This window comes from Clupea harengus, chromosome 10 (assembly GCF_900700415.2).
Source record: "Clupea harengus chromosome 10, Ch_v2.0.2, whole genome shotgun sequence".
In the NCBI taxonomy this organism is placed as follows: domain Eukaryota; kingdom Metazoa; phylum Chordata; class Actinopteri; order Clupeiformes; family Clupeidae; genus Clupea; species Clupea harengus.
In genome coordinates, this window is record NC_045161.1 from 7047665 (window position 1) to 7118067 (window position 70403).

General features: G+C 43.7%; 6 protein-coding genes and 1 non-coding gene across 7 annotated transcripts; 3 read left to right on the top strand and 4 right to left on the bottom strand.

Annotated features, from left to right (window-relative positions):
• Positions 1 to 7357: 7357 nt before the first annotated feature.
• enc3 (ectodermal-neural cortex 3) lies at positions 7358 to 16845 on the bottom strand. Its single transcript, XM_012828355.3, has 3 exons — positions 16596 to 16845; positions 13545 to 15342; positions 7358 to 8983 (listed from the first exon to the last, which is right to left on the bottom strand). The coding sequence occupies exon 2, from the start codon at positions 15333 to 15335 to the stop codon at positions 13566 to 13568; it is 1770 nt and encodes a 589-aa protein (XP_012683809.1). The 5' UTR covers positions 15336 to 15342; positions 16596 to 16845; the 3' UTR covers positions 7358 to 8983; positions 13545 to 13565.
• A 5132-nt stretch (positions 16846 to 21977) lies between these two features.
• timm13 (translocase of inner mitochondrial membrane 13 homolog (yeast)) lies at positions 21978 to 24304 on the top strand. The gene is made up of 3 exons (XM_012828361.3): positions 21978 to 22201; positions 22754 to 22822; positions 23335 to 24304. The coding sequence occupies exons 1-3, from the start codon at positions 22082 to 22084 to the stop codon at positions 23431 to 23433; spliced, it is 288 nt and encodes a 95-aa protein (XP_012683815.1). The 5' UTR covers positions 21978 to 22081; the 3' UTR covers positions 23434 to 24304.
• Positions 24305 to 24675: 371 nt separating this feature from the next.
• tmprss9 (transmembrane serine protease 9) lies at positions 24676 to 35023 on the bottom strand. The gene is made up of 17 exons (XM_031575159.2): positions 34687 to 35023; positions 34372 to 34465; positions 33994 to 34176; positions 33705 to 33832; positions 33534 to 33601; positions 33188 to 33363; positions 33023 to 33064; positions 32827 to 32940; positions 31667 to 31832; positions 31298 to 31572; positions 29803 to 29945; positions 27432 to 27681; positions 27222 to 27335; positions 26719 to 26905; positions 26031 to 26296; positions 25717 to 25850; positions 24676 to 25336 (listed from the first exon to the last, which is right to left on the bottom strand). The coding sequence occupies exons 3-17, from the start codon at positions 34106 to 34108 to the stop codon at positions 25175 to 25177; spliced, it is 2340 nt and encodes a 779-aa protein (XP_031431019.1). The 5' UTR covers positions 34109 to 34176; positions 34372 to 34465; positions 34687 to 35023; the 3' UTR covers positions 24676 to 25174.
• On the top strand, positions 28336 to 28417 carry trnal-aag. The gene has a single exon. It is a non-coding gene; the product is annotated as a tRNA-Leu (tRNA).
• Positions 35024 to 36201: 1178 nt separating the features above from the next.
• Positions 36202 to 37701, bottom strand: lsm7 (LSM7 homolog, U6 small nuclear RNA and mRNA degradation associated). Its single transcript, XM_012828359.3, has 4 exons — positions 37598 to 37701; positions 37263 to 37353; positions 36904 to 36975; positions 36202 to 36697 (listed from the first exon to the last, which is right to left on the bottom strand). The coding sequence occupies exons 1-4, from the start codon at positions 37601 to 37603 to the stop codon at positions 36555 to 36557; spliced, it is 312 nt and encodes a 103-aa protein (XP_012683813.1). The 5' UTR covers positions 37604 to 37701; the 3' UTR covers positions 36202 to 36554.
• A 196-nt stretch (positions 37702 to 37897) lies between these two features.
• On the top strand, positions 37898 to 40885 carry LOC105900973 (kelch-like protein 24). Its single transcript, XM_012828356.3, has 3 exons — positions 37898 to 39050; positions 39252 to 39660; positions 40033 to 40885. Exons 1-3 carry the CDS (start codon positions 38093 to 38095, stop codon positions 40337 to 40339), a joined length of 1674 nt encoding a protein of 557 aa, XP_012683810.2. The 5' UTR covers positions 37898 to 38092; the 3' UTR covers positions 40340 to 40885.
• A 1802-nt stretch (positions 40886 to 42687) lies between these two features.
• Positions 42688 to 52142, bottom strand: cers4a (ceramide synthase 4a). The gene is made up of 11 exons (XM_012828336.3): positions 52014 to 52142; positions 50869 to 51054; positions 49597 to 49717; positions 48457 to 48575; positions 48153 to 48210; positions 47881 to 47931; positions 46762 to 46854; positions 45048 to 45176; positions 43976 to 44082; positions 43736 to 43892; positions 42688 to 43414 (listed from the first exon to the last, which is right to left on the bottom strand). The coding sequence occupies exons 2-11, from the start codon at positions 51051 to 51053 to the stop codon at positions 43226 to 43228; spliced, it is 1209 nt and encodes a 402-aa protein (XP_012683790.2). The 5' UTR covers position 51054; positions 52014 to 52142; the 3' UTR covers positions 42688 to 43225.
• Between the last annotated feature and the right edge of the window lie 18261 nt (positions 52143 to 70403).

Here is a 70403-nt window from a genome sequence, read left to right on the forward strand (position 1 = left end):
CGCTCTTTTATTCACATTGTACTCTTCTTATATGGTCGAGTTTTTATGTTTTTTTTTTCCCTTACATCTTTTCTCAAAGCACCATCCCATTCTGCAACAAGCTACCTTCAGGGCTTATGCGGAAGGCTTGATCAGTAATGTTACACATCAAGAATAAAGAGTCACATGTGTCAGAGTGGGCATAGTGAGCCATGGCCCCTCGCTCCTACTGAAGTGAAGCAGGTTGCGGGACTGAAGACCAAATGGACAAACTGGGGCATGAGTAACTGAGTAACATCAGGCTCCCGTCTCAGGGAGGGCTGGGACCACAGGGGGTCGGAGCATATGGGGGAGAGGAGGGAGGGAGGGATCTGGTGATTTAGGATCTGGAGAGAGACATCTTTCCCAACTGTAATAGCAGTCAGAGGACATAAAGGCCACCGGACCTGACATTGTAAGTGTGTGAGAGAAGGATGTCTCGAGTGTTTTTTTTTTTTGTGGATAGAGAATGAGGTGTCTGGCTTGTGTCTCTCTCTCTCTCTCTCTCTCTCTCTCTCTCACTCTCTCTCTCACTCTCTCTCTCTCTCTCTCTCTCTCTCTGTGTGTGTGTGTGTGTGTGTGTGTTTGTGTGTTTTATGGGGGGACACGAAAAGCAAAGGTGAAAGAGTGGTGTGGCTCTTTCTGTATCTGTGTCTGTGTGTCTGAGACCAAGAGACAGTTTTGGACAGGGGTGAGTGGAGAACTGAGGGGTGCATCTCAGGGGATGGGGTGCAGGGGTGTGTGTGTTTGGGGGGGGGGCGGGGGGTTGGGTTATGAGATGGGGTGAATGCATTATCACATGGCTGCCTCAGATAAAAGCACGGCTCCTGCCGCCCCGGCCCCCGTGCCAGATATGTACTGGGAGAAACAGTCCCAGTTCAATGGCACTGGGCCAGCTGGCTGCTCTATAAACAGTGGAGTTGGAGTGGAGTGGAGTCCCAGAGACCCAGCCCTTATCTGGGCCTGTTTATCCGCCATTTCGGCCGCATGTCTTTGATAACGTTGGCACAATCCCCTTCAGAGCAGAGGACTGTCACGCCGGTTTATGCAACCAGGAAGAATGAGCCCCCACCTCTCCTCTCCTTTCCTCTGCACCCCTCTCATCTCCTCTCCTTTCCTCTCCTCCCCTCCCCTCCCCTCTCCTCTCCTCTCCTCTCCTCTCCTCCTCTCGGATCTGCCTTTATGCCCACTGGCTGGAACCCTTTTGTCTCTCTCTCTCTCTCTCTCTCAAGCACGAGATCTTAGCAGTTTTTGCATTATGCTGAGAAACCTCAAATTTGGTGTAATTTCCTGTTCATTACTAGCAACTATTTGAATGACTTGCTATTTGCCAGAAATGTCCGATAATCAATTCTCATAATACACAGAAAAACATTCAAATAATGATGTCATGATACATAGCTTTATATCCATCCATTGTCTGTATAGTGTGTCTGTTATGTTATAATGGTAATGTTCATGTTAATGTTAATGTTAACATTATAACTCAAAATTAACCGAAAATATTACTACAGCAATTGAAAATAATAGCTTCCATCAATTCAAACCTTACAATGGACAGTAAATGGGGCATGTTGCAGCAGGTGCACACGCTATTGTTCCTCTGACAGTAGACATATTTTATAAACCCCCCTCTTTTACTGCCAATTGTCCTCTCATTCCCATGGTGGAGGGCAGAACTGTCTGAACTGTACTGTACCCCGTGGACCGGGCCTGAGTTATGTGTGCATGCCTGTGACAGGATGAGCAGTAGGAGCGTTAACAAAGGGCTGAGCATCCACTGTTAACGGCTCTGCTTCATTAAGCCTGCAAAGCCCAATGCTGAGAGAGAGAGGATGACAGGAGAGAGAGAGAGAGAGAGAGAGAGAGAGAGAGAGAGAGAGAATGAGGATGACACACTTATACCCCAGAGAGGGACAGATGCACACACATTTGTGCAGAAGCCGTGTGGCCGTTGTGTTGTATTATTCATCCTGATGTCAGTTAGCATGTGAAGCGTGGGGAGAGGAGGAGGAGGAAGGGAGAGAGGGATGAGGGGGGCAGGTTTTCTTTTTGGAGGGGTAATTACGGGTGCACAGACTCCTCTTAACAAGCCTGGGTTGTGGTGCACAGCTGCCGCTCCTCCCTGCTCATCTCTGCCAGCGAGCAAACAAGTGAGCGGCGGCTCCCTTTGAAACATCCGGCGGCCCAATCAACAGTGGCTTGGCTTGAAGATACAGGCCTTTGTCTACTGTATCCTGAGGCGGAAGCCTTCAAAGCGCCTCCCTCCCCTCCTCCATCTCCCCTACAGTGCAGCATTTTTTTGGGGGGGGGGAGAGGGATGGGGGGGGGGGGGTTGCTGTGGATTCCAATTAAACCCACTGCCTCACAGAGCACATAACTGCTGAATGCTTCGCTGGGTGGTAGAAAAAAAACATCCACGCAAAGCCTTCTCAGAATGTCTGTGAATAAGTGATGTGGGATCCACACCAGCATTTCATTGACTGTGTCATTCTGGTCCTCTGCGAGTCTGCATATCTCATGCCTCATGCATTCATGTAGTGTGTGTGTGTGTGTGGGCAGAGGACAGTGGACGAGCCAGGGGAGCTCTCTGTGCCCAGTTGCTTTATGGTGTTGTCGTGGCCTTTGAGCTCGCTGTGGAGCATTGACCTGAGCGGACTGGCAGCCAGGAGAAACATCAAATGTCGCGGCGGCGCCACACAATAAGGTTACTGTCAACTCCACCGCTGGTGAACTCCGTCAGTGTTGCGGTGCCAGGGAGCCCCTCGCTCTGTCGTCGTCCCCCTCTGTTTACCGTAATTACTGCATTGTGTAAACACAGATTGCGCTCCCGAGGGTTGTGGCAACCGAGAGTGCCATCCTGGTCGGAATGCCCGCAGTCACCTTCAAAGACACAGAGCCAGTTTGCATGCGCACACACACACACACACAAACACACCTACACACACGCACACACACAAACACACACACCTACACACACGCACACACACCTACACACACGCACACACACACACACACACACACCTATACACACGCACACACACACACACACACACCTACACACACACACACACACACACATACACACACACATACACACACACACACACACACACACACAAACACGCACACACACACACACACACACACACACACACACACATACACACACACACCATTAAAAATAGCAGCCTCTGCTGGCCTCTGCCAAAGACGGGATGTTTAATCAAAACATGGGGAGAGAGGAATGCCCAGCTCTCACATGCCCAAGCTGACTGACTGCCTGTCCTTCTGTGTGCCTTTGCTGTTGGGGGAGATAGGCCAGCCTTGTGTGACGGCTTATTTAATATGACGATGTACTTTATGCTGAGAAATGACTCTGGCAAAAACAGAATAATGAACAAAATGAGAGTTTGGCTGGTCTTTTTATAGTCTTCCAGCTGTGAAGTGGAGATAACTAGCAACGACCAAGGACTGGCTGGTGGCCTACGCGGCCGCTGTGCTCGTTTGTGGGGGCTCATCCTCATCTCACAGCTCCTAAATCCAATAACACTGTGAGCTGTCGCAAACCACACGGCAGCTCTTTGTTCTCAGGGTGACAATCACTTTCCTCCCACTTCCCTCCCTGTGCTCTCCCTCCCTCTCTCTCTCTCTCTCTCTCTCCCTCTCTCTCTCAGTCTCCCCTACCTCCAGGGCAGACATTTCTGCATCAAGGCTAAGTCTGAGAGGATGTTGACTCTCTGATGTGTGGGGCTGCAGTCATGGCCTCTGCTCAGGCTCTTTGCAGGGCGAGGGCTCGGAGGGAGGGCGAGGGCTCTTTGCAGGGCGAGGGCTCTGAGGGAGGGCGAGGGCTCTTTGCAGGGCGAGGGCTCTGAGGGAGGGCGAGGGCTCTTTGCAGGGCGAGGGCTCTGAGGGAGGGCGAGGGCTCTGAGGGAGGGCGAGGGCTCTGAGGCAGGGCGAGGGCTCTGAGGGAGGGCGAGGGCTCTGAGGCAGGGCGAGGGCTCTGAGGGAGGGCGAGGGCTCTTTGCAGGGCGAGGGCTCTGAGGCAGGGCGAGGGCTCTGAGGGAGGGCGAGGGCTCTGAGGCAGGGCGAGGGCTCTGAGGGAGGGCGAGGGCTCTGAGGCAGGGCGAGGGCTCTGAGGGAGGGCGAGGGCTCGGAGGGAGGGCGAGGGCTCTGAGGGAGGGCGAGCGGCCTGCTGGGATGTGGATGGGGCCCTCGTCTGTAGTGCTCTGGATCCTCGCTCGACCTTCCCCCATGATCCTCTGGGACCGTGACTCCAGTCAGACAAGAGACACCGCAGACGCACCTTGGAATCCACCTAATGACCTCTAACAAGCTCGCCTCTAAACCTCCACCACCAGCAGTCAGCACCGCACTTTGCTTTGCTTCTTTAAGTCACTCGTGCACCTAAGGAGTGTGTCTAACTGGGATTGGATAAAAGAACATATCCTCTCGGTGTCTAAATGTTTATATATGTTATGTGTTTTTTATGGATGTGGATATGTATATTGAGTCCAGTGTTTTAAAGTCAGTGCTATAGTTATTATTTTACTATTATTTTACTATTATTATAGTACCCCTGTACATATATTCAGATGCCAATAACATCATTTCAACGGCGTCTGCTGACGAGCCACAAAGTGGTCTCTTGTCTGTCCCACTAAAAGAGCCCTGTTCTTGTATGATGGACAATTTGTTTTACGTCCCCAGGCCCCTCCACTCCTCTCCCTTGGGGTACGTGTTGGTGGGGTGTGCAGCCGTTGGGCCCCCTCCTCCTCCTCCGGGAGCCGGTCCCAGGGGGAATCAAAGTTAATTTTCCACTAATTTGGCGTCTTTTTTTGCATTCGCGTGAGCCGGCCCAGCTGTATGTCTCTGGCCTGGCAGACACACGCCACTGTTTGGGTGAAGTGGCAGAACTTACCCCTGCAATCCCCCCCCCCCCCCCATCCCACTGCTGCCCCCCTGTCCGTTCCGGCCTGCTGCTCCCATTCTGCTCGGGGTCACGGCCAGCGCCACCCAGCCTCACAGACACACAGTCCCTGCACAGCCCTGCAAGCACAGATTGGCGCGGCGTAGCATCCTTCACCTCTCCTCTCTCACTCTCTCCCTCTCTCCTCTCCTCCCTCCCCCCCCCCCCCCCTTCGGCGGCCCGTTTGTGTGCCTTTTGTCTGCGGCCAAGTTTCAAATGTCTATTTATGCACGCCAGTTTTGATTGTGTCGGCCCTGAGGAATCCTGTTTGAAATTTTCCGTTTCGCTCTTTGCATGACAATGGAGCCATTGACAAGCTGCACACCCTCACCCCTCCTCCATCCCCACCCCCACCCCCACCCCCACCCCCACCCCCACCCCTCTACGCCATGCTTCCCCCTGCCAGGGTCCTTTCAGACGGGAAAGATGTTTTATCTTCTTATGCATGTTTGCATTGTGTTTGGAGATCCATAAATTAAAGGGATTTTTTCCCCCTCGTGTTGCCACCAACATTCCCTGCAGTGTGGGCATGCATGGCTGGATCCCGGTTTATAATGATGTCACATTTAGTTGGAGCATTTTCAGACACGGGGCTTGTTAAAGGATGAAAGCGGTTGTGTAATCGTGTAAAAATGTGGAAAAACAAAGATTGCCGTCCAAATTTCTGGCAGGGCTTTTTTTTTTTTTTGGTTGTAACGATCATGGAACAATCATAATTTGTCTTTACGGCTACAAAAGAATAATTCAGTTGCGGGGGCTTTTGAAGCACTGCAGGAGTAAATCAGATGGGAGGCGACCAAAAACCAAGAAATGTCCTTTTCCACTTAACTCAAGCTTTGCTTGTTAACCTTCCGTCTGTCCCCGCGGAGTGGCCCCAGCTGTTTTAGGAAGCCCAGGAAGACCCATCTGCCTCCAGTCTTGGCCTCTGCATGCCCTTTTGCTCCAGGCACATCCATCAGCCCTGGACCGCTGGCCCACACGCCGCCCCTCACTCTCTCCCAGCAGAGGGGGCGTACAGTGAGGCTCACCAAAATTGGCCTGTCTGAGCTGGGGCTGTGGGTCTCTCTGGCCTAAAGGTGCTCAAAAGGAGGATGAGGGAGGATGGGACTTGTCACGATGAGACACTTCTTTGGGGAAGGCAGCATGCAGGGCTTTTTTTTTATTTGTTTGTAAAGCTACTTAATTTGATTGAGGGCAGGATGTGATTCAGTGCCAGACAGCAGAGTACAGCCAAAGTAGAATCGATTCACAAAAGGTCACACTGTCCTGACCGGCACTGTTTTTCCCTCCGTTGTACGAATTAATGGCTCAAACGCAGCAGCCACGCGTTCTGCCTGTGCCTGTTCAGACGACAACATTCCAGCTGCAGATGTTGAACCAGGTCACCATTTACTGCAAATGAGCCCCTTCGACTGAGCTCGCCTTCAGACACACCCAGCAACCTTTCCTCAAACCACAGGCACCCTGAGGTATGCTCTTCTCCCTCTCAATCTCTCCCTCCCTCTCTCTCTCTCTCTCTCAATCTCTCTCTCTCTTTCCCTCTCAATCTCTCTCTCTCTCTCTCTCTCAATCTCTCTCTCTCTTTCACCCTCTTAATCTCTCTCTCTCTCCCTCTCTCTCTCTCTCCCTCTCTCTCTCTCTCTCTCACCAGGCCTGCCCTGTGGAATGTGCCGCTCATACGTGGAGCGGCTCTCCTCCTCTCTTTGTGGTTAGTGCCATCCACAAGAGCTCGCATGAACAAACCCTGCTCAGGCATGAAAGGTATGGGGACAGTGCCCTAGTCCTGCACAGCCGACCAGGGCACAGGTGTGCCTATTCTTCCTCACAAACCCCTGATTACACTTCATTGTCTCCACCCAGGAGGTAAAATAATGTATTCGCAGGATATACACAAGGGCCACAAAATAGGTCTATGGGCAGACCTGAAGCAGTGTAGATGTTTGGTTTTGTACCCGGTATAATTGCACAAACAGACCGATTTTACCAGAGTAACCACAAGAGAGCCACATGGTTTGGCGTCAGAGGCAGTATGGGTATGGTTACGCCATTTAAGAAGGTCTGAACAGCCATTTTCAAAGCAATGCAACAATAACAAATCGAAATCTACCCATTTACACTGAAGTGGGTGAAAACAAGTTGACTCATTTTTGCCACCTAAATTGCCTACCTAATGTTAATCAAAACAACCACAACTTTAATTTGCAACAGGACTAGACCTCGATGAGCTTCAAAGCTGGTCCATCACCACATTGTTTATAACAGTGGTTTATGGAGCGACTTTGAAGTCTAATAAAAAAAATGATGTAAGCACATCTTTTTATATCAAGACCGCAGTGCACAAATACCAAACAGACGCTACATGACAATACAGCTTTTTCAGATGTTTTATTGAATTATGTGAGAAAATAAAGTGGAGAAACATTTCAAATATAAAGCAAATGTATTTTCTAATTCCAGTTGAGCTACATTAAAGTAAGTAGAAAATAAAGGAGTTAACAGACTGTTCATCACATGGCTCAGAGAGAACAAAAGACACAACAGTGATAATTTAAGACATGTTCAGTTTACAACTCAAAATAAGGTGCTAAAAGCTGTATCACATACAGAAAAGATTTACAGGAAACAGGAGGTGCATCTGTGAAAGAGATGCTAGACTGAAGGAAACACTTGAGCATATTTGAACTATATCCAGTTTCACCTAACAGACATGATGGTTTTGGCATTTAGGTGGGTTACCTAAGGACCCCCTTCTATATCAGTCCCTCTTCCACTGACACTCTGTGGCGGAGCCAGACCGTACTGTACTGTACTGGTGTGTGCCCAGGGGTCATGTTCCCATGCATGTTCTCAGGAACACGTGGAATGAACAGGCCCATACCTTGATAAGTCACTGTTTCCCAACCATAGTCATGGATTTATGTAAACACATCTCAATCATGCAGGTAACAGTGGAAAAAAGGGTAACGATATCCACTCTTCATATAATGTTGCCTAAATAAAGTTAAAATCACAGAAAAGCTGTGAGGTGTAACTGACTTGTGGCTACCCACAGCACAGCACAGCACAGCACAGCACTGGTGCTTGTCAAAGGTCCTCATAGTTCTGAGTTGGCTTAGTGTAAAAGTATAGTGGAAAGGTGACAGATGGGTCCTTATGTCCTTGGTAAGAATACATTCACAGCAACCAGTTAGGCAACACATTAACAATCTATACAAGCCTTTTCATTAACATGGAAAAAAAATATCTACAAAGGCCTACTTATATACACAGATGTACATACACATACACACATTTACACAGAACAAATGAACAAAATTGGAATCCTGAGACCCCAAACAGTCAGACATAAAACTTTTTAAAAGACTTTTAAGAATTTTTAAGCCATTAAAAGCCTTGGCCACATTCTGCACATAGCATTTTCTCCTCAGGGAGGGGATTACTGAATTCTGATATTTAAGGCATTTCAACCACAAGCCTTAAAATCCCACAGACTTATCCATGCACAGAATCCAAACACCCTCCAAATGAAGGTTTTATTATGATAGGATTAAAATAAAGAGTCTTAAGAGAAGCATGTCCGTCTTAGGAGTCAGCGGTCGTTCCCTGCACACTCCGCTGGTCTGGTCGAACCAGTCTGCTTTCATACCAGCACAGGTGCCACCACATTTGGCTAGGGGAGGAGTGGGGCACGTGGCCATGCCCACTCTCTGCCGTGTCCACAGTCACAGTTAGGTGCCCAAGGCAGTGTTCCACTCAGAGACAGGGGGAGCCGTCAGTGGGAAACTTCTTAAGGAGGCGTCTTTGGGGGCTTTCCGCTTGCCATGGCTCTGTCATTAGTCTCGGTTCATCACTCCACTGATCTGGTGTAAAGCCCACGTGATTCCGACTGCCGAGGAGGATTTTTTTTACCCCCCCTTACACCACCCTCTGCAATCCCCTCAACATTCCAGTCGGCGAGGGGAGACACACACCGGCATTCCAACCATGACCGACGATCTGGAGGGAGACAGGGAGAGAGAGAGAGAGGGGACAGAGGAGTTAGAAAGGCATTCCACGAACTCTAGGGTTCAAGGACTAAGAAATCCTCACATTTTTGTGAAAACTGGCCACATGACCCACGTCCGTATTTAGCCAGAGGAAAAAATATCCAGAACTTTATGTCTAAAAATGTCATTCCACATTTATTCATTCAGAATAATACACTGTTCATTCATAGTATAGAACCTCATAGCACTGTTAAAACACCACTACAGATTAGTAAAAATGAAATAACTTTGGAAGTTACATGGTTGTATTATGCCATTAAAAAGTGCTTTGCAAGTAAAAAGTAGTATTGCAGAGTTCTAGGACAAATCTGGAAGATGGTTTTGAGCTGAGGCTTTTTTTTTTTGGTTTTGGTCTTCTGCCTCTAGTCCATATTTAGACAGCTGCGCATCTTGCCCGTGGTAATACGCAGGTTGCAGGACATGCGGAGAGAGAATGATAACCCGGCCCAGTCAGGCGCTGCTGCGTACGCTCCACGTGCCAGAGTGCTAACGTTTCCACTCGACGGTGGCCGCACACACTTCTGGAACAGTCTACAGGTCCGGGTGCTGTTTACTCTCCCACCCCCGCCTGTGTTTTGCCTCGTTATGTTGGAGGTGATTAAAAATACTACTGTCCTGCAGATCACCGTTTCACCGGAGCAGCAGCTTTTAAAATTAGTTGGGGCCGTTCTGAAAGGCTGCATTGAAGTGGATGCTCCTGCTTGTTTTCGAATTGGGCCGTGTTATTCTGAGGTAACGAGTCCCACTCAGCACCCTGCTGCGGCTTGGGTCATGTGATGACCAAGGCGCAAAAACCACAACGAGTTTATTTCCGTGCCACCTCCATGAGCCATTGCACAACCCGGCTCCAACTGGGACTTTTTAAGTGACTTGACTTGCAGTCACTCCGGGGCCTTCCTTCCTTCCCCTCATTCTCTCCATGTCTCCCGCTCCCTGACTCTCTCTGTCTGTCTCTCTCTCTCTCTCTCTCTCTCTCTCTCTCTCTCTCTCTCTCGCTCCCTGACTCTCTCTGTCTCCTGCTCCCTGACTCTCTCTGTCTCTCTCCATGTCTCCCGCTCCCTGACTCTCTCTGTCTCTCTCTCTCTCTGTCTCTCTCTCTGTCTCTGTCTCTCTCTCTCTGTCTCTCTCTCTCTGTCTCTCTCTGTCTGTCTCCTGCTCCCTGACTCTCTCTGTCTCTCTCTGTCTCTCTCTCTCTGTCTCTGTCTCTCTCCCTCTCTCTCTCTCTGGAAGGGACACACCACTGCAGCACGGGCAAAGGTTGACCTTCTACCCAGTTTTCATATCAAACCAGTTCCTCGGGTTAGTCGAGCAGAGTACACAAAACGACTGGGGACATGGCTCACCACAAGCTTCCCCCTCTCGAAACCCCCCGAATGAGACAACAGAAGCTTAAGAAGCACAATGGTCTCACTATCTAGCCCCGCGCTGGATTCCTAATGCTCTTTGTGTCTGCCTTCTTTAAACTCTTCTGACCTAAAGAGTCTTTTTTTTTTTGTTTTCCTGCCCTCGCCTTGATTTGACTGACTGTGAAAGCCACTGCCTGTACCCTTTGAACGGACGCCTTATCTTGAATTCGAAAGAAAACAGGACTTCCTTTTGTCAGGTAATGGCTCGGCCTTGGGAGAGGTCAGTGGTGTCAGATTGCCAGCGGGTCTGTAAATTCTGGTGATCAGACAGCTCATTTTGCGCAAGAGACGAGGAACATTCTGCACCGGCATTTGGGGCCTCGAGATGCCAATGGGACAAGGGACCGGGGGGGTCGGCCTCACTTTAATTTCTCACAACTGATATACACGCACGTGCAACAAGGTTTACTAATGAGAAGTTTACTCTAATGGCAAATGGATCAATCATTTAAAGGCATTTCACTTATCTTGTTTTGACATGACAATTGCACAACAAACAAAACATGAAAAACATGAATACAGAGTAAAGACTGATATGCATCTACCACTAGATGTAGCCAAGGGGAAAAAACAAAGAATTTCATCCTTGAGGCGATAACTTGCCAATTTGGCTAATTGTATTGTTGTGTAATCTGAGGTGTTGAGAAGGTCCCTTTGACAGATGATATATTAATAACTACTAATTAAATTGTGGCTTAGCCATAATTAAGTCACTCCAGGCATCTTATTTTCCTCTCTTTTCAGTCGGTTTCATCGCTTTTACACCCTGCAGAAAAGAGCAATAAAAACGCTATTAGGTTTATGCAAATCCAATTGTGCAGGGTACCGCAACGGAACGAATTCTCTGGAGATTTGGAGGGGGGGAGGGGAGCTGAGGGGTGGCCGCACGTGCTCCCTCTGTGTGTGCGTGTCTGTGCGTGCGTGTCTGTGTGTGCGTGTTTTCTAAAGGCAGGGGACTGCACACAGATGTCCCAAGAATGCCTCTTTCAGTGGGCAGTTCGGTTGGCCTTTAAAAGGCATTAATAAAACATTAGTATTGAATAAGTGCATCTCTCCCCCCTGTCCGTCCGTCGATCGCGCCAACCCCTTTCCTCCTCTTGGCCAATGACAGCTGTCAGGGAAAACAAGCCGACGCATGGCTCGCGACCTCTGACCCTGTCCAGGTGCGCCATGTCACAGCACAAGAGAGCGGCCTGCTTGTAATGCACGGCTTCACTTCTCTTGTTTAAAAAGCTGTCTGGCAGGAAGCAAAGGCGTTTTTTCATCTGCAGTTTAGCATTCTTTGTATGGGAAAAAAAATTATATGGAGAACTTTTATGCCTTTTAAAAGAACCTATAAAGAACCATTTCTTGTGAGAGTGTACGCTACGGTTAATACGGCATTCCGTATGTCCCACCCTATGCCCAAGTGGTATCTTCGGGACGTGGCTAAAAGTGCAGAGGCTCATCTGCATCAGCAGTTTGATTAATGTTGACATCAAATATGTGGCTCCTCTTAGTCAGATGCTATAAGGGACTATATTGGTATGACACACCCTCATTCCTCAAAACCACCAATTAAATGCGGATGATTAATTTACAGGAGGAAATGCATACCTAGTGGGGGCCCAAAACAAAAAAACATTTTATTGCCATGTCAAGTATTCCAGCACGGTGTCATCCGACTCTTCGTAAACACGAGGAGCAGAGAGAGAGAGAGAAATGTGGACTTTCTTTATTTGTTTCTATGACCTCTGCAGAGAGCCGACATCTCAGTCGGGTATTTTTAGTTTCACGCTCTTGGCTGCCAAACTGTGCAAAATATAGTTTCTGTCTCTCTTGCTCTACCTCCTTCTCTCTCTCCTTCTCTCTCTACTTCTCTCCCGCTTGTTCACTCTGTCCCCCCTTCTCAGGCATCTTGACATGTCTAAGGATGATTAAAAAACACTGTCAAGCAAGTGATCCTTTGAGAACTTTAAAAGCAAACAGAAATGAGAGCGCGTGGGGAGTTGGCGGCGGCCCTGTGAAGTGTCTGAACTTCAGAGCCGTGTTACCTTTCTCGCCCAGACATGCGTCTCCACCCTGGCCAGCTGTTTACTGTTGAGTAAGAGCAAACAGCAGCCATGCTATACTTCCTGTAAGCCGCTCTTTAACTGGGCTGCTGTAACGGCCTGAAATAAAACCTCTCATGGCTCCATGACTTGATATTGCTATCATATATCCAAGCCAAAGTGCAGGGTTAATTAGTACAATGAAACAAATATGGTTTCAGGAAGTCTAGGTTAATGATTTTCAGATTATCCAGCCATTTTGTGGGCTAATGATTGACCAGGGAACTTGGCAGATATGCGATGTTGCTCTTTAATCATTCTTCTTGGCGGACACTTTCAAATGCAAATTAGTCATAAAGAGCATCGAAGGCAGCTTTGTCATTGGTGTGTCAGAAGACAATGAGCGCCATCAGCTCCTTAACAACCCAGCCTTGAAACAATGGGCCACAGGAGGAGGAGGAAGCTACCCCCTCCTACATAAACATGGCAGCACTCGGAAAATTGCCACATGGCAGCTCCTGAGAAAATCGACTGTTTCTTTTTTTTTTTGTCGAAACGGTTCTCACTCAGGTTCTCCGGGTGCACTTGTTACCAGGGACAGCAAAACAAGCACAAACCTGATTTTTTTCCTGCAAGGGTTTCGAGGCCTGTGGCTTCCACGTCTGCTTTGTAATTAGGGTCTCAGCATTCCTTTAGCACCTCATTTGACACCCAACAGGCCTCATTAGAACATTTTTCAACAATTTACGAGGCAAACACAGACCTTGCTGTCTAATAAAACGTAGTGCCTTCCCCAAACGTTTGGGTTTTGTTTGGGCCTTAGATCCCCATGGTAAGGCTGAAACATTCAGATTAAATAACACGGTGCGGAGAGCAGAAAGTCTTTCATCTGTTTTAACAAGCACTGCTTATTTCCATAGATGCTACACTTTCATCACTGTACTCTCACATACATTCAGACAGTCCCTGCACATCAGGTTTTTGATGTGCTCCATACCGATTTAATGAAAAACTGCATTTACCAATGTGTGTTAAAGCATATTGGATGCTTTAACAGCCTAATTATTGAACTCACCAGTTACAAGGATCCTCTGCGTTATGCTGAGAGGTACTTCCAGGTGCTGACGAAGGCTGTGGGTATGAGGGAGTATGGCACACTGGTGATGCTGTCCCATGTGTCCGTGGAAGGGTCGTAACAGTCCAGGGTCTTACACCTCTGTGCCCCAAAGTATCCTCCGACCACATAGAGCCGATTTCCTGAGGCCACGGCATGACAGCTGATCCTCTTTGCAGTCACGTCCCCAAACTTGGACCACTGGTAAGTCTCACTGTTGAAACGGTAGGCTGAGCTGGCAGAGAACTCGGTATCTCCACCGATCACCACCACATGGTTGCCAACCACAGCAGCAGCCGTGTAACGCCACAGCTGCGGGCACATCGCCGGCACAGTCCAGCGGTTCTCGCAGGGGTCAAAGCACTGCACCTTGGGATATTTCTCTCTGTTGACACTGGTGCCCCCAAAGGCAAAGAGTTTGTTCTTGGCACCGACCACAGCCGCGTTACTAACCCCCTCACGAAGAGGAGCCACCAGCGTCCATTTGTTAGCCTGTGGGTCGTACTGCTCCACTTGTTTCAGGGACACTGATGGGGATGCTGGAAAGGACCCAGCTAAAGACGTGTGTCCCCCAACTACATACAAATTGTGGTTGAGTTCTGCTGAGCCGTGTCCAAACCTGGCAACCATCATGGGAGCAGCTTTGGACCACTCATCATGGAGCGTGTCATAGACCCACACATCCTTTGACGCTCCATTTTCAGACCCCCTCCCACCTGTCACATACACCTTGCAGCCAATGGCACATGCGCTGCACTCCTTCCGAGGGCTTGGGATGTCTGTTTTGGGGGTGATTTCCTTGGTCTTGTTGTCGATCATGTAGATCTTGTCGCACATGAATGTCTGGCCTCCCAAGAGGAGCAGTGCCTGGCTCACCTTCCGTGGTCGGGCACAAAAACCGGTGACCACCCCGTCGTTCTGGAGGATCTTCATCTTGCAGCGAACAGCATCTTCTACGATCTCCCTGCCCACCTTGTGTCCCATGACCAGCTCCTCTGACGCAACATTTTTCAGCAGGTAGGTTTCTGGGAGCAAGGCCAGCCTCACACAGCGTAACAGCTCTGGCAGGTCACTATGCCTCCTCTCTATGTCAGCTTTCACCCAGTCAATGACAGCCTCATACACCAAACTCTCATCCTCCACCTCCAGCTCCTCACTGAATATCAGCTCCTGGATCTTGTCTTTGGGTAGGTTCAGGAAGTCTTCTGTCCTGTAGAGAGTGGCGAAGTTGGCGAGGCACATCCTCCAGGAGAGCTCGTAGAGTCTCTGACACTGGTGGGCATCTGAGAGCAACATCATCCCCAGGCAGTTGGAGGGGTGGAGGTTCTTCTCCAGGAACTCGGCGGACGCGTCTCGGATGTCATGGAACTGTAACATGTCGCTCGCCTCGAGCAGCGATTCAGCGTTCTCCTCGTTGATAAGGACCCGGGCGGAGTAGGCGTAGTCCAGCAGGAGCTCCAGCACCTCGGGGTGCAGGGAGTCATGGAAGTTCACCTCGGCGTCCCGGCTCTCTTTCAGACCGCCGCTGAACATGGCCTCGAAGTAACGGCTGCATGCCGCCAGCACGGCCCGATGGCAGGGAAAGGCACGGTTTCCTGCCTGCAGAATGACGTCTGTGAAGACCCGCCGCTTACGAAGGAGGTTGAGCTGTGTAAGGAGGCTGTCAGCATGGGAGGTCTTGTGGTAGAGATGGATATTCATCGAGCCCGAGCTCGACCTCGACTTCCGGTTCTCATGGTTACTCACAGACATCTTTGACCTTGATAGTAAACACACAAGAGCATTTTTATTGTCAACATTTTTGACAACCACCATTTTCAAGTGAAATAACAATAACATTACATGCACATTGCATTTAACTTGGCCCAGGTGCTGGACAAAGAGAGCAGAAAAATAAAATAAAGGAAAGGAAATCAAATAATATCCCCCCACACATTGTTTGGTGCTCCAGACGAGTGGGCACATGACAAGGGCCAAATAATCAAAACCTTGAGCCTAATTCTTGATTCTCTCGTTTTGGTAGATAAAGCAAGGCTATGATATAAATGTTGATATTTGCAATGAACAGAGTAACACTCAATTCTCAGTTCATATTGTCCAAATGACGAATGTGCCTCTCCACCCAGTTGAAACCAGCATAGCTCAACACTGAAAAGGAAACCGTCTAGTGAAATGACTAATACAACCAAACAAAGCAGCAGCAGGGTGGGTGGATGCACCTGACTTCCTTCTGCTATCAGCATTCGAGTTAATAATTCACCAGTCAAGCTTCATCATTTCTGTGCTCTTGTTATGTATGAATGGTCAAGAAGTGTTAAATGAGATCCCGTTATTATCTCCTTAATGTCTCCTACACAACAATGAGATTTAAAAAAAAAAAAAAATAAGATTTAGTCTTAAATCTCCTGCTTCTCAGATTTCGATACGGACCAAATTTGTCCTGTGGTGAAATTGATACAGAATTGAAACAATAATTAGATCACATCTAGGTCTCCACATCCAAAGAGAAATGTTCCTATGGGATTATGTCAGTAAAAAACAATGATTGACACACAAGCTTGAGTGAAAAATATGATATTATCGGCTTAATTTAAGGCATTCATGTTATTCACGACCTATACCTAGTCTTCTTCTGTTTCTCTCCTGATTACAACTCTAGATTGCCGTCAAGCATAAACCAAACATAATTGAATAATTATCCATGCATAATTAAGAGGCAAATGAGTAAGGCAGTCTAAAATAAGCTCAACAGTCCCAAGCTCTGAATACAGAAGTAGAAGAAATGACCATGTTGGTAACACGCGTCGTTTCCCTGTCGGGAGCACTTCGGCATGCAACACCAGATCATTCTTTCTGTTCTGAACATTACGTTAACATGGTGTGTCGTACGTAAAGATGAACAATTCGTAAATATAAGCATAATATAACAAGTATATATGTAATGCTTTATGTGTCAAATGATCAGCATAATGTCAACATAATGAAACCTACAGAAATATTTAGTTTACTTACTATCGATCGGTCCGTGGTATTCTCGGTTCGTTGCTGCTTTGTTGAATTTCTCAACTCCGGTGTAGATTCTCGCTTTCTATACCACAAATATCCAAGACACAATTAAAACCCATCTAGGACCTATTAATGCGTTTCTCGATTGCAGATACAATTAGTTTGATCGTAGTTCTCCTAAACTGCACAGCCCGTATACCAACTTTACAAATCTTCCCTCATTGCTATAGTAGCCAGAAACTGAATGAGCTCCTCCTACTCGTGGTGTGTCCAATCAAGGAAGAGTGTGCTAGAATCAAAGGCACCCTGTCCATACCGATCGTGTTGGGAAAAAAAACAGGCATTCAAACGACCAAAGTTGCACACACTGATACATTTAAATTGCTTTGCCAGTTATCTGAGATATTGCTTAATCATAGTGGACAAACTGATAATTGTAAGCCACACCTGGCACATTGGCCTAAAACCCTACTCTGACTGCCTGGATCATCGTCAAAGTTTTAACATCTATCTTATTTGAATTAGGTGAACATTGAGCAAGTGAACAAGTGATAGCCTGCACTCAAGTTCTTTCAGGTAGACTGTGCAAAGGAACCCGGGGCAGGTCAGTCTGCAAACTACACTTGGATAAATGAACTGCTCTCCATCCTGTCGATACTAATACTAAACTAGCATTTAAATGGAAGAGATGAGGATTCAATGGATTTTATTTATTTTTCTCCCAATCTACACACAATACTCCACAACGGAAAAAAAACAGGAATGATTTGTTGATTTATTAAAAATAAAAGACAGAAATATCTAATTTACATAAGAATTCAGACTCTTTGTTATGAGTCTTGCGATTAGGCTCTGGTGCATCCTACTCCTATCAATGGTCCCAGAAATGCTTCTACAACTTGATTGGAGTCCACCTGTGCCTATTTGAATTTATTGTACATAATTAGGTACCTGTCTATATAAGGTCTCACCATTGATGGTGTATTTCAGAGTGAAAACCAAGCCATTCCCCGAAGACCTGTGAGATAGGCTTGTGCCAAGACACAGATCGGGGGAAGGCTGCAAGAAAATGTCTGCAGCACTTAAAGGACCCAAAAGCACGGTAGCCTCCAATATTCTTAATTGGAGGAAGTTTGGTACCACCAACAGTCTTCCTAGATATGTCAGCCCAGCCAAACTGAGTGGTCAGTGACAAAGGGCCTTGGTCAGACAGGTAACCAAGAACCTAATGGTCACTGTGAATGAGATCCAGAGTTCCTTTATGGAGGTGGGAGAACCGTACAGACGGACAACCATCAGTCCATTAATCAGTCCTTTATGGTAAAGCGGCCAGACGGAACCCATTCCTCACTAAAAGGCAGATGACGCGCACTAGGAGTTTGCCAAAACAAAACCAGAACAACTTCCAAAGCATGAGAAGCAAAATGGTCCGATTGTCTCTGGTCTGATGAAACAGAGTGAACTATTTGGCATAGTTATTCAAACACGGCATGTGTGGAGGAAGCCTAGCACTGAGCATCACCTCATTAATACCATCCCTACAGTCAAACACGGTAGTGGCATCATAATGCTGTGGGGATGTTTTTCTGCGACAGGGACTGTCAGGATGGAGGGAAAGATGGATTCAGGAACAATCTAGAGAGCAATCCTGAATTTGTCATGATTGCAGGCTGTTTCGCGAAGGTTTACATTTCGCCAAGAAGACACAAGAGTGCCTTCGGAAAAACTCTGTGAATGTACCTTGAGTGGTCCTGCCAGAGATGAGTTTGAAACAACAAAATGTGGAAATTTGACAGGGTCTGAACTTTCTGTATGAATTGTATGGCGCCATCTTGTGTTGACATGATACATGAAACATGAACGTGATGAAACAATAAATAAAATACCATAAAAATCATAATTTATTAATATTGATAATAATAAAAACAGGCTTGTGTTAAAAAAGAATTATGATCAATCTAGTAGGCCTATTTATAATTGACACAAGGCTAGAATACTTCCTTATAGTAGTAGTAGCTATGTGTTTGTGGCATTACAGTGTTACTAGTGTGTTCATACTATTTGCAGAAGTCGTTTCACTGAAAAACTCTTTCTCTTCCATTTCTCTGGTTGTGAGTTTGGCCTCAAGCTCCTCCACTTCCCTGTGTGATACGGATGCATCCTTGAGAGCCGCCTTGTACTTGGCCCGTGTAGCCTCCAGTTGCTCTTTGTTTTTGACCAAGATGTCTTTGGTTTTGTCCACATGGGCCCTACGCCTGTCTGTTTCCTTCAGAAGCTGTTGCTGGAGTCTGGCATTGTCTGATTTCAGTTCTTTAATCAGCAGGAGATACTGGTCAGTTACGCCCTGGTCCAATTCCGTGCTCTGTTTCATTGCTTTCCTCTGTTCCACAATCACCCTGCCATGCTTCTCTAGATTTCTCCTCTGTTGAGCAGCTTTGTCTTTTTCTTGCTGCAGCTCTTGTCTCAGTGACACATTATCTAAATTCTGCTGATCAAGTTCTTTGTTTAGCTCTGCAGTAGTCATTGTCAGCTGACCTCTGGCCTGCAGTACCTCCTTTCTCAGCTCAAAGTTATCAACCCTCTTCTGGTCGAGCCCTTTGGTCAAGGCCGCAACAGTGCCTCTCAGCTGACCCATGGTGGAGGAGACCTCTCTATCCTTCTCCTGCAGGCTTGATAGCTGTACAGTGAGGCCCTCAACCTCCGAGGAGCTTTTCTGAAGCTGACCTTTAATAGTGTGGAACTCTGCCTCCAGAGCGTATCTGCCAGACTCTCGCTCTGTCAGGGCTGCGGACATCCTCAGGATGCAGCCCTGCTTCTTGTTCAGGTTGCTCCTAAGCTCTCGCTGAGCTGACTGGAGCGCCCGGTGGTCGGCCTGCAGGGTCTGATAATCCGACAGGACCACCCTGTGTTCTAACACGAGAGCGCCGTGCTTAGAGGCTAAGCTCTGGAGTTCTGCCAAGTGGTTCTGATGTTCACATGGCGGGCTTTGGTCAGTGGGGCCCTGGGAAGTGCTTTTAACTTTGCAGGACTGCTTCTCTGTGTGATGGACCTGTGCTGTGGAAGTCTGTAGCTGGTTCTTTTTCTCATGGCTGCTCTGATTGGTCTCTGCCTTTGTGGCAGATGTGACTTCCTGCAGCTCGGAGAGGAGGGCCTGGTGCTCCAAGGATAGCTTCTCATGCCTCTCATGTTCTTTCTGCAGTGAAGCACGAAGCTCAACTTGAATACCCTTGTTTTCTTCCAGCTCTGCTGTCTTCTCATTGAGCCGACAGTTCGAGTCCTGTAGTTGGTTGGACAGTTTCTTTGTCTCTGCCATCTCTGTCTCAACAGCGGCCTGAAGCTCTGCACAGACAGCTCTGACTTCCTGCAGAACTGCAGCCAGACGGTCATGCTCCTCTACCGCCCTCTGCTGGTGATACAGGGCTGCTTGAAGCTCACCGGAGAGCTTGATCTGCATGCGCTTCTCTTCTGACAGGGATGAAGACAGCTTGTTCAACCTCATCCTCATCTTCAGGATGCTAGACTCCTCAGTCTTCAGGGCCACTTGAAGTTTCACTTTCTCTGCCCTCTCTGCCTCCAGGGCCTTAATCAGATCATCATATGAGGCCTTTCCTCCTTCTGCCATTCCCAAATCCTTCACTGGGGCAACCTGTAAATATTAAGTATTGTTTGTCATTTCGGAGGCATTCCATGGTCTTCAATTCCCAACCAGATGCGTCCCAAAAAAGAGATGAGACTCTCATCATCAGCACCATGTCAATAAAGGTCAACATGCATTTCAATAGCTTACAACATTTTTGCATACCTTGGCATCACAAGGCAACGTCACATCCTGTGAGTTTTCCCAAATGCAATGGCTAGGGGGGGCAGAGGAGGCAGCCTGCTCAGCAGCCAGGCACATAACAGGAGGTACAGCCTCTGGCACACCTGGAACATCTGGCACTGGATAACATCAGAAGGGTTTGGTATTTTATATACTGCTGGCCTCATCATAATCATGAACATCAAATGTTTGCATGTGAAAATATTATGAGTCACATATAATTAGGCCTAATATAAATATTCCCTACCCTCAGGTTGTTGCTTATCTTTTTTTATTATTATTATTTATTTTAATTATATAATTTTGTATTATTCTTTATTTCTTTTATTTCCACATCTCTCTGGCATGCCCTGCCAAGGGACAATGGATAAAAACTAGCTAACCTAGCTAATTCCGATGCATTTACATTTTTCTAGGAAATGTTTATCAATGTACACTGAACACAAATAAATAAATAAATAAATCAAATGGAAGCTCCTTAACCTCGTTGTCAAATGCAACATGGACAGGGACTGCAAGAAGAAAATATGTGTTCGTTTTTTGTCTGTTTATTGAACCCTAATTTCATCCACACATAGTGATTTTACAAGGAGATTTAGTTAGGCCTATACTACAGAAAAAAAATGTGTCCAGCTTACTGTCATCATATGGCAACTCCGGAATACCATACATAGTATCATCAGGATCAAGTGAGTGCTGTACAGATGAAAGAAAATATATATAATATGGTAAATGTCTTACCATATCAATACGGGATTTCTAATAGACAACACGACACTATTTGTCATATCTAGAAACGCGATATATCTGCGGTCTGATCAAGATTGATAGCGTAATCTTATTACTGTAACACTGTAGCATGTAGCACACCTTAGAACTCCTGCCGTTACTGCTTTTCCTCTTGTTAGTTTTTCGGAATGACTTTTTCTTTGAGATTTTCTCTCGAGATTCCTGTGACATCAATAATAACAGCAAATTAACAATCATGTAAATTCGATCAAATTAAATCAGAAATGTCTGTAGTGGTACATTATCTCTGTCGAAATTCTAATTCTAACTTAAAAATAATTAATAGATTTGTTACAAAGTTATTAAAAACCCGTACCATCGTTCGCTTTCTCCGTCTCACTCTCAAACTTTGGAATGTTTGATTTAACTTCAGAACCCGTTGCATTGGAAACAAGACTACGTTCTAATCATACGTTGTAATGTTGTAATGGCACTCCAGCAGAATCTTTATCAAAATTCTAAGTTGTAGTTTTTAGGCCTAATTGTATGCTGTAAAAATGTCACCATCACAAATCAATAAACCATGCTAATAGATATGGAACCAGATGCTAGACTACTTTTAAAATACAATTTGGTTGGTTACTTAAAATAACAATTAACCATAAATAAAAAAATAAAAAATATATTTACAATCATGCACTTTAATAAATACGTCTCATTATAATGCATGCTACTCTTTATTACAGGTTTCTCATCTTAAATTGAGCAACTTGTTGAGAATGAAGTCTTCTGGTATTGCAAACTACATTTCCCATGAAGACAAACAGACTTGACAGGAAGCCCTGCATTCTCTAGTTCCTGTGGCCGCTAGTCAAGGGCATAGTGCAGTTATTACACGTGTGGACGAAAGAATAGTGGCCGGGGTGTTGTATAAAATTGTAACATGGACAATTTTGGATCAGATTTTTCCGCTGGTGCTGGTTCTGGTAAAATGGATCCCAGTACCATTATGGAACAAGTGAAAGTACAGATTGCAGTGGCTAATGCACAAGAGCTCTTGCAGGTAATTCACAGCTAGCTAGCTACTTAAGTAATCAGCAATGTAGCCAGCTTTCTTTAAATGTATGCGTTATATGTGAACTTAATAGCAATCAGAACTACACAGATTATATAAAGGGTAGGTTATAACGAATCGTTTCGTTGTAAAGTCGGGATTAGTGACTGGTTGGTGCAATCGCAGAATTACATTTGAGTTGAAACCAGCACTGTTAGCTTCTTAGCTGAGTTACCTGTTTTTGATGTTCTAGCTGACACTAGGTTATGTTTTACTCTGCTGTTAATAGGTTAATGGGTTATACTCCTAGTATTGTGTCTACTGCTGCGTTTAGCAACGTTGGGTGGTTAGGTCTGTAGAGCAAGAACTATGCTATCTAGATGCCCGGCTAACGAGAACTGTTGTAATGGTAATCCATCAGAAATCAGTGAGGAGATAAGTAACTTACACCTGGCCAGGTCCACCTAAATGCGAGAAATATGCATACCGGGCTATTAACTGAACCGACCGAAAAATGTATTTCCTACAAATGATATTGATGTTTATTCCGTTGTATTCCAGAGAATGACAGACAAGTGCTTCAAGAAATGCATAGGCAAACCTGGTGGGACTTTGGATAATTCAGAACAGGTATGGTTTAGAATGAGTTGAATGAGAAGTGAGAGGAATTGGATACCTTTGCAGGGGAAACCCCTCTTCACTCACCTTTACACATTACTGCATTACATATTGCAGTCGGTCTAAATTTAAATTGGTTGAATTGTGACCGATCAGCCATTGACGGCCACTTTGTTTTGGTCAGTTACTGTTGCATCAGCTGAACTGTTAAAAGAGCTGTGTATTCTGTGTGTTTGTGGATTGGTGTTGTTGACGCCTTTACCTGAGAATTAATATGCTGTGAACACGCCAAACATACATACTTTTACCAAAGCACAATTAATGTTTTGAGTTTAAGAGGTGTTTTGAAAGATGTGTTCGTATAAAGTATTCATTGACAAACAGATATAGTAATAGTTGTGTTTTGTGAGTAAATAGCCATGTTGAATATAAGCTTATATACATTTTTTTTAACCATATGGCCAAAATAGTAATGCAAACAATGAAACTTGTTCGTAACAGTTTTCTTTCCCTACTTACTGCAGAAATGCATAGCCATGTGTATGGATCGATACATGGATGCGTGGAACACGGTATCCCGAACCTATAACTCCAGATTACAGAGGGAAAGGGCACGCATGTGAAGGTCATCTGTTGGTCATCCACCAGTCAGCCAAACCTTACTCTTGTCAAACTTGAGGGTGAAGGTGCCCTGGCTGGCATTGTCACATTCGAACGGAATCTGGAACACATCAGAAGAATGTCTGAAGAATGTGTCTTTTAGCCATGAAAAATTGCCAGTGGACACTTTTTTTTTTCTTCCTAAGCATACAAAGTATAACTAAAATTCCGATCTCCTTCTGTCTTTGGTAAACCCAGACACAATTCTGTAATCATTTTTTACATGCATCTGTTTGGTCCTGTGCACCAGTCTCATTCCTCATGTGGATTTCCAGGTGCCTATTCATTAGTTTGTCACTGATTGTGTTGCAGGTGCAACTCCTCTCCCTGGGGGGGGATGATGGTGCTTGACAGGCTCACCTTACCTCCTGTACTCAGAAACCGGCTTTCTTTCACACTGAAGTATTTAGGAGCAACTTTGTTTTCATAACTGTGTCTACTGAACAGGCCACCACCAACACCATGATACCTTTGTAGAACAAACTCTAATTGTCAGACTTGTTTCCCCCTCTGTCACAGTATCTGCCCACCACAGTAGTGGGTCTGTCTGAAAAAGCCCTACTGTACCCACAGACTCTGCTTGTCTTTGTCTATGGGCAAGTCAGATTTCTGGGAACCTCTCTCCCCTATTCATCTCTGTGGGATTGTGGGGACAGAAAATGGCGTTTGAATTGTAAGACATCGATGCTCAAAGGATCTGGTCTGATTTTGTAAATCCTTAACATGGAAATAACTAACAAGGTGATGTGCATCTGTATATTTAACCGTTGTATGAGCCTGTATGGACTTAAGTTGCTTAGAGAGTTCTAAGCAAAATAAAATATATTTACACAAGTCTCTGTAAATGCAGTCTGTTTGGTTGAATTTGCAAGAGAAATTTCTGCAAATCAGTCGTAAAGTGTAAGTTCACCCCCAACTCAACCAATTGCATGACGGTGAAAAATGCTAAAAAGTTGGCAATTGGCAGAGAGGGGGAGAGAAGGCTACAACATAGGAGGGTGTTAACATTATTCTTTGATATAAATTCCATGATGTCGATGAGTCCCAAACAGTTGTCGGCATGTCAGCATCGGCCTTACAAGGTTCAGGTCTATTTTAAACAGTAGATGGCGTGTTGAGCCATTTCAACCTATAAAATGTCAATTTAAAAAAAAAAAAATGGTAATTATGTCAATATTAATGCCAACATTGATGTGTTTCATCACAGTTCGGTCATATTTAGTTTACAGCTTAAAAAAAGTGTGCACTACCTCTTTAACAAAAACATGTATGTTAAATAAATAACTGTCTTGAAAAATGAAGGATAAGATGTAATGGTAAATGTTACAGTTTAATAAATAACATTTTCATAACAAACATCCTTAAACTAATTTATTATCATCAAACACCAACACAGTGATTACAATTATATTATGAGAGCACCACAAAAATCCCTTTGATTCCTACATCCTGAGTACCAAAATCTGATGTCATATTGATACAGATGCATTATATCCAGAGCTGATAATGTTAACAAGACTGACTTCATATGGAGAATTAATAAATAAGAGATACATGTTTTTACAGTATAGTAGATGCTCTGTAACTGCATTACAACAAGGCAAAAACATTGATTCACAAGTGGTCAGAGCAAATTCAGTGAGTGAGCTAAGTGAGAAATTCCCACAGTATAATGGCCGTTGTAGTATAGCATCCACATCGACCTTAAAATGGAAGGTATTTTGATATCCATTCCCTGATGGCTGTAACGCGTACAGAAACGCTTGGGAAGCCACTCTGTCTACAGCTCTGGCCCCAGCTGCCCACCCCAGCCACAAACCAGCGACCAAGATGCTCCCGGCATGTAAGGGGACCCCCGAGTCCTCCCTGTCAAAGGAAAAAAACACATTCAAATCCCCAGACAATGTCATCATATGTATTGTACTGTGCAATACATCCGACTAAATGAAACAAAATGAAATTGAACACTACTGACATTTTCAATGATCCAATAGGTGTCCATTGACGAGGTTCATAACTGGCTTAAGAACAACAAATGTGTCTGAAATGTAACCCCAGTGGAGGACCTAACTCTATCTCAAATAATATTAGGGGTAATAGTTTATCAGTGTCAAAATAGTGGGAGTGGAACAAATATAAGCACACATTCATTGTAAATGTTTTAAAACAGTAAAACAATAAGAGGTTTTGTTTGACACATTTGCTGTCAGTAGTGTAATATAATTAAGGCCTAATTCACTGCTCACCAGGCACACATCTCTGTCACCATCCATGGATCCAGCACATATCATTCTGTCTGGCAGACCTTCAGCATAGGACCCCTGGCACGCTGTCTGGTCAATAATGTGGACTCTGACTTTCTGCAGACTGGCTTGTTTGCCTGTGTGAAAGTGTTTGTGTTAGAGAGAAAACAGCATCTTTACAGAAATCATTCAAAACAAATGGGCTACACGGTTATATGAGGGGCCCTGTTTAACTACTTAGATCAGACTCCCAACATTATTGAAACATGTTTCCGATCATTAAAGCATGAATTCACTTTCATGTTTTTGCCTCTCACCTTTGCCGGCCATCGCTCCCCATCCAGTGACGTAGCATTCTGTGTTCTCATTGAAGACATGGAGAGGTGACGGCAGGCAAACAGGCTGTATGGTGTAGGACCTCGGGGCTGGGATAGACAGTTCTACCAGAGCCACATCGAAGTCCTTGCTGGTGCTGTTATAGCCAGTATGGATGATGATCCGCTGCACCGGTATTACTAGGGCACCCAGTCCAGGATGAAACACTGAGCCCAAACTCACCGACCAGCCATTTGGGCTCAAATCCCTACCAAATAAAGGAGAGGGGAAGCTATTGTTAAACTGGGGTTTTGAGTTCAAGGGTGGTGCAAATACACATTGTACATATTAGAATAAAACTGAGTAGGTTGAACAGCTTTCAGTCAACAATATTACTCAAATGCATTTTAATACACTTCTTTAACACAAAAGGAACAAATGTAAACCGCATTTTATTTTGAACAATCCTTAGGGTACTATTTTTACCTAATAATTAATGTGGAATATTTAACAATGTATTCTTACTTACAGGAGAAGTACATAGTTGTATTCATTACTTGCGTAAGTGCACAGTGAAAATTAAACATTAAGTAGGACCCCAATATGTGGCCCCTCCTAATCTCTTCGGCCATCTTGGGCCCTCGGCCCTGAGAAGTGAATGCAGTTTAACTATTAACTGGACTATTGTACCTGTTGAAGCAGTGCCCTGCAGTCAGAAGCCATTTGCTGTGAATAAGTGTGGCTCCACAGCGATGAGAGCGCTGGAACAGTAGACTGCCCACCCACGGCCACTCTCCCCGCTGAGCTGACCCCGCCGCCACTGCTGCCACCGCTGCCACCGCCCGCTCATGCCGCTCTGCAGGGCGCTTCCCGCAGTCTGGAGGGGGAATTGTGTTCAGAAAATATGTTAATTAGATCTGCATGGTGTGGAGCCGGGATGGAATTTACAGGCTTCCTAAGCCCACAGCACAACTGTTTCATTAGCTGTGGATTTAGCGAATGAGTATAATTGCTGAAAGAGGAAGTGGAACAAATGTGTTAAACCAACTGGCCTCAGAAGACTTTATATATATGGCTTTTACACAATGCATCTGTTGCTGTAGCTCGGCTTTTATGTGTTACCAAGTCATACCAAGATTATGGTTTTTGTTCAGATGTCATGGTTGACCATCTCAAGAAGTTTGCTTGCTCACCACAGTTCCTTTCATCTGATTCATTTGGGCAGTCAGGGACGTTGTCACATTCAGGGTTTATTTTGACAACACACTTTCCAGACCCACAGTTAAAGGCACCACTGCAGTTGTTTCCTGCATAGAGGGGCATAATTGTTATGTCATTGTAACCTGTTAAGTAAGGTACTGTTTCACTCTTCAACTTTACGTAAACCTTTGAAAGACTATTACCTGTCGTAATGAGAGGTGAGGATGGCGTTTTTGGCATGTACTCAAGAACACGAGTAGCATTCGGCAGAGCTGAGGAGATCTGGATTTGGTCTGGGTTGGCGTAGTGTAGGATCCAGTTGCGTAGCTTAGTGACTCGTGAGTAAACCCCTGGCCTGTTGACCTGAGCACAGCCCACTCCCCAGCTCACCACACCAGCCAGGAAAAACCGGCCGGGAGACTCCTCACACACCAGCGGCCCTCCTGAGTCACCCTGTAAGTAAGAACATTAGATATTGACATCCAATATGGTGAATGCTTCTAAGCTGTCACAACCTGACCCTGGTGGAATGAATGGAAGTCCCAGTCATTGTGACAAGACAACAGCAATGGATACCTGTCTTTTAACTACCCCTATCCCAGCCATTTATTCTATTATTCCCAAGTACTGACAACTATTATTGCAGGTATTATTTTCTGGGGCCAGTTTTATTAATATATATATATATATATATTGGTATATTAGATTTTGTACTAAGAATGTTATTTTTTACAATAGTGATCATGGAGGTTGGATGACTCTAGTAACTCTCCACTAAGACATTGACCACAACAAAACAGTCATTGTATAGCTGGAACAGTAAAAGAATTTAACTAGTGTAAATTTTCACGAAGATTTCTGCCTGTGTTGCCAATTTATATTTAGTGTTGTACTGGAAAACAAGCTCAATCATTACACCCACAAGATCAGAAAGCTTCTCATGAAAACGAACCTAGACGATACATAAACTAGAATGTCAGTCCAGTCTAAACATTACTGCAAAGTCATATGTTTTGAAAACATGCTCCCTGATGAGAGGTATAATCATATGCAGTCTTCTATCCTATAGTAATTTTTATACATCTTTTGCCTTCCATTGAAATACATGGTAGCGTGGCCGAGCGGTCTAAGGCGCTGGATTAAGGCTCCAGTCTCTCCGGAGGCGTGGGTTCAAATCCCACCGCTGCCAATACTTTTTTTATTTTTTCATGTGTGTAGCATATTGTGAAAGAACCTAGTCAACTAGTCTAATCATTGACAGTGTAATCACCTGGTCTAGTTTTCCTTCACACTACTGCCACACTGATATCATAACATCATATACCATTAAGGCTCCAGTCTCTCCGGAGGTGTGGGTTCAAATCCCACCACTGCCAACAATTTATTTTTTCCCTGTGTGTAGCATATTGTGAAAGAACCTAGTCAACTAGTCTAATCATTGACAGTGTAATCATCTGGTCTAGTTTTCCTTCACACTACTGCCACACTGATATCATAACATCATATACAATTAAGGCTCCAGTCTCTCCGGAGGTGTGGGTTCAAATCCCATCGCTGCCAAGAATACATTTTTTTCCTGTGTGTAGCATATTGTGAAAGAACCTAGTCAACTAGTCAACATTGACATTGTAATCATCTGGTCTGGTCTTCCTTCACTCTACTGACACACTGATATCATAACATCATATACCATGATATGGTGCAAACCACAGATGTGAACTAATCAAAAACTGCAACCTAGACACTACATACTGTAAACAGGAGGTATCACAACCACACTATGCAAGATATTATCGACTGACTTGCTATATTTTCTGCATGGATATTGTAGTTGCGTGAGGGTATCAGTTAATAGAATCCTCTAAACCTGTGGAAATAATCTTCTATATCTGCCGTGGGAGTGCCAGTCTCTTCTGGGGTTCTGGGGTGTGGGTTCCAATCCAACTGCTGCCCGCAAGGGTTTGACTGCTTCTCACAGACGACAACACCCTTACTTTCATGGCGATCAATATCATGATACATAGCCAATCATAAAACCATATTTGATCTGGCCAGATTTGATTCATTTTAAACAAGAGCTCTGATCAAATAAAATAATAAAATGTTTAACTGATGAAATATTTAAATGATTGATGAAATGAAATTGAAAATGCTTTTGCAACAGCTGTTTGTTTTTTGAATGGGTACAGAACAAGGGTGACAAAAGTACTCCTTGTGTTTATGAGCTAACTGTGAAAAATATGAACTACTTATAGCTATTATGGATCACCACTTTTTAGTAGACAAGCAAAAGGAATATCATATGAAGAAAATCACGTTTTCAGTTGTGTAGTAATGCAAAAAGCATTAAAGTTGTACTTGGAAAGCACAAGTAGCCATACACACACGTGTGCATCAACGGAGCCAAGACAGTTTACTGGACAGCCTTTGATTTATATTATATTATTTCCATTACATTTGCATTTTTTCTTAATGCCCAAGTTCTATAGGGAAACTAGTGACCACTTTGTGGAAGCTAGTGGGGATCCAAGTAAACAATAAACAATAGGTTGTGTGATGCACACTCCAACTTACTTGGCAGGAGTCTACTCTTCCTTGCAAGAAGCCAGCACACATCATGTTGTGTGTGATAGTTCCTTGGTATACAGATGATTTATTGCAGATCCTCGAGTCTATGATTTTCACCACTGCTTTCTGAAGCACAGGAGGTACGTCATCTGCACAAACAGTGAGAGAACAGTTTGAAAGGGGAAAAAATGAATCAACCTAATATCCAAAAGCCATACGATGTATACTGGGTCAACTGCTGGTTTGGGCCTCTTGAGCAGCTGGAACTGAATAGTAATATCTGTATTCACTAATAATTTGAAATTGCGGAGCTTGCAGTTTGGGCTTTTGTATGAAGTTGCTATTTCAGATATAGAATATGGGAATAAGGACATTTCTTGGGGTCCCACATTGTCTAAGTACTGTAGCAATTTTGGAGTTACCAATGACCAGCTTGGTGGAGGAGTTGGGTAAGTGGCTCAACAATATCATTGGGCAGGTACAGAGTGGAAGAGCAGGGTTTGGGTTAGGTGACAGTTGGAAAGCATGCGGTAAGGCTACATTGCCAGAGAGGAGGCAGAACTAGCGAGCAAGAAGAGGAAACTAGACGAGCAGCAGCGACGTCTCAGGCAAAGCAAGGGCAATGGTTGATCTGGCATAATGTTGAGAATAAGAGGATCAGACAACTCCCATGTCCACAGAACATGGGTCAGTGGGTGGGTGAAGACGTAGGCTGCAAGTTGTGTATAGGTGTTTGCTCATTAAAACATATTTTGTCTGGATGTAAAACTAGCCTGATCCACGGTCGCTACACGTGAAAACATAATCAGATGAGAAAAGCATTGGTGTGTTTGTTGAGAATTAGTACAACAGTCACCAACCAAAACAATTCTCAGGACTGTGCAATTTATGATAGATCAATTTAATTGTTAAATAGTATCTTCATCAAAACGACAGCGAGAGAGAGAAAAAAAGATGCGCCAAATCCTCCCACCCCTTACCCTGCATATCCTGTGGCACGTCATAGTATAATGAGATTGTTTAGATAATTAGACAGGGCTTTGTTCAGACACTGTGGTACATATGTGAAATCTTTTCAAAGTGTATCTTGAGGTGTGTCTGTTGTTGTCCCAGGTTTTGACATGTGTCCTACCCATCATGAGTATGGGACGCCAGACACAACTGTTGAGCCTTCTGGAGGAGTCATGGGCCTAATTCAATGAAACACTGACGAAGGGAGGTGTCCACTACTAGACAACTCCAGTGAAATGCTCACAAAGGCATCTTTGTTGTTAAGTGTTTTTAAGTATCGGTGTGATGGTGGTAGTGCACCCTGTTGTTATAATGCTTAGGCTAGGTTGTTGGGTATGAGTATTTACATGTGACAGTGAGAGGTTTGACCGGTGTGGGAAGTCCCCAACTAATAGCACAAGGAATTTAACACCTTTTCTTGCATACAACTCAAATGTATTGCATGGACGAAACTATTCTACTGTCCAATAGTCTCCATATTCGTACTCACTGTTGAACATATTGAGAGCACCCCAGCCGGACACCATACATTTCTGCCCAGGACTGAAGAGGTGCGCTGGGGAGGGCAGACAGACTGGCTGCACATACTGGTTGAAGGTTATGGGGCTCTCCAGTTCCAGCACGGTCACATCGTTGTCAGTGGTCATGGGGTTGTAACCTGGAGACACAATCAGGGACTTGATGTTCACCGTGGCAACCTCTGTTTCCTCTCCATCCACCAGACTGGCCCCTAGAAGTGCTGTCCAGACTTTGGGGTCCTTCTCACTGCATGGTTAAAGAAGAAAAACAGATTGGCTAAGACAATGATCAATGCAACAGCACGACAAAAGCCTTCATTTTTCCTGAAAGATTCCCTCACCTTTCAAAGCAGTGGGCAGCGCTTACAAGCCAGCGGCTGTTGATGATAGACGCCCCACAGGTGTGACGGCCATGTAACCTAAGGCTGACCTGCCAGGGCAGCTCTCCACGGCGAGCATCGTCACCCCCAACCACACGAGTGCCCATGGCTGGACGGTTGCCACAGGCTACGAGTAAGGAAGAACCACAACAGTGAACCTCTAGCCTGGATACCAGACCGAACTTAGCCCCGCCCACACATTTTTTGGTTGGGAAGTTCGGTCTGGCATTACTCCATTGAGGAGAAATTATCTGCGGCTCGATATCGGCCGTACCAATCAAATTGTTAAGGCGGGCTTTATACGATGATGGACAGATGATCAACAGTAACGTAACCAACCACGTCACCAACACATGAGTTGAATTCGTTTTCAACAAACATGGCTGCCGCTGGAGAGCTGAAATGTATAGATTCGAGTCCATTTAGACATTGACAGTGCATTCATTTTGAAAGAGGAACAGAGAAACGCGATTAAGGCATTTGTCAATCGAAAAGATGTTTTTGCCTTCCTTCCTACGGGATCCGGTAAAAGTGTAATGTATCAGCTGCCCCTGGTCACATACTACGTTGTTCTGATTGGTTGTAGGTAACCAATTGAGCGAAGAGGCATTTTTTCTCCTGGTTCGGTTGAAACACGCCCCATAATCACAGCCCAATGGAGCGATATCAGACTCATATTCTGACTAGAATTATGAGTATGACATCGTCAGGCTAGTGAACCTCACTAATCTGCTATTGCAGTGTTTGTGATGAGATGGTGAAAGAGTTGTGGAAAGAACTTCACAGAAGTTTTTCCAGCAATATTCATATATACACACACACCGTAACTATACTAGTGTGATCCAAGGGTACCCCATGAACATCACTAATGATAAATAGTAAGTACCCTTACACTGCTTTTTTTTTATGAAATGCATGAACAAAACATAATTATAATTATTTTGATGTTGTTACAGTATATGTTTACTGTATCCATGCACATCGACAGGCCACTATGGTGTTGAGTGAGCCAGTGTACTAGGCCACTATGGTGTTGAGTGAGCCAGTGTACTAGGCCACTATGGTGTTGAGTGAGCCAGTGTACTAGGCCACTATGGTGTTGAGTGAGCCAGTGTACTCACAGCAATCAGCTTCATCAGAACCATCATCACAATCAGGAATGGAGTCACACTCTGGGTTCCGCTTGGTTACACACTCTCCATTGAGACAGACGAAAGTGTTACTGGGGCAGATGTCTGCAAAAATGAAATAAAATAGTATTCAGAATGCAAATACGGTCAAAAGGCTCCTATTGTTTGATTTAATAAGTAGTCATACTTGTGTCATCTCCAATGTTGTAAAAAGACTTTCCACTGGCCCCTGGAAAATAAATCAAAAGCACATAATGAATTGTTTGCAAAGTGAGAATAGAAGAACACAAACATCTCTAACACATCTACTAACACACTGCATTGAATCGCACAAAAGAATGTAGATTCTAACCAAGAAGTGTGATGCTGTGAATTTCTCCAAACTTTGGTACTGTTAGTGTCTTCCCATTGAACAGCGTCTGCAGGCCTGCTCTCAGCAGCTCCTGAATGTGTACGTTGGAGTACTGTTGGGCCTTGGATACACTAAAGACCAGTCGAAATGTTGCCATCGTATCTCCTTTGATGTTTCTGTGACAGGTGAACACTGAGTGAGTGAACATCTTTACATTCACACATAACAGTGTTTAAGCCTGATCTAGTTATTACAATATTGTGAACACATGAGTTATATGTTATAAGCATTGTTCAAGATTGAATACTTCAAATTTGACAAGAATGAAAGACCTTTCTTGACTTACCCATAAGCGACAATTTGACAATCAACAAAATGATTCGCTAATGATGAGGAAAGGAAGATATGTTTTATCTGCAAGTGAAATTATTGTTATTTTAGCTGGGTGTTCCAAAGATTTTCAGCAAAATCTATCAATGTAGAAATGAGTACAGAAGTTAAGTGCATGGTAACCCACCTTGTTCTTCAGGGTGGCTGATAACACCTCAGAGAAAGTTGATGAGTCATCTTGAAGATCAGTGTCATATTTAAGACCTTTCAATTCCACCGTCTCCATGAAATAATGCTGCTCTTGTACCAAGTACGCTGAAACGGGATGATCCACAATGTTTTACTTTAAAGTACTGAAAGAGCATGAAATACAAACATATAATTAAGGAAATTATAAGTTTTGAGAAGTAGGCTACTTTTCATCACCACGGTGCTCCACAGATCAATTTTTTACAGAAAAGCAAAAGCAAACTCACCAATCAAAAGACCAATGAACACCCCCAGCAAGAGAAAGATGAAGATGAACGCCGGTACGACACATCTATGGAAAGAAAAGGGTGAAGGGGCATCTTGGTCCTTCTTCATATCCATTTCAATCTAGGGGGCAATTCACAGGATTAACCCTTATCATCCTTCTTTCAGTCTCAAGAGCTCCTGACCTACACCAAAAGAAATCGGAGAATGAGGCTTAAAATCACAACAGACACCAGTATGTCACATATTCTGTTACAGACACCATCACCTCAGGGGGACAGTGACGCGTTTGTATTATTTCATACACGGTTACTTTCAGTGAAACTGGGCACAGCCCCGCGAAAAAAGAATAAACATTCATTAAAGTCATATCCACTTACCAAGGAATTCAAAGGCCGTTGAGAAAAGTTCCCATTCCCACAAGCTTTTTTCTTCGTTTATGTAGCTAAATTAACTTCACAATGTGAATACGTCCTGTGGCCAAATGCAAAGATATAAATGAGTAGTCTGCCAATTTTCAAAACTTTAATTTGACTGAATCGTTCTCATTCTTCAAACAAAATGCTACATCTGTGTAGCTTACTATCCTCTGTGACGAACATTTCTAAACATTATTATAACTTTGTGATGATGGCCTGACAGGTGCCGAACGTTCAGTCAAACTACAAAGGCCAAATGGCACAAAATACACTTACCTAAATAATTCCTTCTGTCGGTGGTTAGAGTCAAAAGATGAACACATGGAGACTGGGCGACTGAAAATGTAACACCACTATTATCTACCCATCGGTGGGCGTGAAGTTAAACGGTGGAATGGTACACGTAAGACGGTCTCAGGTTGCCTTAAGCTCTCCCGTTATTGTTAACTTTAAATCTTCAACTGTTTAAATACTCATTAAGAACATGTCAGTGTAAACTCTGTTATTTGAACAATTGGGTGGATCGAACATCTTCTATAAATTGTTTGGTTTTGCACAGGTTGCCGCCTCATTGCTGACCACTTTACATACACCCTTCATGCTACCAGACACCCTGCAAACAAATGGGCTTTATAGGCTAATCTGTTAAAAACGGAGGCTTAAAACGACACACCATAACAGTTAAAGGGTCTCAGTACTTAATTAAACATGCAAAATGTTTAAGCGGGTGTATATATTAGAAGCGGAAACGCGTACATTTGCCTGCTATTCAACTGCATTCAAATAATTTGATTCTCTTTACAGAGATATGAAAAATATCCATAAAATACCATTACTGGAAAAAATCCACTTTTGCTTCATGACCCTCTTTTCTCAACGCTGGTTGGCTACCTTCTTAAGGTTTGCTTCAATCTTCCTCATCAGTTCCGGTAACAGTGCACTGCTTTGTGCCCAGTATACCTCCACCGGGGCACTTCGTCTAGCCCCAAACCATTGTGCCAAGGAGAAAAGCTGTGAGATACAATGTCTCAGCTAAACTACGAAATGAAACAGGCTACTTTATCTCTCCTCATACGCACTATTTGACTGGTTTCTCTTGAAACATCAGAATAAACTCATACTGTCCAAAGCACAGGGGACAGAGACTGACAATCCTGACAGGATGGAACGTCTCACATTAGGAATGAATGAATAGGATCAACATCCACTATCCTCCTATTACCTCTTCAAGTTAATGGCATACCGTTAAAGCAGGACCACAACAAATATTTTCGATCCCAGTGTGAGGTTAACATAGAAAAAATATAAACACACACGACTTGGATCAGTTACTATACACATATAATGTGGCAATGCCAAACTGTTTCAGTGAACACTAAATAGGTTAAGGGGGAAAAAAACATAAAAGTAAGTGCTGTCCCATAGTGCCAAGCAGAATGTCTGCATAGCACACCCTGTGGCCCATGGCTCTTTTAACATCAGCAGGGGAGACTGAGAGTGTCTGGATTTATGCAGACTATAAACTCAAATTCATGAACTGTACATGACCTAGTGCAAGATGTAACATCTGACACGCAGGGAGATACAATTATTTGTATAGCAAATTACCCAGGATTGCCACTCTGGCAGACTGAAATTAATTTGTGACATTACAGCAAATATCCTGTAGTTGCTCACTCACTCACACGCACACACACACACACACACACACACACCTGCATGAGAACTATGAGCAAAGGTTCACTTTAGTACAACGGTCACCCACCCAAAAAAATTATGAGGACTGTGCAGTTTATGAAAGATCAATTTAATTGTAAACTAGTATCACTTCCAAAAAATTGGACACTTCAAAAATGTCTTCATCAAAAAGACAGAGAAAGAAAAATGACAACAGGGCAATGTTTGATACAATTATCCAAAACAGACAGGCCAGAACTAAAACACTCCATTGCATAAATTGTGAGACACTGAAACAAACATTTTTACTCCAATTCCAAGGTACAAATAAAAGTTGAGCAAAGTCTTGAGCACTAGCATGATTTCAGCCATAACTCAACAGGAGGTCTGTCAAACCAAAAAGTTAACCACTAACTCTATCTAAAGAAAATGATGTGCATCTGAGCTTTATGAGGTTCTGCAGAGTTCTAGCCATCCTGTTGTTGAATGAAAGGGTTTGGAATGGCCTCCATGCCATCCTGAGGACAGATGAGCACGACCGAGGTCCCTCGACACACCACTAACCCCAGCTGCCGAGTGTCTTCAGTTAGTTTGTACTGGTCATCAGGGTCTGCATGAGGACACAAGAATGAAATTGGGTTAGAGCAAGAATAAGAGTAAACTGGAGGTCCAGTATTTTGAAAACTGTAATGTACACCTGACTAGCAGGAACTCACACACACATTTAGAGAGCACTTTTGCTCTGCATTGTACCCAAGATGACAAGTTCTACAATGGTTGGTTCATAACAAAGTTGGATACCCCCACTCCACTCACCGCGCATGTATTCGATAGTGCCATCCAATACGAGGTTTAACAAAGGGTCGAAGCCTTTCAAGACACCACTTGCTGTCATGAGAGAACATAGGAAACATTTTACTGTTAAGGTAGAACCACCAAGCAGCCCGGAAGCATTAAGAGCATTCAGTTATTAGCAAGACACTTGACCCCTCCATGTGCAGGAGAAACTGATAATGGCTGTTGCTACGCAGATTTATAACACAATCTTACTTTACATGAAGTGCGACGTCTAGGATAGCTGTCTAACAGTGCAAGCAAACTGTGAATTTATGTGATGCTACAATGCTGTGCTAATGCTAAAACCGATAGTACATAAAACAGTTGAATTATCTTACCTTCTCGTCCACCTTGGAATTTCACTCTGATGGGCTTATCGATGTATTTCGTCAGGTCGAATATACTTTCTTTCTTCTTCTTCTCTTTGTCCTACAACAGAAATACATGTCACTCTCTTGAGCTGAATTACTTAGCATGCTTGCTAGCCCGCTAGCTAGCTACCTTGCCTACTAACTAGTCCACTACACATCAGAGTAAAACATGCATGCAAACTTGGAATGTGTTTACAGGACATCTGTATTTCATGTAAAATCGTAAACAACCAAAATAAATCTGCTTTTTGATGCTTATACAATTGCTAATTCATTCAAGTCAATTGAGAAGACGAACTCACCGCCATGTTCAAATCTAATAAGACCGCCCCTTTTGCGAATTCAACTTTGACCCCATCGGTTCTTGGGTATTAAGCATGCCTCATACATACATTTATGTGACAATTTTGTGATGATGTAACACAATCGTTTGCGTATATGTGTAAGTTAACCGCTCAGCAGTATAACATTTTGTAAATTGTATGGACATGATAGTAACTGTAGCCTAAGCAGTACCATACATAACATATTGTAGCCTAAGCATTATGTAGTTGTAGCATGCACACATTTGATTTTGGGGTGAACAAGACACATTTATTCTAGAAACTATTGCTTTTAGTTGCAAATATTTTTTTCTGAAGAGCAAGAAATGTCCTCTGATGACTGAATTATGCATAGCCAACTGAGGGTTATATTTAGCTCTTGTTTTCAAACACAGTGCCCCCATTACTCAGCTGAGTAAGTTGGCAACCACTTGCTGTATAAATACCTGCAGCCTGTGAAGTTGGACCACTAAAATGGCTTGCGAAGTGAAAGAGGGGGAGAATTCTGGACTCATTGTAGAAGATCTTTCAGTGGCACATACCAAGACTGATGTGGAATTAGAGGACGATGTGGTGCCTGACACAGTCCTTTACGTGGAGACAGAGTCTTTCTTTGTGAACCGAAAAAAAATGGCAGACCTTAGTCCATACTTCCGTGCTCTGTTCTATGGTGGCGGCAAAGAGAGCTCTAAAAAACACATTGGGATTAAAGGAGTACATGAAGAACAGTTTCGCATACTCATGGAATTTACTGAGACTCTTAAACTACCTCTAAATAGACAAAATGTTCTGGGAATCTTGGAGACAGCTGACTTCCTTCAGCTGGAAAAGGCCAGGCTGCTATGTTGTAAATTCCTTGAGAGGGAGCTACACCTAAGTAACTGTTTGGGCATGATGGCGTATGCTTGGCAGTTAGGCTGTTCACAGCTATATGCTGCAGCCAGAGATGTAGCCCTTACCCACCTACCTGCCATAGCATCTGACGAAGACTTCCTGTATCTCTCAAAGGAGAGTGTGGCAGATCTCCTTGCTAGTGATGACCTATACATACTAAGAGAGGACGTGGCCTTTGAGGTGACTCTGCGCTGGGCGACCTTTGACCCCAGTAGGGAGGATGACTTCATGGAGCTGATTGGACTGGTGCGGCCAGAGTCCCTGACCCTTCCCTACCTCACAGAGCTACTCACCAGGCTCAAGGGTTCTGACCCCCGTGCCAAACTTATCTGCAAGCTCAACGACAACATCCCTGCTAGCTGGAACGCGGGACGGTCCTTGCCTCGGAGTCGTTCGAGAGAATCGCTGTTTATGATTGGTGGGCCACATGATGTTGATGCACAGCCACTGTATCAGTTCAACCCGCGTAGCAGTAGGTGGCAGTGCTGCGCTCCATTTCAGAGAAAAAAACTCACACAGTACTCAGTTGCAGCAGTAGGTAAGTTACTTTCTCCAAAAAAAAAGTGGGTAACACGCAACCACTCAGCCTTTCTCATCTGAATTACAGTTTATGTCATATGGCCAGAAGTTAACAGTTAAACCATACGATACATTATATATATTGAATTTCTGAAATATGCATATTGTACATTACCATATCATCACATGAATGAATGTTAATAATATTTTTGTCTCTTAGAGGACAATGTGGTGGTCACAGGGGGCTACTTCCGTGAGATCGGGTGGTACTGTGTGGACTGGGTACAAATGTACCAGTGCAGAAACAAACGCTGGGTGGATGGACCCGCGCTGCAGAAGTCTAGACGCAGCCATTGTTCAGTCGGGGTGGGCAACAGGCTGTACGTGATGGGCGGCAGCATGGACGAGGGAGTCGTGGATGACATGGAGGTGCTTCTGCTGGGATCAGATGCCTGGGAGGAGGCTAGCCCCATGGTGCGAGCAGTGGAGAGAGCAGCAGTGGTCACCATGGGCTCCTGCATCTATGTGGCCTGTGGGCTGGATGAGATGGGGGAGGTGTTCAGTGGGATTCAGCGCTATCAGATGAAGACTGATCAATGGGACGTGGTCTCGCGGTGCCCTCATCCACGGTATGTACAGCCTTTTCCTTTTGCCTTTTTCTTAAAGGTTAATGAGGGCTCTGATAACTATGGGCTATCTCCTATGCAGTTGTCTAGATGCAGATAGTTCTTTTCAGCTTAAACTGCACAGAGTACCTGTTTTCAGAAGACAGGATGAATGCTGGCTAGGGCCTCTGATTTTGCAATTACAGAATCTACTGAAAGTAAATCCGATGTTTACTATGAAATTGCACAATACACCTATGAAGTGCAAGGTGGCCCTACCAGTTAGTCTAGCACCATCATATTTTGCATTTAAGGCAAGTTCTGTCAAGAGCTGTGTGACTGAGGGCAATCCCCCACCTACATTTATGGTTGACTGGCCTGAACTTCCTCCTTCAGCTATGATTTTCTGGCGACGGAACTGAATGGAGCTCTCTACCTCTTTGGAGGACTGGCATTGCGACTGGATATTGAAACCGATGAGTGGACCTTACTGGAGGAGGAGTGCCTGGACAGGAAGTTTTTCACTGGTTGTGCTACTGCCAGCGGGCAAATCTACCTGTTAAGTGAGCAAAAGATGAAGAAAGCCATTCCCAACATGGTTCTCCTTGATCCTTACATTGACACTTGCATAGAAGTAGATGATGCAATACCTTGCCCTGTCCCTGTACATGGATGTGTCACCATCCGTATGATAGACTGTTGAAACAGAAACATGAAACTCTGAATACATTTACTAACTTTAGTGCTCTCTGGCAGATTATATGGCAATATTTCTTTCAGCTCTTGTCAAGCAATCATGTCATTTTTAAGCACTGCTTAGTTTTATTACACTGTACTGAAGGTTTGGGCACATTACTAATACAATAGTTTGTAAACAGATGTCAAGCACTAAACGTAGAGAAGAGAACAAAGGAGTGGCTTTGGAGAAAGTCTGTGCATGTCCTTGAGTAGCCCAGCCAGAGCCCAGATCTGAATCCAATTAAACATCTGTGGAAAGAGCTGAAAATGGCTGTGTACCGACGCTCCCCATCCAACCTGACAGAGCTTGCAAGGATTTGCCAAGAGGAATTGGCAAAAATGTCCAGAAACAAGTGTGCCAAGCTCGTAGCTTCTTTACCAAGATGCCTTGAAGCTGTAATCGATGCCAAAGGTGTGGCAACCAAGTATTAGGCTTAGGGTGTGTACAGATATGTAACCCCTAAATAACCTATTTTTTCATTGTAAAATAAAATTGCATATTTTCTAAAAACCTGTTTTCACTTCATCATTATTGGCTATTGTGTGTAGATGTTTGAGGCAAAAAATGAACTCAATCTATTGTAGTTTAAGTCTGTAATGTAATAAAACGTGGAGAAGGTGAAAGGGGTGTACAGACTTTCCGTCTTGAATGTACCTCTTTAATCTCGCTTATCATTCTCTGTAATATTTATCTGTTCTCAGTGGTCTGTAGTGGGTCTGCTGTACATGTGTGTGTGCCTGCTTTGTGATATGTGATATTTGTGATATTTCAGTATCAAATACAAGTGTTTGTAAAGCCCACCCCCACCCCCCAACACACTAACTGGTGTCTTTTGGCAGTATAGCTGGCAATGTCATGCTGTGAAAGCCATTTTTGCAAGGTGTTCCAGCCGGAAACACAGAACTACATATCAGAAGTGCATATCCTGGATGGATAGTGGGAAAGACAGAGGTGTTTATCTGTCCTTCACATGAGCATATGCTATCAAAATGAATTTGAGGATGGTACCAAAACTAGTTGCCTATAAAACCATACCTCAAAAAGTGTCAAATTGTTGCATAGTGTTACTTTAAAGAGGGAGGTGTTACGACCTTCCTGTTTGTTGTCTGTGTCTGTCTGTCTTGCAGGGTGGAGCTTGTGGGCAGGTGCAGGTAGTTGCCTGATTGGTTGCTGGGGCAGGTGTGTGAGCCTCCCTCTCCCCTCTTCAGCATGCATCGGACTTCTTTCTTTTTTTATGCACTACACAACATGATCTTGACTCGCATCGCATTTGATGGCATTAAGCCTTTTCTGAGTATTCTTTATTATTTTAATAAATAACTTTATTTAAACATTATCCACGTCTGGTCTCCCTTCATATTGTTTCTCCAAACAAGCCTGGTAGGCATAACATGAATGATGATTTGATGTATTGCTAAAGTCAAGGTCATTTTTTCCCCACTTACAATGTGCCCAGTGTGTATTTGACAGCAAAATGGAGCAGTCTCCAGTGTATCAGTAGCAGAGGTGTAAAAAGTACTGAATGTTGTACTCAAGTAAAAGTACAATTACTTTGATGAAAATCTACTCAAGTAAAAGTAAAAAGTAGTTCATTTAAAATGTACTTTAAGTAAAAGTTACTTAGTTACTTTCAACAACTTGACAGGGGCCGCTCCTATATAGTGCAAAAAACAACAAGGGGTCATAAATCCAATACAAAAACTAGTTATTTTTAATTTAAGGAGAATCTTTAACTATGTTTTTTTTTTTTTACTCAGTAACGGATGTAATTTCCAATGTAGCGAAGTACAATACTTCAGTCAAAATCTACTTAAGTAAAAGTAAAATTACCGATTTCAAAAACTACTTAAAAATTACAAAGTACACAAAAAAACTACTCAATTACAGTAACGTGAGTAAATGTAATTCGTTACTTTACACCTCTGATCAGTAGTTATAAATTATGATAACTGATTTAAAAAAGCCCACTTAATCAGAAAAGGTTACTGATAGTCCTAAAAAGCACATCATATAATGAATTGATTCCCAAAGTGAGGGCTGCATTTTTATGATACTCGGTGGAGGATAGTAGCACAGGCCAAGGAAGAACCCATTACATTTTGGAGTGGATCTGAATCATGTGGCAGATCCACAATTTTTTTATTTTATTTTTATGCCTGTAAAATATAGGTCTAACAGGCACATTGTTATGAGGTCATAAAAAAACACAAACAAAGAAGGCAATGTCTTCTTTTGAGTAATCACCAAATGCTCGATGACTGTGTCTTAATATATGTATATCTTCCCTGAACAGAAGGACCATCAAATATCAATCAACACAAGTTTATTTTATTTAAATAATTATTAATTTTTTATTCACAGTTACCAAACAACTTCCAGTTGTTTCAAATCTGCCTGTCACCAACACTCTCATAATGTATGTGTACAATCCTTAAAAAAAAGTTTTGTTTACATTTTGTTTTTTTGCATTTAACTACATTTTTACATTCCTCTTACATTTCAAAAACATTTATATGTCTTGACTGGCAAATGAAGGCAAGTAATTACTAAGATGAGGAGTCCCAGTGAAATTACCGTTAACAGGAAGTGAAACTAAAGTGATATTCCTACCCCGTCTCCTATTCTGTCATTTTTTAACAAATCAAACATGGCTGAAACAGTGGAGAGAAAACGAACAGTCTATGACACAATTAGCACACACCTTTTGTGTCATTTCTCAATATAACTATGAACTAACATGAAATTATGAGTGGACCTCAGTAGTAAAACCACATATTTATAGTAAACTCGTGGAAATAAATGTAATACATATCAGCCTGTTGTTTGACCTCTGAGGATGTAAGAACAGTACTATCTGGTATTGGCCATCCGGTAACTCATATGTCTTCTTTGATGGGTTAAGTTGTTGAGGACACAGTTGTTGGCTAGTGAGGCGAGTTTAGAGTTCAGAGTGCCTTTCTTTTGTTCCCAGCTACACTCCTCCTCCTCCTTCTCTTCCTCAATTTCACTTTCTTCATCGCTACGCTCGTCACGTTCCACCTTTCAAAGAAACAAGTTCAAGTTCAAGTTTATTATGTTAAACATGATGTATATTTAAATTATGTGTCTCATCTGTGTAATGATATTGATATCAGTCCCTCTAGGATTTCGTGATGTTGTTATTTCACAAATTCATGCAAAATCCCGCAATTGTGGGCTACAGTTTTCACTTACTGTCGCAAACAAAAAAACAGTAATGGAATTTCTGCATTTGCCGCAGAAAATTCAGTCACTTTTGGCTGCAACAATCTCGACAAACTGTCCTAAGATCCTGGAGGGACTGTGCTATGTGGAGGTACTGTGAATGTGAACCCTACTTACCTTGCCCAGGAAGACAAACTTGTAGACCATGCGCAGGATCAGCCAGGCCCAGAAGATATGCAGTGCTTGTAGCACCAGGAGAAGGGTGTTTAAGAAGTAATAGCCAAAACATGGTTTGAAAAAATCTAGAGAATCCACGAGTGTTGTATAGACAATTCTACAAGAGAAAGAGAGAGAGAGACATTACCACATGTGCCAATCTCATTCATTCAGTTAACACCATATACATTCATATCTCACCTGCTTGGAAAAACCACCAGGCGAGTCACCAAGAACACCACAGCAAACATGACAAAGAGCACATCACATGTCTTTCTCCATCCAGAGTAGTTGAACATCTTAGCGGACTGTAAGTGCAAAGCACATACTTATGGTTATGCTTCTGAGACAAAACCCTATGCTTTATTAATGACTTGTACTTAACAGCATTCAAATATTCTCACACAGAATAGGGATTTAAATGACACAAAACCGGATACTGGAATGTAATTTCGTTTACTTTATAAATTGGGCTTAAAATGGGAAGAGGAACACAGATTCATGGAAAAGTATTGGGTTCAGTAAGTGTGCTCAGAGAAAACACATTTATAGAGAAATAGCCAAAATCTAAGGCTATATAAAGCACAGCTCAATAACATTTTTTTTCTATCTCACCTTGATGGATCACACTCATGTTTGTAAGTGATCCATGTCTATCACTACTGTGAATGTGACGCAGCACTTATACTGCCCGCATGTGCACGTTTAAAGTCACGTGCACGAGCTGGGCAACATTTCCCTGTAATCTGACTGCAGCCTAAAACTTAGAGTGCACATGTAATTTCAGCTAAAGACACTCGCCATCCTCATTCAAAATGAAATACTGATGATTCACACAAAAGTCTACGGGACTTGTCCCTCGAATGTCAGTTTCCTGTAAATGGGTGCAATTTTCCTCCTTTCTTGTTCTGGCAGGAAGAATGAAGGTTGTTCCCATGAAATAATTAAATATGCGTGTCCGCATGCCAAGGAAATAAAAAAAAAAAACGATGCATTTCCTGCCTGATAGTCAACTGATGTTTTTCTCCCACAGTGCTTAACCTGGCTCTAGCAAGGAAGGGACACCATACATTCTGATGTCACCAGGCACATCATGCATATGTCAACAACCTTAAGACAATGATTTTGCTCAGATAACATCAAAGGAATACCACACTACAGTAAAGGAAACAAAACATCTTGGAAACGCAAGATTAGGAATAAACTGCCATAACAATGCCTGTTTTCATGCCCACAAATTCCCCTTCAGGCATATTTCCTATGTGGTGCTCACCTCTAGGAGGAAGTCTGAAGAATCATGGACTAGCATGACCAGAGTCCCCACACGCACATAGTTAGCACAGTAGGAGAAGCCAATGAGGAAGATGGTGGCTATATGGTGAATAATCTGCTCCTTAAAATCCTGTAAGAAGAACAGGTACAGACACAGAAACAATACAGAGAGCTTTAAAAACAGGGCACCAAATTACCATCAGTACCCTCCACACACATACAAACACTGACTGCAGTTGTGGGACTGTGTTGTCTACAGGCAAATTATGTTGCCACAGTTTCCACAATATTAATTGAGTATACAAGAAAAAAAAGTCAAGATAACACCATTTTGTATCAAGGGGGTGTGAAGATTGTTATTTGACATCAAGTACAGTATTTGCAATGATTTAGTATGTAAATGTATATTATCACCATCAAACAGTAGCGTATTTTCCACTTGAACACTTTTGATGACTATGCATTCCTAGAGCACAGATTTTTGGCTTAAAAATGGAACCCCCGTTGCTAAGGGGATGGGATGTCACACTCCATGAATCTACTCATCCATAGTCTTCACATCAATGCTTTGAATATTTACATGCTTTCGAGACTTTTCAAAACTACACAGAGTGCAAAGAGTGGAGGATGGATCCCTCGATAGGGTGAAGCTAAAGCCCAGTAAAGGGGGCACATTTCTATTTCTTTCCCCAAACTCCCAGGGGCGGCAGTGGTACAGGAGGTAAAGAAGTCGTTTAGTAATCAGAGGGTTGCTAGTTCGATTCCCTGTCGAAGTGTCCTTGAGCAAGACACTGAACCCCTAATTGCTCCTGATGTGCAGTGTGCCATCAGTGAAAATGTAAAATGTGTATACATTGTACGTCGCACCTATGTAAGTCGCTTTGGATAAAAGCGTCTGCTATATGACTAAATGTAAATGTAAATGTTCTCATAACACCACCTCTCCTGGCACACTACACTTCCCACCTGCATCTCTGCAACACCTGCCATTACTCTTCATGTAAATCAGCAACGGCGGCCCTTTGTAAATGAGCTACAGTGGCTTGGCGGAGCTGATAGAACTTTTAGATCAAAAGATCTCCCACTCCCTTTCGGTCTTCTGTTTTTGGTAACATCTTCATGTTCATGTTCAGACACGTTACTTATTAATTCATTTCCTTTTGAGGGAGCTTATGAAGGACCTTATAGAGTTGTTAAGCTTTTGTTAAGAAAAATAAATCATTAACCTGTTCTCTCCTCTTTAACAAAACAAACAAGAAAAAAAAACAGACATGTGTAGAGACCATAAACTACTTCTCAGGTAAAATGTTGTGGTACTAGAAATGGGTTTTAAGAATTGGTCTGACATTGGTACCGGTACATGATGGGTCAGAACTGAAGTATCAATAAGCTCTCAAGCAATTGGTGCTACGACCACATGTGCAAGACTTGCAATAATCTGCGCTTTAATCTTGACAGCAGTGATTGCGCTTTTTTTCTGTTTCAAAATGACTCCTAGGAGACATGTAAACGAACGTAAACGCAATTTGAAATGAATGAGAAAAAACAGTTTCCCTCATCTCTGTCTTTCCCTCCCTGTAGTGATTAAAAGCTTTACTCACTAATAGGGTAGTATTGCCACTGCATGCATAAGACGTACAGATGACTCAGTTTGTTTACAGGCCTTCTAAACCGCTAGAATGGGGATGCCATAACCACTAGGCCACCACTCTTACCTTCCTCTTCACATCCACAGACACACAAAGCAGCAGGGACCAGTAGAAACCCAGCTCCAGGATGTAATACCAGTAGTGGGCCTCAGCAACTGTCTGCAGAGACAACAAAAGAGACATTCAGGAAGTCAGACATGTGCAAGTGTGGGCAGATGGGAATGTGGAGCCAGTGTTTTACCAGATTACAAAACTGATATCACCCAGGGCGGAAGTCTGCTATCCACGGCTTTGTACTCAGAGATGGACAGTCTTTAAAGGAAGTCTCTCTGTTATGAGAGCTTTCTGACCTCAACACACAAATAGAGTGTGGGCCACCCACCATCCCATCCAAAATGATTTTGGCAATTCAGTGCTCTCTCGGAGGTAGTGGGTTTGTGGGTTGGGGTGGGAACATTAAAAAAAGTGACATGCAACACCTGGAGAATAAAGCTTGTCTTTGGAAACGAGGCCTCTGGTGCTTCTTGAGGAGATGTCCTCAGACCAGGAGCCTAGACTGCTCCAGTACTGCCTCTCAATCATAGCACTCAAAAAACTAAGGTGGGAGAGATGAGTGAACGCAACCGTCTGAGTGCATGGGTGGGATAAAACCCTGAGAGGAAGTTTACATTCAGAAAAAACCCTGCCAATGTCTAATCTCTAAACCCACTGCACAAGACCAGCAACGGTGTCCCTGTTTAAACCAGACACTCAAACAGAAAAACAGTGGATGAATCCAGTTACAGACCTCTGTGCTAAAAAAAAAAAACAGCATTTCAACAGGACTGACCCCTAAAACAATGGAGGGAAGTTGACAGAGCTCTTACAGCCCTAAACTCACTTCCTTCATCCCTGAAGAAAGAAAACACTACAAGGTTTAAGCTCTCCCCAGGAAAGTCAATACCATTAAAGTCTGCCGTCATTAAAAGAGTTATTGTTTGTTATTTTCCTGTTCACTTTAGGGGTGGAGAGTAGTTCACAACCTTGAGTGCCTTGGGGGAATACTGTAATATCTGGAGGAAAAGACGAGTGGTTGTTATGTTCTTGGAGTTTCACAGCTCTCCTATGGAGAATAACAAAACCTGGTGTTCCTGTCCACTTCCTGTGATTGTTCAAGGTGTAAAAGGAAAGAGGCGAGTTACTCACCTGTTTGGGGTATCCTTGCCAGCACTCCCTGAGGTCCCAAAACCAGGGGGTCTGCAGGCCAGAACAACAAGAAGCAACACAATGGAGTCAGTGTTCAGAAGGCCGTGCAGGCAACCACATCAGTACAGATGGCAGCCGAGCAGCAGCAGAACTATGCAAGCATTGCGAGATATCATTTATAATTTAAACCTTTATTTTTAACAGCAACTTAGGCAAAGCACATGTAGACTTTGCTGATATAAGGGACTGGGGAGGACATGCACAGTACTCACATCTATAAGGGAAGCAATGCCTGCTGAGAACGCTGTGAGGTAGAAGACAAACCTCCACCTGAAAATTTGACAGACAGACTTGGTTGAACTACGACTCCATAGTTTTTAATATATGATGATGGCGTATTTAGAGCTAGCAGACAAATAACCAATTCCAAACGAAACCTGTGCATGTTCTTTATCTTGTGTCTTTGCTTTTAGGCTTGGATAAATGTGAACAAAACTAACAACAAAAACTACATATCGTTTCTCTGAGGATACAATTCATGTGGTATTTGTAGGCGGTAGCTGTGTTATAACTTACGAAGCCTCACAAAACTTCTTGGTACTGCTTGGCTTATCCTGGTTGCGACGATGGCGGAACCATGTCTCAATTTGCCTCCGAGTTAGACTGCACCGCTTCTCCAGGCCAAGAATGTCGCTCTGCTCTCAAACAAGAGACGAGGGTTCATAAGTCCTGCGCCATACCCACCACCAAGCCACACAGCTATGTGATCATCAACAGGTATCCTTTAAAACACAAAATGACGTAGATGTTGGATTGACCTTTCAGGCAATCTAACAATTCACAAAACTAAATTACGTACTTTTGCATATTGATATCAAATACACATATATATATATCTGATATATGCATCAGATTTCAAATTTTGCATTCTCATGTCTACAAAGGGGCTTCAGTGTGATGCAGATAAGGCACCTACAGTAGTATTAAACACCTACAGTACATTTATATTTGAGATCTTAAATTTGAATTTCTTCAGCATAACTTCAACTTTGCCTTCAAATTGGTCAAATTGGTTACTGCTATCATTATTTCTGTGCAAAATGGATGGTGGTGTATTAGCTTCATATTAAGCAGATAAGTCTAGAACTCATCAACTTTTGCTAAAGCCTCCTCTGACACAATAGGGCTTTGTGGTTTGCAAATGATCCAGGAACTAAACCAAGGGCTGCTCTGATGAAGGTAGATAGTTGGACGAACCTGTGTTTGAAATACAAACAGTAAAAAAATCATTTTCGTACACTGACTCAAATGAACAGCTCTGCAGTCAGCACATTTTCACACACTTTTGCAGACCGTGTGAAGCCCGACAGACACTCACTCATGCCTGTACTTGCAAATTCTGTGGGGCACACTGAGGGTGAACCTTTTCCATGGAAACTCACACTACTTCCTGACTTCTACTCTGAGCAGGGTGGATTTAAGGAGGCATATGGGGTCTTGTGTTGTTTGTGTTTGTGTTGGGTTTTGTTGTGTTTTGTTGTAATCTGACCACGGAACACACACATCATCAATGATCCTTGGGAAATGATGTCATGGTTTTTACACAATTATATTACACTATAGATGTTACTGGAGTAAAACTAACTTCCTCTACACACACCAACCACAGCAGGTGTTCTGACACCTCTGGGAGGGTCAAGCATCCGGAACACTGACCTGTGAAGGCTGCTGCTTTCTTTTCTTTAGGTATAAAGCCTCCAGCTTTGGGATAAAGGCAACTCGTACCCGCACCCTGTCCCGGACTCCAAGACGTCTGCTAAGTGGCAGGGCTATGACCCTGTAGTACGAAAGCAATCTGTTATATCACTTTCACACAAAAGCCAACACATGCAACTGTCAGTTAGGCTAATATTTAGGTTAAGTGTTAAGCCACAAGACACAACAAACAGCAAGGCTCTCTTTCACCTGACCTTTGAAGCTATGTCTTCATCCTTTGAGACTTTTTGAGTGTGAGTTGGTGCAAGTACTTTGAAGATACCTACATTTGTTTATGTGTAATTCTAGAGAGGTAATTAGACAGGGGGGAGCTGACAAGGAGACTAGGCTGTCAGAGAAGGTCAGGGATGGGTTGCACAGAGGAGGGATTCAGGTTACAGAGAAACAGCTGCCTTCCCAGCATCACCCAAATGCTAGCCTGCTGCTCTGATGTAAACAGACCCCACCCTCACCCTAGTGGAAGCCCTACTCATCTGAAACTTCTTACACTTTAATGCGGACATAAAGCATGAGGCTGTAAGAGTAGGCCACAACAGTCTTAGTTCATAGTTCATAGTTCATAGTTCATCATCATATCTTATGTCATTATTATGGTGCAATTTTCCTGATGCAAGGTTCACATTGTTCTGTTCACGACACGGTGACGGTTAAAATATGAGCCAGGGTGTCGTATTCCCTTCCTTGATGCTTGAGGATATCCTTGAATATTCCAATAGCCGTTGTAAAAAAAAACATCTCTAAATACCATAATCAACAATGCACAATCCTGTTGGAAACATCTCTAAATACCATAATCAACAATGCACAATCCTGTTGCCACCTGATATCTGTCCTCTTACCCTACCTAGTCTGGCGGAAACAGTCTCAGAAAAATGCAGTCAGTCACCAAAAATTTAGTTCACACTACGGCAATCTGTCTTGTCTTTCATGCCCTGCCAGTCAAGGTGCATGCTTCTCTATCTAGCTCCTTTACATGCACTTGAGTCTGGAAAGAATTAAAATGGAGAGCAGAACTACATCCTGAGAAAAGATTATGTGTGTAGTCAAAAATGGGACGACATCAAACATGGCGTGCAAGATAAGCTACGCATAAAAATGAATTCCCTACTCTCTACTGAAACTCCATCTCCCTGTAAAGCACAAGCGGTTTAGCACAATGAAGCTCTGGGCTTGGGGGTCTGGAACTGAGCTTTTCAAACGAAGGCCACTGACCTTTCAAAGACATAACGGAGGGCAATGAAGCAAAGTGCCAGAGGCAGAGTGAGAAGCAGGTCACGGGGCAGAGGGTACCGACTGCCCTTCTCCATCTCCTCATCCATCCTCATGTCTTTCCACGTAATACCAGGGGGCAGCCAGTACTCCGGTTGCCATAGCCACTGGTTCAGTAGTCCCTCCATCCTACACAGAAAAGGTTTCCCGAAAGGTAGCAGGTTTTAAAATCTTTAAATAATAATATACAATTGAAAATAAATATCAATGGTTTTACACACTGAGATAAAATAATACATGGTTCTGAGAACTGAGTGAGAAAGATGCATAATAGCAGTTTGAGTGAAGCGTAAAATAATCCGGCTTCTGCCTGCGCTGAACTGAACTGATACCCAACTTCCCCAAGTCACATTTGACTATCAACAGAGGATGCAGTTTCTGGCTTGCATAGAAAGGATTATTGAAGTGTTAGATGTCGTAAACAGCCAACAGCGACTTTCAACTACTTATCGCGTATTTGATTTTCTCTAATTTTTTTCGAATTTTAAACAAAAACTTCATCAAGTCGCGGGTGAAAGTCGCACATTACTAACTACAGCAGCTGTGATGCATGGTGACTACATAAACAGTCTGGTGGTGCGATTAAGGCATCACATGCTTGCAAAGGTTTTTAGCTGCATTGATTTTTTTTTTACAGCAAACGTGTCTCTGTCAAAAGGACGAAATATTAAAGTGCTTTACCCTTCTCTTTACGAACAGGTTCATTGTACGGGACGTTTACGTTACTGCACACACCTTATAAACAGCACCATCAGCACTTATCAAAAGACGAATAGGTGGCCCAGAATCACAACTCTGCAGTAACTGACTGATAATCCTCATTAAACCCCACCAATCTGAGAAAATAAATTAAGATAAACAACGAATGCTACCGGTTGACGCTATAAAAAATACCCCGTTACGCAGATTATGTCAGGGTGTCTGCCTGCCCACTCAAACCGTATCAATAGACTGACGTTATGACTCTTGTTAAAATGATCATCCAGTATCAACTAACGTTAACTTAACTACACCGTACACGCACATACATTAAAGACATTAACTTCATCACACAGCTGAATAACACAAACACATTACATTATCTTTACCTCTCTATACTCCAGTCTTCGATCGGGAGAGTGGTGCGGAGAGGTGATGAGAGGATGGGGGCAGAGACAAGGAGTATGGGAAGGGTAACCCTTTGGAGGTGAGAAGATTGAGTGGTTCAGCACAACAGTCAACCTGGCTGCAAAACAGCAGCAGCAGCAGTAGGCCTACGTCACCGTCAAATAGGGCGGGGTTTATAGCTAAAGGGATGGTGCAGTTGAGAATGATTTTGTAATGAAAAGCACTGTAGGCTATGTCAGCTCAGACGTGTGCATAGTCCTAAAGCGCAATACTGAAACATGATGAAAAGATATGAATAAAATGCAGATGAAGGCGTAGGTTAGGCTGTCTCGTACACACTGAGTGGTGCCAGCTAGTCAGAAGGATGCTTTACACATCTTTACTCGCACTGTCTTCTCAGCATCATTTTGAAAACCAGGGATACACGGATAAATGGATTATAATGGACACAGATTAAAATGCCTTTAAATATGTGACGCTGAGTAAATTACGCCAAGCACAATTCATTCTGAGATGCTATTTGTTAAAAGGGCCAACTTTTCAAGATGAGTGGGCAAGCATGACGTCACGGCATGCGGTTACACCCACTGAGTGTCAAAAAGACTAATTTATTGAATAGCAGCGTTCAGTTCGAATGCGCGAACTGTAACAACTCGTCCGAGTTGTCACACAATAAACATGCATTCATTGACATTATATAGAATACATAATATTTGTTAAAGTGAAAGAGAGTGGAGAGGAGTTTGAAAAGAGGAGTATTTAGGGGAACTTTCTTTAAGACTCCTGTTACCGCTGGAGGAATAACAAAAATACGCACTACCATCCGCACATCAGTCCATACATAAAAAAAAAACAGAAAACTAAAAAAAACAAGAATATCCAGATTGCCCTCAAAGTCTCAATGATCACCCCACAACAAAACAATATTGCAAAGGGTAAGGCAAACAGTCCCTGCAATATCATCTAACCAATTGCACATGCAATATAATCTACATATTCCCCTCCCATCGACTTTCAATTCCTTGTGGCCCTATGGGTTCCAGTCAGTGATGCAGTAGTACAGGGAGTCAACGCCCTCTGCTGTACATTTGGTATAGGCCTCCAGCATCTTCACATTCAGATGTGTCAGGTAACTTCACCAGACCGACAGTGAGGCAGCTAAACATTTCCAACAGTTCGATGCTGTGTTCAATTTCTCTCTGGATCTGATCCATCTGACAGAAATGACAACCAATAAAGTTCACTCAGTTCTCAGTAAAACAGTCTGAAAACACAGTCCCTCTTCAGTGTTACTCACTGTAAAAAAAATGTTAAGGGCATACAACATGTAGCAAGAGATCCCCTATCAAATTCATCACAAACTGGCTCTTCTGAACATTAGGTGGATCTGAGTTGCAAAACAAGATATGTCTTGGTAGGGAAATTCTGCCCTTGAAGGTGTAGGGCAAAGACTTTTTACAGAGGTTTCCCAACATTCACTCGGAAAAAAAGCTATTACAAAGCTTATTGGGACCGAAATAACCTTGTGTTGATTAATCAGTGTAGCTTCAGAGCCCATACAATAAAAGCATACAGGCAGACCAAAGTGACCTACACACATCGCAGAGCACATTCAAGCGATGGCGGAAGTTAAACGTTAAATGCAGCAAAGTAAACGGCATTGTATGGGCTCTGAAGCTACACTGATTAATCAACACAAGGTTATTTCGGTCCCAATAAGCTTTGTAATAGCTTTTTTTCCGAGTGAATGTTGGGAAACCTCTGAACACGTTTAGCCTAACCCATGATTCAACTTTGAAACACATGACAAGGAAAGCAGAGGGAGTGGGGAAGTCAGGTGGAGGAGGAAATGTCAGTTCTCATTCACCTTTTCACCTAACTGAAATGCATTCCATTCCAAATACTCTCACTGGATTAGACATGTGGCGTTTCTGTCAAGCTGTGCTGCAAGAGTACAATTCCACTTCCTCCAAAATGGTACTGATAAGATGTAACATTCTCGCTTAGGCTTGGGCTTAGGACACTTTGAAGACTTAGTAGGTTTATTTCTGTGTGTGGTTTGTTTGTGGCAGTAGTCATGTATATAAATGAATATAAATCAATGCATGTGCACATTGTGATGTAAAACACTCAAACCTCATTAGCACCTATCAATACATTTTGTAAATAGGAAAAATAACGTTGATAACATGTATTTCGAAGTCTGGACAGGAGCAGATTAATTCGACTCTGTTTAGGCATGTTCCGAAGGGTTTCCAGCTGTCTATTCTGAGGGCCTTTACAGTGTATATGCTTTGACAGGCACCGTGGCTGAACTTAGTGGCACTTTGCCAGAGTAAGCAACTCCCTGAGAGAGAGAGAGGGTATCTCTGGTGACTCTCCTCATCATGTTTGTACACAGTACAGGCCCCTTTGCACTTAAGGCTGTTAACATACTGCAACTGCCTTACCATATGTACACAAATAAATCTCAATAATGTGGGTACGTTAAACACCATGCACACAGAAGGGAACATTTCAAGAGGCTTTTGGTAAATACGTTTGTGACTGATTATGTAAACAGCAGATATGTTTATGCTCCAGGTGTGCTCTTAAGACAGTCAGCATGCAATATTACCTTACAAAGTCCAACTCAGATTACGCAATTCAATTCAATTCAATTCAATTCAATTCAATAATTTTGAATTCAATTTTATTTATATAGCACCAAAACAAGAGTCCAGAGCCTGAAACCCCAGCAGAAGTGTTGGAATATCATCTGAATGATTCAGGTGACAGAGTAAAATAAAATTTCATGAAACATTTGCATGTCATAAAAAAATGCACACAAAGCACACAGCTGGAGCTGACAGGACTTGGAAATGGTAATGTACCACCTTAAAGCAACAGTAAGGAATTTTCAGGATAAATAAATAAAGGCCAAAAGATCTGCCTTGTAAACGCCAACAACAGCCCAGTTGCCACGGATAAAAAAACTAGTTTGCTATCTATGGTGACACATTTGTTAAGAAAGCTATACATCGTGAGTCCTCCTGTGTGGTCAGTTGAAATGACAGGTGTGTTATCCTTCCCACGACCATATGCCATCAAAATTAATTTATGGATTTTATTAAAAGTACCTGCCTACAAAACCATAAGTCAAAAATAGTAAAACGTGTGCATAATGTGCTTTAAAAGAAAGACTGTTCTTTACACTGCGCTGTACACCCAACATTGCACCCACAAAGAAAAACAAGTGAATGAAAGGGGACAGCCAACTCTACAACCATAGGATTTGATTTGATCTGTCATGTATACTATAAGGTAATATCAGGACTGGGAGACTAGGAGTCATATTATTGCCTCTGTTTCACATCCCATAGAGCAGTTCGGTTATGTATTACATTCGTTTAATACCAGCGCAGGCAGTAGCAGTATGACAGTCAGGTGGTGATCATGAGATGTTTTTTTTAAATTTTATTTTGTATTGGTATCCAGGGCATTACAGAAGGGTTATTCACATTGAAAGATATCTTGTATCTTTTTGACAATTGTACATTCTCAAAAGCATGGTGAGCAAATACACAAGTCAGGGACATTTATAGAAACAAAACAAAACAAAAATGTTTTTACATTAGTACAATCGATCAATTACTTGTCACATTTATCATGGGTTTCAAATACAAAAAGAAAACAAACATACAAAAAAAGAAAACACTTGACTGTCTTTTGATAACCTGTGCATTGACCTTCTTTAAAGGGTCTGTCTGGTGCCGTAAATAGAACTATATACATAGAGCCGGGAGGAATGTGTGTACTTGAATTAAATACATTTATATATATGGTCCACTCAAACCATATGCTGGTTAAGTCTTCTAGGCGAAGTTTGAGATAGTATGTCAGTCTCTCCATTTTGTATATTTCATAAACTATATCAATCCAATCATCGATCAAGAGAGCCTGTTGCTTCAGCCATTAACGGGTTATGGCCTTTTAACATGCAGCTAATAAGATGGACATTATCTGTTTGACATTGTCTCCAGCAGTCTGAATCAGTAGTGTAATGTCGCTTTTGTTCGGGGGTTATGAAGAAACGTACCAGATTCTTCCAACAGAATTCCCTCCAGCTCAGAGAAGTAGTGGTTTTCCATTGTGTTTGGCAAATACCATACCAATCGTCCTTAGAGACAACATCATTTGTCTCACTATCCCACTTTTCCTTAATATACAATGACTCTTGTGATTTTCTTTGTGAGAAACAGTTGTATATCTTGGATATAGTTTTAGTGTTGCATTCAGAGTTGTATGCAGATATGAAGATTTTCATCATTCCACTCTCTAAATTTGACATATCTATGTCTTTCTTCAGTGTGTCAAAGCAATGTCGCATTTGGAGGAATCTGTAAAAATCTTGCTGTTCAAGACCATACTCTTCCCTCATAGTCTGGAAGTTCTTCAGTGACCCCTTTTGTATCAGAGTACAGTAAGCAGTGACCCCATTCTTTGCCCATGTCTTAAATCTTTCATCACTTAAATTAGGGGGGAAATCACTATCAATGGCGCACCATTTTAATAGTTTAGCAGTTTTTTGTATGTTGCACAATTTATGGGTTTGCTTCCAAATTTTAAAGGACCAATGAATGGATTTGCCTTGTCCAAGAGATGTTTGGTTAGTGCACCATCTGAAATTATTGCCTGAAGAGGGATCCTTGACATTGCCATTTCAAGGTCCTTCCACCTGGCGGAGTATCCAGGATTACATCAACATATGAGAGGCCTTAATTGAGCTGCATAGTAATATTCTAACAGGCATGGAAGCTCCATTCCTCCATATTCCTTTTTAAGCTGCAAAGTTCTATATTTAATCCTAGGCTTTTTGCCATTCCATATGTACCTAGATATGAGCTTGTCCCATTCTGCAAATTGCTGAGTTGTCACCTCCACAGGTAATGTTTGAAAGAGGTAAAGCAACCTTGGCAAGATATGCATTTGAACTGATTCAACTCTTGAACTTAAATTGAGGAATGGAATGACTTGCCATCTTCTTACATCTGTCTTCATTTTGGAGTTCAGGGGCCCAAAGTTGATGTTAGACAAAGTTGTTAGGTTTTTTGGTATGTACACACCCACGTATGATCATGAGATGTTTTTAAAGTAGTCTTTTCAAAATGTAATTTACGTTCGGTGTCATCAGATAAACTCAGACAAGTTGTACTAGCCTTGCACCGGAATGTGGTCTGAGAACAGAGGACCTAGTTTGCTGTAACAAAAAGGACATGTCATGTGAGACACAAGGCCATACAGAAGGAGGGTAAAACAGAGGGAGTGAAGAGGAAGTTTACCATAATCAGTTTTGAAATATAGTTACTGTATTCATTTGTGTTAATTTGGTAAATCTCAATCAGCTCTCATACATGCACCTTTTTTGGACACAAGCAGGATCAAAAGTTGGTCATCTGATCCAGTGCAGAGGAGCAAAGAAAAAAAAAATATTAGAAAGAAATTAGGAATATTACAAGACATAATTGCTGAGATATTCTACTCTGGCCCATATTGTACTCTATTCTTTGGGAAAATGCAATATTACTTTGGGGTTGCGATTATATTTGTAGTATTTGCAGGCAAATCACTGATGAACAATTCTAGTAGTAGGGAACTAGAGGATATTGTCTCCCGTAAAACAATTAAAAAGTGGCTTACCTTCACAAAATATTTTTGCCATGGGGCATTCAGGCGGAGGGTGTGTGGAGTCACAAAGGGCAGATAATATAGAGGTGGATTTAAAAGGCGGCCAGTTGTCTGGGCCCAACACAACCTATATCACAGCCAGCCCCGCTTGTTCCACAGGGACACACGTTTGGCCAAAGTCTCCCAGCCTGGTACCTCTCTCATGGCCAACAAAAACACGGCCAGGGAGGTAGGGAATGTGGACAGGAAACCAATATTTCACATCGCTCTGAGCTGCTGAAGACAGGGTGAGAGAGACAGAGAGAGAGAGAGAGCGAGAGAGAGAGAGAGAGAGATACAGAGAGAGAGAGAGAGATACAGAGATACAGAGAGAGAGCGAGAGAGAGAGAAAGAGAGCTTGTGGGTACTACCTTGGTCATGTTTTTGCCAGTGTGGTCCTGCACAGGAAACAACACACTGGTCTTTCCCACGGGAGGATCCCTAATGTTCAGGAGCAGTGACCCCCTCAGGCCTCTGGCTCCAGCTAATCTGAGTTTGGGCCCACGTGACTCCACACTCCCAAGGTTCCTTCACTGCTGGTGCAAATCCCCACAGAGACCAGTCGCCCTGGGCAGCCAGAGCCCCTCACTCTATCAGGCCCCACCAGATGGCTCCCCTGGGGTGGCCACACAACAGCCCGACTGTTTTAGCCTGAAAATAAAGAAATACTGCAGGGGAGTTCTCTCACCCAGAGAGAAGAAGTTAAAAAAGCTAATAGATTCTGCCCCAGTGTTGAGTCCAACCACAGCTTCCACCCACAGTTATTTCTCATCCTGTTGCCCTTGGCCCTGAAGACCTTGAGGGTGGTGGGCTCACCGAGTCTGGAGAAGGGAAAGAGGATCTAACTGCCATGTCAGTCCAGCCAGCTTACAAGCAATGATAACATCTGATTGTGAATACTGCCCAGAGATAATTGAAAATTTCACTCACTTGCTGACAAATTCACCCTGGGTGCACTTGCATATTTCTATCAGCAGGGGGCGACTTCCAGCTCACTTACAAATCAAATCTGACAGTGCACAGACTTCGTAATAAAGTTTATTATACACGTATTTCACAAGTGAAGCTTATCAAGTGGGATTTCTCTTCTGTCTGTCCGTTGACATTTATTGTCTTGTCTCTAAAAATGTTTACAGTTGAAATGGGGAGAATAAAATTCTTGGTCTTCATTCAAGTCATCAACATCTTATTAAATAGCCAGATGTTTTACGGCATAAGAGGGTTGCTAAAAAGGGAGAAAAAAAAAACAACCTCACTTCTGTGCACATGTAGCAAGATAGTTCAACATCAGAGACCAAAAATGACCTTTTGCTATCAGTTTTCAGGGTTCAACTGGGTTTCACGTTTCAAGCTCTTGGAACAAAGGACTTAGTTTCCAGGCCCTTATCTACTATCTGGAACGAGAAGAGAACAGCGGTAACCCAGTGAGGGGAGGGGGCTGTGGACTGTTTCCAAGCACCAGCAGGCCCTAATCTGACATTTCCATATGTGTCAATGATCCAACTTCCCCCTCACTCTTTTATGGGAAAATCTGTAGCAACTACTGGAGAACAGCAAAATGAAAGTCACTGATTCAAAGTCACTGACATTTTCGTAGCTCTCATAACATAACATATCATAAAGTTTGCTTTGCTTGTCGGCCATCAATGAAATTAGGGCCCGTTGAGTCTCTATCATACTATTTTTGTACATGTACGTTTTTGGAGCGTAAGCAGTTCAGAACTTGCACTTCATTCACCATTTTCCTCACACGGCTCTGTCATTCTTGAGTGTTCTCCTGTTTCCTCAGAGTTCGTAACCAGCAAGAGCGCAGGAGCTCATTTCAGCAGATGAGCAAATTGTTCTGACACCTCTTGAACGCTCGTTACCCGTCAATGAAATTAGGCACACTGTGTTTGCTCCTCTATTTGAAACACGCCCCTGGAACAGAAAGGAAATATGTGAGGCATATGCTGGAGAAACCACAAATGTGTTTTACACATTACGACACGGGTACAAAGGATGTGTGTGTATCAGGTTTCAGGACACAAGCGCAGTAATAAGCACAGTTCCACATCCGTCAGAGCAATGATGTCGATTGGTCAATAGGTGGCTCTCTTTTTCCAAAGCCATTCACTGTAAGTGAAGATCCTTCCCACAGTATTATAACTGTGGCATACAAAAAGGTATGTTTTAGTTATAGTTATGCTTAGTTAGTGACTTTAGTAAAATATATGTATCACAACATTGGACATAATTAGAGCAAGTTGTAAAATTGTCAAATTAAACGTACAAAGAGAGGATATTCATCCTCATAACTTGCTCTCTCTATACATCACATTGAGCACTTTAGTTGTCTGCCTCAGTCTGTTTTGCATTTCTTTTAAGTTGCCCTTATTAGATATATGCCAACATTCCCTCTATTAGCCTACCACACCACTCCCTTGGTCTCCCTCCATCATGAACTGGTGCCAAAACACTAATGTTTCAAACTGCTCATGCATGTTTTTGTTTCAGTTCTCTCTCATGATAATTGGGTGAGCTGTTTCAAGCATTTTGGCAGTTGGCTGTTCAGTTACAAAATTGTTTTGAGGGGAATTTTAGTCTTTCGACATACTGTACATGAGAAGTTAGGGTAAGTGTTTTGTGAGTGACCTAGTTTTTGTGTTTTGCCTCTCTGCTTGTGGCACAAGAGAATGTGATGAAAGAATTCCTTCCATGAGGAGTGCCCTTAGGGAGAGGTGGGAAAGACTTGAGCCCCATCATCCCCATTCTTCTGACACACACACACACACACACACACACACACACACACACACACACACACACACACACACACACACACACACACACACATATACACACACACACACACACACACACAAACACAAACACACAGTTGTGCATGTAGTGACACCAGAGGTACGTCACATAGAGGGGGACGGCTCATCAGTTGGTTTTCATACTGAGCACAGTCTCTCACTCATACACACAAACACCCACACACTTACACACACACCAACACACACACACACACACACACACACACACACACACACACACACACACACACACACACACACACACACACACACACACACACACACACACACACACACACACACACACTCGCTTACTACCCCTCTTCACTGCAGGCCTGGATTATTACACAGGCCTGGCAGGTATAGGCCCAGGGGCCCAGAGGTCACAGGTGCCCTAAAAACCCACACCAAGTAAGCGCTGCTGCTCCAGGGTTGACCCTTGAGAGACCCTAAAAGGCCCCAAGCAATACACAAAGGCCTACACGGGCTCCCAGCCTGAATGCAAGTGGTCTAGAGCTAGTCTAAGCATTATAGGCGTATACTGTTTTAAATGTCTATTTTGCACCATATGTGAGGTCCTACTGTATATGTCCTTGAATGTCTAGTGTGTGTGTGTGTGTGTCAGTGGCAGGGGCACTGCTAGGAATTCTGACAGAATTTTCAGTTTCATATATGTTTTAAGTTGGTCTTATAGGCCTGTAGTCTAGTTTGTATGATCTGGGTAAGATGTTTGCTTGAAACTACGATGATGGCTTTTATTAATTTGGTATGAGATCACATTTTTGTGTTTTCTGTTGGCACAGCCTAGTTGTATTAAGTTAACACCGTGGGTCGTTAAGGCTAATGCTACCGCCTGTGACATTAGTCCCGTAAATCTTGTATGATGGGCTACACTGGTGTCTTTTTATTTTGTCCGTTAATGTGCTATCTGTTAGCAATTAAAATACTTCTCAATACATCCGTCCATGCTTCTCAATACATGGCTTATTGCATCATGTGTTTGATGTGGTGTAAATCCTGTCGACTATCTACAGGTATTACATAAGTCACATAAGCACAGGGTGGTTGGACTGTAGGTTGCTTCATGCTGTGCGCACGCACCCGGGGGTTGGGGAGGCCCAGGAGGCTTTTGCCCCCGGGGGCCCTTGATTTTATAATCCGTCCATGCTTCTCTGCAGCTGTCCCTCACACACACTCTTGAAGCCCAGGAGGCACTCTGAGGATTATTCGTTTGTCCACCTAAAGTGACTCTGACCTCCTTGTTTGATTCTTTTTAGTTTGAGCGCCCTTGGCAGAGGAGTCCCTAACGACCGCCTGTTTATGGCATTAATTAACGGGCAAACGATAGCTCAAATGAAGCTGATGTCATCCCCAGTGTCAGGACATCATAAACGTCCTGGGGGTCACGCTGTAAAGACACTCTCATTCCGCAAGCATTTAAGGGACTGCCCTGTTCGCTCCAGGTCATTGCCGTCATCGCGTAAACCCACGGCCATGTTTGAGGTGGTTTTACTGTTGACGGCTTTGCAGCTGAATGTTTGGCCAGATGAGATGCGGCGGCAGACAAATATACAAGTCCTCTGGGGCAGGAGAAATGAAAGAAAACTACAAAAAGATCAAAATCTTTCGTAAACACTAGACACCTCTAATCTGACCACAGAGTATTTAAAATGCCTGTTAGACAATAGAGGTTAAAAACAGGCGGGCAATTCCTCAGCCGTATCAGCTCTCAGGGTTTTGGTAATCTCGTCTCGTCATACATAATGAAACACCATAACGCTGTAGGAAAGAAACCAAAAGTATGCTATCAGTTGTTGGGCCTCCCAGAATTTATGGCCTCAACAGTCAAAATGCATGAAGGAAAAAGGCCTGGAGAGAGAGAGAGAGGGAGAGAGAGGGAGAGGGGGAGAGAGAGAGGGAGAGGGAGAGAGGGAGAAGGCGAGAGAGACTTGGGAAAGTAGAGGGAGCTCTCCCAGAGAGCTCTCCTGAGACAAAAACAAGAGATTCTCTGGATAAATTACTTACACAGTGTGTGTGTGTGTGTGTGTGTCTGTGTGTGTGTCAGAGTGAGAGAGAGAGTGATTGTGTAAGGGGCGCAGTTGTTTATAACTTTTTCAGAGGTAAAACCATATGTCTGCCAAACAAAATGACCAGCACCAAGGCTCCTTTGTTGTTTTGGTATAAGGACATACTAATTATCATGAAGTACCTGTCTGTTGTTCTGTGAAAGCCACTAATTTGTCAAATGTGTCATTGAGGAAAACTGTGATTAAGGAAGTCCGCTCTCCCAGCTTTAGTGCAACAAAGCTTCCTACATTATGCACAGCAGGCTAATGAAAGTAGATCTTGGATGTGGGCTCTGTGCCTGTCCATGAAAATTGTGGACCTTTTTTCTTTTAGGTTAATTCAAACGATTAACTGATCCCTCCAGCTCTGGCTTTGTAATGGCTAGAACATCGGCCCGACCACATTAAGGAGGAACATTAAGGCGACTGCTGTGGTTGTTGTTCATTCAGTGATGGCACATTTGCCTCACACTTTTCTGACTGTTTTGCTCTCCCCTCACACACATGTTGCAACTTGCCTGGCTGTTTAGAAGTCTTTCATTGTCCCCCGTATGATATCATTGGGGTTTCGTCATTTTGGTTAATTATCATTATTATCGAAGACTATTAATTCTCCTCTTGCTGCATCATATTTTACTAATTTCCTGCGACCGTGAGAACACCCTGGAAATAAAAACCTGAGATGAGACTCAAAGTGGAAACACATGCAGCTAATAAGCACATTATGGACCTACGCATCAGCGATGCCGATGTCCGGCGCCAGGACTAAAGGTGTGTTTGGTGTTCGGCTTCCATGTCATCAGTGCAGATGCTTGAGTCCGTTGGTGATGCTGATGTGGTAAATGCACCTAAATCACCTATTTCACAATATACTCAAATTAGAAGCTGCCAGAAATGATTACTCTCCCTGTCCACTCATATAATCCCTCTTCACTTTTTAACACTTTCTCAGTGTTTTTAACAACTTGGAGTTTGAACACTCTTTGAGCAGGATGATTGAAAAGCTTCCAGCTTCTGTTGATTTGTGCTAAGAGAGAGTGTGAAACCTTGTGAGAGAGAATATGAAACTTTTCCCGAAATCACGAGGCATGACGTAACTAAAACATTATGTGCCGTCCAAGAGCACTCCAGCCCAGCACGTGAGGATGCCAACCACCCGATCCCCTCTTCCCGTCGAGAGTGAACCCCATCAGTGCAGAGTTTAGGTCCCTTACTATAAGGGGTGTGAATCGGCTCCAAAATGAGGTCAATTCAAACCCAACAATTAAGCCCCTCAGGAGTAACACTAACCATCACACTCAGAACTCCACATAGGCCCTACCCCCATTTCATGCTGTACCCCTCCCATAAACAAACTCCATGGGACACTGACAAAGAGGAAGGGGAGTACAGGAAAAATCCTGCTGCGTGCTGCATGTGTCTGACCAACAACCTCACCTCCACCCCAACAACCACCCCCTACCTAACCACCACCAACACCCTCATCATTCACCAGGGCTGTGCTTATGTTATCTCCAGAACTTCACTGATCCTGGAGAGGAATGTGACCCCCCACCCCCGTCAGAGGAACAGTAGAGAGCAATAAATCACATGACCAGCATATGGGAGAGAACGTAATGAAGACGGATGGCCTGAAGGTGGCAGAGGGAGTAGAGAGAGGCATTTCTGCTCCGCAACACCAGCAAGGCAGCCTGGGCTTCGCACATCTGTCTCCCTGCGTAGGAGTGTGGGGGTCTTCACCTACAGCTCACTCTGCAGCGAAAGCCAAGGCCAGGCCAGAAGAGTCTATATGCCTGTGCTGAAGCCCTTGTGAGCCACCAGGCTTTGAGGCTGGTGTGGCTCATCTAACCAGGCCTAAACAAGCAACAGATGCTGAAGGCCATGTTCAAGGGGCTGCTCACACGTCCTCTGAGAGACTACACACTAAAAAAAAAAAAACCTTTCTTCTGTCTTCCTCAGATTTATTATGCCATCAAAGTGATCAAGCATATCATTAGAATAAGAGCAAGTAGGCATGTGTTATACATCTTGATACGTGCTTGAAGACACCAATCTCTGAGAGACGTTGTTTCAAGGATAAATATTGACTTGAGCGTCCTGTTTTCATCCAGCAGCTGGGCAGACTCAGGCCTCAGTACCCAGGCCCCCCCCCCCCAGCCCCAGCCCCAGCCCCACTATCCTGCCAGCCCTGCCCCACCCCTCACCCCCGCCCCAGCAGACACTTCAAAGCCATGTGGGAGTTCCACAGAGGTGACACCCCACTGCCGAACCGCCTGACAGGATCACACTTGTTAATGCTCGGCAAACACCGAGTCCTCCTGGAGGGGAGCTGCACCGCCCGTGTCCCTGACACTCACTATTCAGAGACCAAGACAGCTGATGTGTGTTTTGTCTACATGGTTCCACTGTTTTAAATGAAGTTTGTCTCTTCGTGCTAGGTTGACCAAAAGCTTGCCGGCGGATGAGATGTTTGCATGTAGGTGTTTGTCGTGGTTTTGCATACCGCTGCACTTCCTGCTCCTGCTGTCAGAGACACATGCAAACACAGCTGGCCACCTGATGCACTCAACCCAAACTGACCCTACGACTTTGGCCACACATAGAGAGGAAGATCCTCGACACTTCCCGATTGCGGTTTGTGTGTGTGTGTGTGTGTGTGTGTGTGTGTGTGTGTGTGTGTGTGTGTGTGTGTGTGTGTGTGTGTGTGTGTGTGTGTGTGTGTTGGTGTGTGTGTAAGTGTGTGGGTGTTTGTGTGTATGAGTGAGAGACTGTTTTCAGTATGAAAACCAACTGATGAGCCGTCCCCCTCTATGTGACGTACCTCTGGTGTCACTACATGCACAACTGCGCTCTTACACCCTACTGATCTCAGGCCTGTTGGTTTGTGTATAACTCCTGGGTGGTCTATTGACATTACAGACAGCCTCAGTATCCCCAAGTGTTCCATAAAATCCAGAATCAGGAACCATAAACAAAAGTATTGAAGAGAGACTAGACATGGACCCAGATAAGGTAATTAAACCATTATGTGAAAACATACAAAATGATCTCCAATCTTTTTTTCTTTTTGTGTGCCTGACACACATTCACTTCCACCCCCACACAAAAGCATGCCATCCACCGCCTTCTAGGAACACTGTGAAAACAGCTGCAGGAAATGAGTTAGACACTGGATGCAGGTAGGACGTTCTGGAATGAAGCAACTTAGCATCTGTTGTTTAAACCCCTTAATGATCATCCAGGCTGTCCATCCATTTGTCAAAGGTACACCTGCTTTACTCGAGGTTCACACTCATAAAAACGTGTGAGCCGTTGCAGCATTAGCCAGACCCGAATTGCTGTATTTAGAGCACTCAGAGATCCCTCTTTGATTTTTTTAAAGGAACATGTAAAACAAATAATAGGTCAGAATGAGAGCAGGTTGATAAACTTATAAACATGTGCATCATTCAAAGTCTACCTTCTCAGCTGTTAGCCACAGTTTATATGGGTCTGCTCTCACAGGGATTTGGAGCTTTTTAATCAAAGTTATGCATCTCTCACCAGTTTATTATTTACTAGTGTAATCGTTTGCTATAAAACACAAATGTTAATGACGTGGGCCTTTAATCATTTATTTATCCACGCATTATTAGGCTTTATGTAAAGGGAGAGAATAACATTCAGAACAGCTCAAACTGAATTTATTGTTTGTTCTAATCCCTGGACCATAGATGCTATCAGTCTCTGTATGGCCACCGGTACCATCCCCATCCCGTGCCGTGTAACTCCGACCTGTTTGCGGTCCGACCGAGTGACCGGTCTTGACTGGGACACTCTCAATGTAAATAATTAGAGGTGGAGTAGGAGGGATGAAGCCCTGCTGTGCAAATAATCAGAGCTCACGCTGGAGCGCTGGACCGGGCTCATGCTTTATTATGGAGGTGGCTCATGGAGGCGGTGGTGCTGCTACAGAATACAGCCAGCCAAGGAGCAGCTTCCTTTCCCAACAGACCCTCCATCTTCTTCTGCTGCTGCTGCTGCTCAGTCAAATAGACAGCCAAGCCAACTGTGGTAAGCAGGGCAATCAGTCCTCCCTCTAAGATCCTAGATCCAACCCTCACAGTTTGTATAATTGTCAGACTTTAACTTTAAACTTTAGTTTGTTGTCTATTTGCCGCCACTAAGTATATGTCTGCAGTATGTATCAGTTCAAGTTCATTTTCTTTATACTACATGAAAGGTATAAAATGGCCAGAACCCCTAGAGTAAGCCTATAGTGATGAAGGACAGGAAAACAAAGCACTTCAATCCACCACTTCAGCCCCTCTCCCCAACATCTGCGTCTCCATGAGGTTTTCATTTAGAGGCCGGTCCCCCGAAAAGGTCAGGATAAACAGATAGAGATGGAGTCCGTGTGGGCCAAAGTGCAAGGTCAATGTCATGGTCCGGAACGGCGTACACCACGTCAAAACAAGGGCGCACCATTCCCTTTCCATTTCACTGTGACCGAGTGCTGTGCACACACCTCAAGGCTTTTGGTGAAACCTGAGCTTAACTCCTGCTCACTCTCTCAGCCCAAACCACCCAGCTCCCAGCTCCCAGCTCCCTGCCCCGGGACCCAGCCTCGGCTCAAAAAGGGGGGGTGGGGGGGGCTCTCTCTGCGGCTCAATCATGGAGCTTTTGTTCTAGAGTCAACAATAAGATCTTCTCATGATCTGAGGCAGATGAGAGGCAAAGCTATGGACTGCATGATGGAGTAACACGCCACGCTTGTTCTGCTGGGCAGAACTCATGTGGGGTGTGAAATATATCCAGTGGGAACCCTAACCTGTAAATGACACCAGTGGTCTTTTGTTTATTGGATCAGGGGGCAGGGCTGAGCCATTAAATATAATGATCGTAATTTAAGTTTTATCTGAAAAAGACATAAGTCAACTCAGGACTTGAAGGCCAAAGCCACTGCAGAGGAAAAATGGATTTGAGTGTTGCCCTCCCACATTAATCTGTATCCGATGAGATGATTTACGACATGGTGACAGGAAGTAAGGTTGCAATTAAAGTCTTCATTTAGGCTTGAGCGAAGCCATGTGTATTCAGCCAAAAAAGGAAAATGATTATGATTCATAAATGCTCCACTGTACAAGTCAGACCAAAAATAAATAAATAAAAAATACAGTCATACAGACTGACTGCCTAGAACTGCAGATGTAAAAAGTGGGATTTTTCTCAGGAGGTTCTTGTCACCTTGGGATGCTGCAGAGGATTAAATGTCAGGACACAAAGATGATCTCACTCCTTCCGTGGTTTATCTCTCCCTTGGCAATATGAAACAGGAAGAGTAGCATAGAGAGCATATGGAGGGAAGGCACGCCTGAGATATGGTAACAGAGGGATAGGGGGCTGGTTAAAACTATACTTTAGACATGAGGTGAGCTGGTAGAACATAATTGAATTGAATGGCGACTGTATGCAGTAAATTCCTGCCGTAACACAGATTCTCCTGAGACAGTCGAAAGTTTTATGTGCTTTTGAAAATGAAAGACGCTGTACATCTGAAAGCTATTAGTCTAGGGGGCTGTAAGCAAGTGGACGAATCCCTCAGTTCTCTTGGATTCCTTCAACATTACTGTTCTCCCTTTCTCTTTTTCCCGCTTTCTTTTTCTTTCTTTTTTTTTAAACAGTTACAAGGACTGTGGAATTTCTGAGTCCTTTTCCAGGAAGTCTTATTGCATGGCCCAATGAGTCCAAAGCTCCACAAACATAACCCCACAGAAAAAAAACATATTCAGCTTTCTTGCTTTCTCTCTCTCTCTCTCTCTCTCATTCTGTCTCTCTATCTCACCCTTTCTGTATGTTTTTAGGAGGCAGTAAAGCATGCACGAGAGGCAACACACAAAAGCGCCCTATCAGAGAGAGAGAGAGAGAGAGAGAGAGAGAGAGAGAGAGAGAGAGAGCGGCGGATCTCACGTGTTTGTTTCCTCCCCGATGCTTTCCGACCGGATCTCGAGACATGTGAGGCTGTCTCCTGCGAACATAAGTGGATCAGTGTGTTTACCGTGTTTTTTTTTATGAGATGACACAGGCTCGTAGCCCGAGTGCGAGTTCTCCTTTTGTCCCCCGATGCGGCCTTTGATGTCCTGCATTCTTCGATCCCTGCATCACCCCATCCAAGCAGCTGGGTGAGGGGGGAGAGCGCGGGTTTAGGTGAGGTTAATGTGTTTAGGGGAGTAAACACTGACGAGGTGTGGACTCTTGATAAGGGCTCTGGGAGCATAAGTACAGCTGTGGCTGGGGTGATGTCAGAAAGGGCCACCAAAAATACCCCCCCCCCCCCCCCCACCTCAGGCTTTAACAGCGCTCCCTGTCGGGAGGAGGTGGAGGAGGTGCAAACAATGGGACAGGTTCACAAAGATAAAGGGAGAAAAAAAGGTGTGTGGTGAAAAAAGATGGGCCTGTTGAAGCCACTTCCTAAAGTTTTCCACTACATGACCCTCACCCCCCCCATCCAGAGGGGAATCATCTGCCCTGGTGGTGAGCTAATGCTCTCCAGTGCTTGACCCCTTGGGGCAGAGGATTTCTCGTAACACATTCGAAATGACTCAGAGAGTGAGAGAGGCGCTTGCAAATTAAAAATGGCTGACATGCTCGCGTTCTTCTTTCCGCCCCATTGGGAAGGTCCTTATTTAATCCTCTGTAGGCCATAAACCACCAGACCACAGGGTTCCGAAGTCACATCTCAGCCAGACCCCACGGTCCTCACCACACTGTCTAGATGATGACACTTCCAAAACCTAACCACAGCCACACCTCGACTGCCTCACACACCACAAGTCAACCGTTCTCCAAAACATGGCCATTTGTTTATATATGTATGCGTGAGCTCTCAGGCCCTGTGGAAAAAAAAAGAAAGAAAAAAGAACTAGAGCAGCATTTCAGGAATCTTTCCTTGACACTGAGGATGCATGTGGGAAACAAAGCCTCCACTAAGAACTTATTTTTTCCATCTCCACCTCACTTTTCATCGCTGATGATTTCATAACCACATATTTGAATGTGCGCCCTCTACAAACACAGACCATATCCTTTTCTCTTTTTTTTTTACCAGCCAAGGTTTCCCAAGTGTCTCAGATCTAGAGACTACAGAGAAAGAGGTGCATATCAGTGGGGTTAGCTTGGATGTATTACTCTGTAAACCACTGGTCAAAACCCTCACATGAATACTGATGGAGAGCTACAGGAGATTGAAAGAACAACAGTCAAAACATTGATAGCGATCACGATCACATTTCAGAGTAACCTTTGCGTGGCACCACTGACACACTGAGAGTGTGAAAGTCAAACCATTAAACTATAACAAGATTCTATATACATCTGACTTTACAACTGGGTCACAATGAGCCAGAATAAACATGAACAACAAAAGCATGATTTGGCCCCTATCACATTTTAAAGTGATCCTTTGTATAGAATAATAGTTTGAAAGTCTAGAGTTTGAAAGGCTGACTGTGAAACTAGGCCATTACGCTTCACATGTTTTACCACTCTGCTTTCTCTCATACATACAGACTTGCCTAAACCTGGATCTGGGTAAGCGACTGTGGGGGGGGGGGGTAATAAACAGCCTGTGGACAGACATCAGACATCATCTGCCCGTCATGTTTGACAGCTAATGTCTTTTTTCCTGCTATGGGCCTGCTGCCGGTGAGCTGAGCTGCGCTGAGGCAGCTGAAGGAGACTCCGCTAATGGGGGACGTGCTCATCATCTGTGCTTCGGGGCCCCAAGGTGGTCTAAACATACTTATGGCACGCCGAGCAG

Excerpts from the sequence above, each read along its gene's own strand:
- enc3 (XM_012828355.3), bottom strand. The coding sequence starts at position 15,335 with ATGTCTGTGAGTAACCATGAGAACCGGAAGTCGAGGTCGAGCTCGGGC.
- timm13 (XM_012828361.3), top strand. The coding sequence starts at position 22,082 with ATGGACAATTTTGGATCAGATTTTTCCGCTGGTGCTGGTTCTGGTAAA. Across the intron at positions 22,202-22,753 it reads ATGCACAAGAGCTCTTGCAG|AGAATGACAGACAAGTGCTT; the intron begins GTAATTCACAGC and ends GTTGTATTCCAG. Across the intron at positions 22,823-23,334 it reads CTTTGGATAATTCAGAACAG|AAATGCATAGCCATGTGTAT; the intron begins GTATGGTTTAGA and ends TACTTACTGCAG.
- tmprss9 (XM_031575159.2), bottom strand. The coding sequence starts at position 34,108 with ATGGATATGAAGAAGGACCAAGATGCCCCTTCACCCTTTTCTTTCCAT. Across the intron at positions 31,573-31,666 it reads GCTGCCCACTGCTTTGAAAG|TGAGAAGGACCCCAAAGTCT; the intron begins GTGAGGGAATCT and ends TTAACCATGCAG. Across the intron at positions 26,297-26,718 it reads GCAGGGCACTGCTTCAACAG|GGATTTGAGCCCAAATGGCT; the intron begins GTACAATAGTCC and ends TTTATTTGGTAG.
- lsm7 (XM_012828359.3), bottom strand. Across the intron at positions 36,976-37,262 it reads ATTCCAAGGTGGACGAGAAG|CAAGTGGTGTCTTGAAAGGC; the intron begins GTAAGATAATTC and ends CTCTCATGACAG. Across the intron at positions 36,698-36,903 it reads CACTATCGAATACATGCGCG|ACCCTGATGACCAGTACAAA; the intron begins GTGAGTGGAGTG and ends GTCCTCATGCAG.
- LOC105900973 (XM_012828356.3), top strand. The coding sequence starts at position 38,093 with ATGGCTTGCGAAGTGAAAGAGGGGGAGAATTCTGGACTCATTGTAGAA. Across the intron at positions 39,051-39,251 it reads GTACTCAGTTGCAGCAGTAG|AGGACAATGTGGTGGTCACA; the intron begins GTAAGTTACTTT and ends TTTGTCTCTTAG. Across the intron at positions 39,661-40,032 it reads TCGCGGTGCCCTCATCCACG|CTATGATTTTCTGGCGACGG; the intron begins GTATGTACAGCC and ends TTCCTCCTTCAG.
- cers4a (XM_012828336.3), bottom strand. The coding sequence starts at position 51,053 with ATGGAGGGACTACTGAACCAGTGGCTATGGCAACCGGAGTACTGGCTG. Across the intron at positions 49,718-50,868 it reads CTCCGTTATGTCTTTGAAAG|GGTCATAGCCCTGCCACTTA; the intron begins GTCAGTGGCCTT and ends TTCGTACTACAG. Across the intron at positions 43,415-43,735 it reads AGTTTGTCTTCCTGGGCAAG|GTGGAACGTGACGAGCGTAG; the intron begins GTAAGTAGGGTT and ends TTTCTTTGAAAG.